This window comes from Geotrypetes seraphini, chromosome 6 (genome assembly GCF_902459505.1).
Source record: "Geotrypetes seraphini chromosome 6, aGeoSer1.1, whole genome shotgun sequence".
NCBI lineage: Eukaryota > Metazoa > Chordata > Amphibia > Gymnophiona > Dermophiidae > Geotrypetes > Geotrypetes seraphini.
In genome coordinates, this window is record NC_047089.1 from 79,111,634 (window position 1) to 79,183,722 (window position 72,089).

Below are 72,089 nucleotides of genomic sequence, written 5' to 3' on the forward strand. Positions count from 1 at the left end.
GATACACAGGACCAGGTTTTCCTGCATATTTTGCTTTGCATCCACCTTGAGTTTTTTTTTCTCTTTGAATGCAATATCTCTGGACACCTGAGGAAGTCGGTTCAATCCAAACACAGACCATGTTGAGTCCCCCATCTTATGAAGCATATACAGATTCTCTGTTTTAATGTGACTCTACATAATTTTATTGACTGACTAAACACTTGCATCACAAACATCACCTCTGCAATTTCTTTCTTTTTTGTGTGTTTGTTTAAAATAACAACTAATCTAGTTTTATTTTCTATAATGTCTGACATTGAAGGACAATGGGTACAAACTTAAAGTAAATATAAAAATTACCATGTCTAAAGTGATATCAACAAATCAGGACTCCTCAATGGTTAATAAAGATGACTTTTCTAAAATGGTTATTTGCTTCTGAATTTAATTAACCTTAGGTGGTGTTTTGGGTAGGAATTCATAAAAATAGGGTAACATTTCTAAAGACAGTCAATCTCTAAATTCAGTGATGAATGAGGAAGATCTATTAGATTTTTGGAGACCATTTCATCCTAAAGTAAAAGTGCATCCCTTTTCTTTGTTTTTTCAACACATTTTAATATCAAATATTTTATTCCAATGATATCTCAGCTAAAATTTATGATATTTTCATGTCATATCATGTAACAGTTGACATATTCCTGGACTAAGGATATGCAGAAAAATATAATGTTATATGGAGGTTTAATAATAGTCTTCCAGAGGGCAAATCATTTACTGTATTGATCAATTTTAGGGGAACCATTAGAGTGTTATAAGCTTTCATTAATTGGATTCTTCTTTAAGAGCCAGATGGGCTACATTAAAAGGAGAAATTATTAGCAAGATGAAAAAAAAAAAAACAAACTTTAGAAGCAAGAACGTGATAAGCTAAAGAAGAAGATACTGTATCTTAACTGGAAAAAAAACAACATATTAACAGGAGAGACAAATTGCTTTTATTACTACTGCAAAGGTTGAAATGGAAATACAATACACTTGTTAGTGAAGTAGATGGCAAATCTGTGCTCAGAAAACATTACATGGAAAACAATAAAAGTTATAGAATGTTAACACCGACAGAATTGAGAGGATCCTGGAAGGAGCCGAGACGGAAGAGACAGCAGTGATAATCCACGTTGGAACAAATGATGTCAACAGGAGAAATTACAGCAGGACTATACTAACTGAGCAGTTCAAGATCTTTTTTTTTTTAATATTTTTTATTCATTTTCAAGATTACATTAAGTGTTAAAATATATTCAATCACATAAACAATAAATACATCACTTAGAAATAATCATTGACACATCTCACAAATTCTTATACCCTTCCCTATCCCAACCCTCCCTCCCATATATTTCATTATTATATAAAACATGTGATATTGAAGCTGAGGACACAGAAATAGCATTCTCAGAGATCCTGCCAGTACCGAGGGCAGATGTGAAGAGGCAGACTGAACTACAAGCAATAAATCATGGCTGAGGAGATGGTGCGAAGAGGAAGGTTTCCATTTTGTGAGGAACTGGACAACTTTTTCAGGGAAGAACAAGCTCTTCAGGAGGGACGGACTACACCTGAGCACGGCAGGAACAAGACTGCTGGCGAACAACGTCAAGAGAGGAATAGAGGAGGCTTTAAACTGATAAGAAGGGGAAAGCCGACAGTCAACCTGACGTCGACGGTTCGGACAAGAGTATCCAAAGAAGGTACTGAGCGGGAAAAATGCTGGGAAGAAACAAAAGATGAACTACAGGAGTCTAAGGATCAAGAGAAACTAGAGAACAAAAAGAAGAGCAAACAGCAGGATCTAGAAGAACAGGTGAAAATGAGGAAACAGGTTGAGGACGAAAAAGACGCACCAAAGGAAGAGGAAGAAAGAAATAGAAATCAGGGGCTGGCAGCTCATGAGGGGGACAACAAGAGGACAAATCACAAGGAAGAAAAGCAGGAAAAAGAAAAAACCAGGACTTAAATTGCTTGTACGTAAATGCAAGGAGCCTAAGGACCAAAATGGGAGAACTGGAAGTCACGGCCAAAAGAGAGGACCTAGACATCATTGGAATCACGAAAACATGGTGGAATGAGGAAAACAAATGGGACGTAGTACTGCCAGGGTATAAACTCTATAGAAGAGACAGGACTCACAAGAAGGGTGGAGGAATAGCACTGTATATAAAAGACACTATTCACTCAACCAGAATGGATACGGCAGAAGGATTGGAATCATTATGGATTAAATTACCAGGAAGAAATGGATTTGACATAAAATTGGGACTGTATTATCATCCACCTGGACAAGCAGAAGCAAATGATAAAGAACTGGAAGCAGAATTGAGGCGGGAATGCAAAAACAGAAGTGTGATGGTAATGGGGGACTTTAACTACCCCAGGATAGACTGGAGTATTGGAAACTCCAACTGCATGAGGGAAACAGAATTCCTAGAGGCTGTTAGGGACTGCTTCATGGAACAGCTCATCAAGGAACCAACGCGAGGGGATGCCACTCTCGACCTAATCTTCAATGGGCTAGGGGGACCTGCAAAGGAGGTGGAAGTAGTAGGACCACTAGGAAACAGCGATCACAACATGATCCAGTATAAACTAGAAGTAGGAACATCAAAAGTGAAGAGAACTACAGCGACAACGCTCAACTTCAAGAAAGGGAACTACGATGCTATGAGAGCAATGGTGAGAAAGAAATTCAGAAACAGCTCAAGAAAGATGGAGACCGTAGAGAAAGCCTGGTGCCTGTTCAAAGACATGGTGCAAGAAGCACAAAATCTGTACTTAGGAAAGGGTGCAAAAAAAATCGAAGAAAAGACCCGGTATGGATAACAAATGAAGTGAAGAAAGCAATAGGAGACAAGAAAAAATCATTCCGAAAATGGAAAAAGGACCAAACCAGGGAAAACTGGAAGGAACACAAGAAACACCAAAAAGAATGTCACCAAGTGGGTAGGAGAGCAAAAAGAGAATACTAAGAGAGGCTGGCAGGGGAATCAAGAAATTTCAAAATGTTCTTCAGATACGTTAAAGGGAAGCAACCGGCAAGGGAGGAAGTAGGACCGTTGGATGATGGTGACAGAAAGGGAGTGGTGAAGGAGGAAAAAGAGGTAGCTGACAGGTTAAACAAGTTCTTCTCGTCAGTCTTCACAAGCGAGGATACATCCAATGTACCAGAACCCGAAGAGATCATAAGTGGAGACCAAGAAGAAAAACTGTTGCAACAGATAAATAGATTGAAAAGTGACAAATCACCAGGCCTGGACGGAATCCACCCAAGGGTATTAAAAGAACTAAAAAACAAAATAGCGGAAATACTCTGACAAATTTGCAACCTATCCTTGAAAACTGGGGAGATCCCGGAAGACTGGAAAATAGCAGGGGTGACCCGGGGAACTACAGGCCGGTAAGCTTGACTTCAGTTCCGGGCAAGATGGTAGATGCACTGATAAAAGACAGCATCTGTGAGCACATAGAAAAAAATGGACAAATGAAAGCGAGCCAGCATGGCTTCTGCAAGGGAAGATCATGCCAAATGAACTTACTGCACTTCTTTGAAGGGATAAACAGCCAGATGTGAAGTTATAAAATTTGCGGATGACACTAAACTCTGTAGCAAGGTTAGAACCGCGGAGGAGTGTGAAGACCTACAAAGGGACCTAAACAAACTGGAGGAGTGGGCAAATAAATGGCAAATGAACTTTAATATAGAGAAATGCAAGGTCATGCATATAGGGAAAAAGAACCCGATGTTCAGCTACAAAATGGGAAGATTAGTACTAGGGGAAAGTAACCTTGAAAAAGACTTGGGTGTGCTGGTGGATACAACAATGAAATCAACGGCACAATGCGCAGCAGCCTCAAAGAAAGCAAACAGAATGTTGGGTATTATTAAGAAGGGTATTACAACCAGGACGAAGGAAGTCATCATGCCGCTGTATCTTGCGATGGTGCGCCCGCATCTGGAGTACTGTGTCCAATATTGGTCACCGTACCTTAAGAAGGACATGGCAATACTTGGGAGGGTACAGAGAAGATCGATGAAAATGATAAAAGGTATGGAAAACCTTTCATACGCAGACAGGTTAGAAAGGCGGAGACTCAGAGGAGACATGATAGAGACTTTCAAGATCATGAAAGGAATAGAGAAGGTAGAGAGGGACAGATTCTTCAGCCTATTGGGAACCACAAGAACAAGGGGGCACAAGAAGAAATTGAAAGGGGACAGGTTTAGAACAAATGCTAGGAAATTCTTTTTCACTCAGAGGGTGGTGGGCACCTGGAATGCGCTTCCAGAGGTTGTGATAGGACAGATTACACTACGGGGTTTCAAAGAAGGATTGGATACATTTCTGAAGGATACGGGGATTGAGGGATACAGATAGAGGTAGAGATAGGTTATAAAAGGGTATAGATAGAAGGATAAAGGGAACTAAAGGGTTTTAGACAAGGATCACCCTACAGGTCATGGACCTTATGGGCCGCCGCGGGAGCGGACTGCTGGGCGCGATGGACCTCTGGTCTGACCCAGCGTAGGCAACTTCTTATGTTCTTATTTAAAGGTAAAATGAATAAACATGAAGTTGATAAACAAGGTAATATATTAAACCAATTGAAATAATTCAATATGGTGTTATACAAATCTGAAATGTCATGTAATACTGAAATGATTCGTACCATTTTGTGTCAATTGCATCATCCAGAACTGTAGATAAATAGTAATTATAGATCAAACAAGGACACAGCTACTAAGAAAATGCTAGATATTATACAGATTAACCCTCGAAAGTCATTCAAGCTACAACAGGATGATTTCATCAATTAAAGTTTCCTGTAAGACTGGCCTAGGATTTATCATATGTGAGATCCAACAGTTGTCATGGAGGGATTTTTTTTTTTTTTTTTTCAAATAGCATCAGATTTTTCAGCAATCTGAGCATGCAGGTTAAAAACAAGGATTACTGAATGGTGGCTTTCTTAGATGGTCCTGAAAATAGCTTTCAACAGAGTTGAATAGGACTTCTTGTTATCAATGAAGTTGATATTCAAAGCAATTTAAATAGTCAAGAGAGGCTCCTGAATATTTAAATGATTTGTCACGGGCTAACCAGATATATTCAATGGATCTTAATGAGATAGTGCAGGAGGTAGCTGTTTTCCTTGTCAGTACCCTGTTGGAGTATGAATTGAAGCATGTGGGCAGCAGTATTGGACATCACTGACCTCCATCAGAATATCCCATTTAAGTAGTGTGAGCCTGTGACCATTTGGAGGTAGCTGTTTCCCTTGATGGTGTCCTGCTGGAGCATGGATTGAGGCATGTGGGCGGTGGCATTTGACATTACTGATCACTGTCGTAATATCCCATTTAAGAAATATGAGCCTGTAGACATTTTGAAGAAGCTGTTTTCCTTGCCAATAACCTGTTGGGGCATGGATTGAGGTAGGTGGGCAGCAGCATTTGACATCACTGATCACTGTCAAAACATCATATTTAAACAGCATGAGCCTATGCTATTTAGAGGTAGCTGTTTTCCTTGCCAGTACCCTGTTGGAGCATGGATTGAGGCACATTGGTGGTGGTGTTTGACATCATTGACCATCACTGGAATATCCCATTTCAACAGCGTTAGCCTGTACCATTTGGAGGTAGCTGTTTTCCTTGCCAGTACCCTGTTGGAGCATAGATTGAGGCACATGGGTGTTGGTGTTTGACATCACTGACCACCACTGGAATATCCAATTTCAACAGCGTTAGCCTGTGCCATATGGAGGTAGCTGTTTTCCTTGCCAGTACCCTGTTGGAGCATGGATTGAGGCACATTGGTGGTGGTGTTTGACATCACTGACCAACACTGGAATATCCCATTTAAACAGTGTGAGCCTGTGGCCATTTGGAGGTAGCTGATTTCCTTGCCAGTACCCTGTTGGAACGTGGACAGAGGCACTTGTGCACTGCCAGAATATCCCATTTAGGCAAAGCCCAGAAGGAGCTGGAGGAGACAGGACTCTTGGCTGTTTCTCTATTGATCTAAGGGAGGAGTTATTTTTCTTCTCCTTTTTAATAATGGTGAAACATAAAGAGAAGTTGAAAAGTACTAGCCTATCACCAACTGTTTTAGATGACTTATCTGCTTCTGGTGTCTTAAGTGCTTCCTTGGATACATAGCATGTTAAAATGGCTATTTGGGAATGTATGCGGTATGCCTCATCCCAGAGGTTGGCCATGGCTGCTTATGTTGCTTTGTGGAAGCGGTTCTTATCATTCTATGCGGGGAATTCTACAGGGAGGGGTATAAAGGAAATATTTAAACTGAGGACAAATCTTGTGATGTTGTTCATCACCTGTATAGTTTTGTATCATGCCTTGTTTGTTTCTGGTTTCTTGCTCTATTGATGATACTTTTCCACATTCCTTTTATCTAGGGTACTTTGTTATGCTCTTGGATATGTTTTGTTCACAGTTGATATCAATAAAGATTTTTTTTTAAATAGTGAAGGGTGACAATCCACTCACAACTTTTCTTCAACTCCCTTCCTTCCACAGAGGGCATTTTCCCAAGATGGTATAGCCCCCACTGGAAGGGTATCTACAAAAATATTCTCCTCATTGGAACTGTAGGCTGTTTGTTCTGTAACAGCTATGGTGTGTTGAAAGCTTATCTAGATTTGTCTATAATCAACATTACCAGAGTGTAGTGGGTTCTTCCCTTAGACAACCGTATTTCAACAATACAGTGGAGAAAAAGTTTCAAATACCATACAGAACAGCAATCACTATTGATATTAAGCTCCTCGCTTTACATCATAGGCAGAAAAAACTCCATATTATAAATACTTAATCCAAGACTGACTGGTTCTAAGTTTCCATCATCGATCCTCTACACCTCTTCCTCCTCCCTATTCAAAACTCTTCTATTGGATTTCATAAAACTTTATTAATCTTTCTTCATTTAAGTTTGACCCACGAGAGAGACTTTATCACTTATCTTAAAAATGCAGATATCCAAAAGCCCGTTTCACCAACTTTAAAGGCTTTCTCAAAACGGGCTTTTGGATATCTGTATTTTTAAGATAAGTGATAAAGTCTCTCTGCTGGGTCAAACTTAAATGAAGAAAGATTAATAAAGTTATATGGAATCCAGTAGAAGAGTTTTATAATAGGGAGGAGGAAATGTAGAGGATCAATGATGGAAACTTGGACCTAGCTAGTCTTGGATTAAGGTTTATTTACCTAATTCCAAGTGGGTTTCTGAGATCCTCAATCTCTCTCTTTTTGAACAATCTGTGTACCCTATTGTGGGATTTTTTTTATACCTTTGCAGTTTGTAAGTTCAGAAGAAGATAAAATAGCTGTTCAGGAAATAAGTGAATCAGGGAGGCAATGATGTGAGTATTTACATTTGCAAATAAAGCTATATCTATGGATGGATAGAGCAACTAACTTTTAACAATTAGGAACATGCATTCATTTGAAATGATATGTGAATGCCATGTCTCATGTTGTTTCATATTATTTCCTAAATAATACAACAAGGAAAATCCAAAAAGTTGTTAAAAAATGTCATTAATAGCATGTACTAAAGTATAATTACATACTATTAATAAGTAGCCTACACTCTTGCTGCCATGGGAAGGAGTGAATAGGGATTTTTCCTTCATGCACCACCCTGCTGGACAACTAGGAAGAGTATACTGGGCTCAGGGATGACTACAGATCAGTTGGCACTGGATTAGGTGGAGCAGAAGAAAGTGTTTGATTAAGGAAGGGTGTTGCCCTTACAAGATACCCTAATGTAGGTTCTGGCCAATATTCATCTGGGATCATATAAGTCCTGGTGTCCAGGACATGCCGAGAGAACCCTGGATATTCAATAGCAGTGCCTAGACATGGTCTGGCATTGAATATTAGGGTCTAAAATTATAACGCTGGCTGAATATCAGGGGTGAGGGTAAAGACGATTCTTTTCATGGACCAGATCAATTCTTGTTTAAACTTTGACAGACCTTGCTTCAATATACCGTACCTCAGAACACCTGTGCCTTCTAACCAGTTCTTCTACCGTTAACTGCAGATATGTTAATATCCATTTGTGACTCTATGATTTATTTTCTTAGATTCTGCACAGCATGTGTTCTTAGTCACATTCTCTATAAGTTGTAAGTTATTGATTCTATAGCTTTGTGTTTTGATCTGTAGCATGTTATTGACTCTGTAATGCACGTATTATCTCTGTTCCTGAAAACTTTGTATATGTATCCTTCTGACCCATTCTGGGCTCCTGGAGAGGCCAAGTTATAAAAATGAATGAATAAATGAAAAACTAATGCAAACCCAAGCTGGAAATTCACTGATCTTTTCATATTTATTCCGAAAAAAATACCCACACTATTTGTCTAACCCTGCTATGGAAGTCTCAGGGTAAATAATTGTTGACATTCTATATCTTGTAAGATAACTAGCCTCATTATGAGCTGCATGGGTTGCCCGGGATTCTGGAAGTACACAAAGCAACACAATGTTCCCACGAAGACATAGATCAAAGAAAAAACAAGTGGGAAACTAGAGATGTTTCCAAACATAAACTCTTATTAAGAGCAGAGAATCAGTTCTGTATATGTAAAAAGACTCAATACTGCAGGCATTTTGACACATAAAACTGTACCTTTTTCAGGAGTCTGTGACTACTCTGTAGGAAACTTTTCAATAACGTGGTCGGGTTTCTTAAGTTCGTTTTGAAAAAAAACAAACAAACTTGTACTCAAGATGAAATTAGACAGATAGCAAAGCAACCAAAAGTGAGTGGTGCTGAAGCCAACAAAACTTTTTGGTTGCTTTGCTCTCTATTTAATTTCATCTTGAGAACACTTTTTTTTTTTCAAAATGAATTTAAGAAACACGATCACATTGGTGTATTGAAAAATCTCCTGCAGAGCAGTCACAGACTCCTGAAGAAGGTACAGTTTTCTGTACCGAAACGCCTGCAGCTTTGAGCCTTTTTTTTTTTTTAAAAAAAACATTTACAGAACGGAATCTCTGCTTTTAATAAGAGTTTGTGTTTGTAAACATCTCTAGTTTCCCACTTGGTTGTTGTTTTTTTTTGTTTGTTGGTTTTTAATGCTGAATTATATTCAGACAATTTGTACTCCAATTAGACCAATACATTACAGGATGCAGAAATGACTGTGGGAACCATTAAATATCTACCAGGGGCCGCTGAAAAGTTCTCAGTCCAACCAAGAAGAGAAAGACATGGAGCCATGAGATTTACAAGTTATTCCACATTTTTATTGACACTTTTCATGTCAACGATATGAAATGAAACAAAAAGTGTCAAGAAAAATGTGGAATAACTTATAAGTTTTGTGGTTCCACATCATTCTCTTCTTGGTTGGGCTGAGAAGTTTTCAGCAGCCCCTCATACAATACTGCTCTATAGCTGTGTCTAGTCATTGCATTAAACCTTAAAACTTTCAAGTATGAAATGCTGAAAAAAACAGCATATAAACGTACATCATTAAATCTACTGATTAAAAGAGCAATATGGAATGGCAGTACTGTATAAAGTAGTATGCACATGGTGATGCAGTATAATGCATGGCATTTTCTATGTAGTTGAAAATTAAACAGCTAACACTTCAAAATAAAATATAATTTAATTCAAATGCATCCTTAGAAAATATATTGCCCACCTGATATGTTAAAAAAGTTATCATTATGTAAATGATCCCCAAGTTACCCAGCAAGCATTCCCCATTTTTTTTTTTCAAATGTAGATTGGTTGGAGATGTAATTAAAATACAAATTTAGTAAATGAATTAGCTTTGGTATCTTGCTGGGGAAGGTATATCTTTCGCCCACAGTAAAACTCGCAAATATAAAAAGAGAGGCAGTGATGCATAAATTCAATATATTCTTACAAACTAGCTCTATGTTAGATTTGCCTTGTTAAATATTTCTTAAGCAATTTTTAATTGACAACATATGTTGAACATCACATAGCAATGTGTGGAGATTACTTTACATCTGTCACAGCTTTCTGAAGCTAATCCCTCTTTAATGTGCTTGCTTTCCTCCTATTGCTGTAGGCTTTGTTCATGTTTACTGTCTTCCAAAAGGATAGGAAAGGCAGGTTAACTGTCAGAATCAGAAAGCAGTCTTGTTACACACACAAAAAAATGTTAATGCTATTAATATTTTAACCAGCTACCTTGCAAATAACAAAGGCTTACTGTGAGAGAAAAAAAAAGCATTGTGATCCCTTTTGCCAAGGTGAAAATCACACGTATTTCAAAATTTATGCAACTTGATTTTCTGTCTTGCCTCTATATCTACTTCAGTATGTCTGGTCATAGATTTTGGAAAGTGATTTAACCAGGCAGGAAAGGTGTCTGCCCAGTTCAGGTTAAATTTATGGCAGCCATGTTCTGTGTCACTGACATCTTTAAGGGGTGGGAGGAGTTCAGTGATCACTGAGAACATAAGAACATAAGAAATGCCGCTAATGGGTCAGATCAGTTGTCCATCCTCACGCGGCGGCGCTCATGTCAAAGACCAGTGCTCTAAATGAGTCCAGCCTCACCTGTGTATGTTCCAGTTTAGCAGGAACTTATCCAACTTTGTCTTGAAGCCCTGGAGGGTGTTTTCCCCTATAACAGACTCTGGAAGAGCGTTCCAGCTTTCCACCACTCTCTGGGTGAAGAAGAATTTCCTTACGTTTGTACATATTCCAGGTATTCCAGTATTCCAGGTGAGGGCGTACCATGGCCCAGTACAGCGGCATGATAACCTTCTCCGATCTGTCCGTGATCCCCTTCTTAATCATTCCTAGCATTCTATTCGCCCTTTTTGCCTCCGCCGCGTATTGTGCAGACGGCTTCATTGACTTGTCAATCAGAACTCCCAAGTCGCTTTCCTGGGAGGCCTCTCCAAGTACCGCCCCAGACATCCTGTATTCATGCATGAGATTTTTGTTACCTACATACATCACTTTACACTTATCCACATTGAATCTCATCTGCCATATTGATGCCCATTCCTCGAGCCTGATTATGTCACTTTGAAAATCTTTGCAATCCCCCTGTGTCTTCACTACTCTGAATAACTTCGTATCGTCCGCAAATTTAATCACCTTACTCGTTGTACCAATGTCCAGATCGTTTATAAAGATGTTGAAGAGCACAGGTCCAAGCACCGAGCCCTGCGGCACCCTACTGGTGATGCTCTTCCAGTCCGAGTATTGTCCATTTACCCCCACTCTCTGTTTCCTATGCTCCAGCCAGTTTTTGATCCACGTGAGTATTTCAGCCTCGATTCCATGACTCTCAATTTTCCGAAGTAGTCGTTAATGCGGAACCTTGTTGAACACTGAGGGAGTGTGTGTGCATGGGGGGGAAGGGTCATGCTTTTATTTCTCCAGTGGTTATTTTTTGTCCCTTATTCATTTTTAAAACAAGTCTAGCCCTAAACATTCTAAAATGCTTGATTATGGAAGAAAAATGTTCAGTCATAAGCCCACCCTAGCCCTATTCACACCATGCCTCTAATATGCCCCTTTGAGATTTAGATGAATTGCAGATGAACAGCATGGATATCTGTCTAGAAAATAGGTTTTGAAAATAGCGAATTGGAAGGGTTTGGTGAGAAAAATATCCTTCTGCTCCTTTAGGCCACTTTTTGGACATTTTTCTTTTTTTTATGAGTGCCTTGATATACTGCCTATAAAACAATATCTAAGCTCTGTTTTACTAAGCTTCGTTAGGGAATTAATACGCGGAATAGTGTGTGCTACAATGCCGCACGTGCTAGATGCTAACGCCAGCATTGAGCTGACGTTAGTTCTAGCCGTGTATCATGGGGTTAATGTGCGCTAATCTGCTGAATGCGCTAAAAATGCTAGCGCACCTTAGTAAAAGGAGCCCTAAGTGTTTTTCAATATTAGCAATGCAAATATGGGAATATGAAAGGAACATAATGGCTAATATCAAACTAAAACGTGCCACACAAACAAGAGTTGATATGCAAGGAGAACCATAAGAAAAGCATACAGGACTGAATTCTATATATCACTCTTAAAAAATTGGTGCTGAAAAATACCACCTAAGCATTATTCTATAAATGGTACCTAAAGTTAGGCACAGTTTATAGAATAGTGCTTACACCTGGAGCTTGTTCCTAACTTTAGGCCTGATCATTTGCACTAATGGAAATGTAGTGAAAAATATCACACATAGGGTTACCAGACGTCTGGATTTCCTCCTTTTGAGGATATATCTGGGAGTCCGGACGGCTTTTCAAAACCTGGCACTTTGTCCGGGTTTTGAAAAGCTTGGAACAAATCACTGTCGAGCAGGAGGGCATCCACAGGTGCGCAGATGCCACACGATGACGTTACTTGCACATGCGGGAGCGAGTGATGTCAATGTATCGCATCTGACTAGAGCAGGCAGTGGGGGGTGGAGTTAGGGCAGGATTGGGGCATAATGGGGCGAGGATGGATGGAACTGGGCGGGCCTGGGGGCTGGACCAGGGGGTCCGGAATTTCAAAATGGAAAATCTTGTAACCCTACTCACACCTAAAGTTCTATAATTACGCATGTAACTGTGAAGAATGCCTCTAATCTGCCTATGACCCTCCCATTTCCATGTCTGCTTTCTGGCACTTGTGTAAATTTTAAGTGGGGATACTGCACCTAAATTTATACATGTAAATTTAAATTAAAACCAATTAACACTAATAATCACTTGTTAAAAAGTCAGTTGTTCATGTTAATTGGCTGATTATTCAATTAAGTTGAGCATGCCCAAATTTGCACATTCACGAACCTGCCCGATCGGGCCCAATCTGGGCAGGTCTGATTAATTCTTCAAAGTTAAACATGCAGATGGGGGCGATCGGAGAAACGCCCCCATTTGCCTGCCCGGATCGCTCTACAGCGATCCCAGCACATGCGCAAACCATCTGTAGATCGTCTGCACATGCGCTAGACCTCCAGGCCTAGCAGCATTGTTTTTTTTTTTTCTTTTTTAAATTTTGGAGCATGGTGAAAGCTTTTTTGGAGCAGCACTGCCCTATTCTGGTGACTGGTTAGCCTAGAGAGTCACCCCGACTCTCCTGCAATTGCCGCCCCGACTTCAGTGCAAGCCAGTGTTTTTAACCCACGGATTTAAAGCGGGGCTGCACACGTTGTAGTGCAGCCCCGCTTTAAACCCGTGGGTTAAAACCATGGGCTCGTACTGAAGTCGGAGTGGCAAGAACAGGAGAGTCAGGCCATGAGCTGTCAGCAGTGCTGTTCTGGCTACCTCTTCTACTGCCAGTCCAGGGTACACAAAAATCCCCCACACAGGAGCTGCTACAGCTAAAAGGGGCTTTCTGCCAGTACTGTCCAAGAATGAAACTTAAAAAAAAAAAAACTGAAAAGGAAAACAAAAAAACTGGCATGTGGACAAGTCTGGGCGGCAGCTGATTCGAGAGCAGGAGATGTGCCTCAGCTGATTCGATAGAAACGGGGGCAGGAGAATCGGCAGGGACATGAGCAACTGGTCCCCAGCAGTTGCTTCTTTTGTGATCGGCCAGCCCAGTCGGAGTTCCTTACTTTTGTTTGTGAATCACTGCCTTCCCTACTTTTGAATGTCCCTCCCCTCATTTGCATGCGCAGATCGGAATCGGATCGAGAGGCAGGTTAGTGAATCGGGTCCGGGTCGCAAAGGGTCACTAAGTGGTCAGGACTTGATCGGTGGGCTTAGTAAATCTAGCCCAAAGTGCCATTCATAGAATTCAGGTGACAATGTTTATATGGGGACATCAAAAGGAAGACACGGAATGGAAAATTGTCAGTTGTAAATCCAAGCCTCAACATAGGCTGCCTAAGCTAAGCAAAAGTCAGAAAAGGCAAGTTAAAATAAATATGTTTTGCGTAAGAATTTAAACTTTTCAAAAGACAGTTCAGTTCCAAAATACAGAGGGAGACTGTTCCAGAGTTGTTGGGACAGAAACACCATAGTAGAAATGTTGACTATTGTCAAAAAAGACCTGACTGTTGTGAAGAGTAGAGCCTGCAGTGAGGAGATAAGCAAACTAGTGAGAAATGGGAGCCCGAGACCTCGTGTCAAAGGGCAAAATGTAACACGGGGCTGGTGTGCCTCCGTGTCATTCATCGGTGGGGCGGTCAGGGGGGGCGGAGGAATTGGTGCGGTGGCTGATTGGCCTACAAAAAGGCAAAAAGCCAACTTTAAAATAGATTGGTTGGGGAGGGGTGTGCGTGCGGAGGCGAGGGGATAAAGGGGTGAAGGCAGTGGAGGACTCAACCATTTTGGGTCCTCCAGGGTGTTTTTCTGACCTTACTGGCGCATCTGTTGTTGCGGAGACATGGCGACGAGGTCGGCGGTGGCTGGAGCTCAGCATCCGGACGAGGCGGAGATTTCCTTTCAGGCCGGCGATTCCTTCGTTGAGGACCCAGAAGAGCAGGTGGGTTCAGGAAGTGAAGCAGCGCGGGGCAGGCTGAATTGCCGATCCAAAAGCGAGGCGCTTTCGGCCATTGCGATTGCTGGATCTGCAGGCCGTGTGTGTGGGCGGTCTCCTGTGGTGAGGGTTACCAAAAATGTGGCTGCGATGCCTCAGGAGACGGGACAGAAGAAAACTGGTGGGAGGGGTAAGTCGGGCAGGCGGCGGCCTGCTCGGCCTCAGGGCAGCAGCTCTGAGGCTCCTAGTTTAGTGCAGGGGGCGGGGAGTGTGGTTCCAGTTTCCCTACAGGCTTCCGTTGACATGTCTGAGCCTGTAGTCCTTCATCAGACTCCCTCTGGGGCCAGTGCTGTTGAGGTGTCTGCGATACCGGTTTCGGGGGTGGAGGGGTCTGTTCGCTTGGAGGGGCGGGTTTTTCAACCTTCGCCCCAGCCTTCCACTAGCTGGGGGGCCGGAGCGTGGGGTGCGAGTTCTGCGGGACCTTTGGGGGTGCCTTACGGGGACTTCCCGTGGGGTTCTGGGCAGCAAGGTTGGAGTTCTGGGCAGCCAGGTTGGGGTCCTGGCTTGTTTCCCCCTTACTGGGGCGGGGGTGTTGCGCCCGGGTGGTTAGGTGGTTCTTTGCCGAGTGGGGCTGGGGGTGCTGGTTGGGGTGTGCCTGGGGGCAGTTTTCTGGGCTCTGTTCCTGGTTTTGGTTTCTCTTCACAGAGTCCTCCGGTTGTGACGGAGCCCCATTGGAGCGCAGTTGGTAGTGTTCCTGGACCCTTGACAAGCAGCGTTGGTGTGGTTCCGGATTGTCAGCACAGCGAGAGAGTGTCGGTGGCTTCTGCGGTGGAGTCAGTGGCTGTTGGCAGAGGCGCTGCTGGTCCCTCGTCGGATGTGGTGGTTGCTGGCCGTGGCGTCACTGTCGTGGAGCGCCCATCGGTGGTTTCAACGGAGGTTGTTTCCGGTGGCATCTCCGTTCCTGTGGAGGGACCTTCCACTTCGGGTAAGGTGGCGCCTGCTGTGGTTGCTGGGGGGAACACACGTAAAAAGAAGGGTAAAGGGAAGCGTCGGCCAGGCGTGCTTCCTCTTCGTCTAGTCAGTCTTCGTCCTCGTCCTCCTCTTCTTCGTCGTCCTCCTCTTCTTCAGTTCCTGGGCCGGTGGGGGAGGCGGGTCTTGCAGGAAGTAGTAGTGTGGCTCCGCAGAGTGAGGGTCGGGGTGTGCCAGCGTTGGTGGCCCTGACGGAACTTTGGGAGCGGGTGCCACGAGCTTTGCGGCGTAAGATTAGATGGCGTTCCTGCATAGATATTTTTCATCTTATGGAGGGCAGGGTGCATCGGCGGAGTCGTAAGAAGTCGAAGCGGGAGGCGGGTGCTTCCAAGATCTTTCCAGTCGCCCGGTCCATTATCAATTGGATCCGTTCTTTTATGCAGCTGGCTAGTATTTGGGGGCGCGCGCATCCTAGCGATTATGGTTTGTTGTTAGCATATGCTGACTCTGTGCTTGACGCGTACCAGTGCTTCGGTGGCTGGACGTGGTTAAACTATGATGAGGCATTTAGGGATAAGATGGAGGAGAACTCTCATATGTCGTGGGGTACGCAGGATGTTAACCTGTGGCTTACACATATGTCCTCCAAGGCTGGGACGCTTCTGTGAGTGGGGGTCGTGTGTCAGTGGGTGTTTCGGGCGGCGGGCGGCCCTTTCGGTCCGGGAAGGGGGTGGGGTCCGGTGGGGGAGCGGTCAACGACGTTTGTTGGAGATTTAATAAGTCGAGCTGCTCTTTCACAGACTGCAGGTTTCGCCACGCGTGCTCTCAATTTGGGCAGCCCCATTCCCTGCTTAAGTGCCCCAAGAAGCCGGCTGCGGGGCCTGCGGGGGCTGGCAAATAGGGGTAGTTGGGGTGCGGTTCCCACGCCGGTTTTGGTGGGCGCGTTGGGTCCGTGGCTGCGTCGTTACCGGCCTGTGCGCGTAGCTACTCTGTTGGAGCGTGGGTTTTCAGTTGGTTTTGAGATACCGTTTCGGGGTGAGTTGTCGGGGGCGCGGTCGCGCAATGCGTCGTCTGTTATTCATTTGAGTGCAGTAGTCCGTAGTAAATTGGAGGAGGAATTGCGATTGGGGCGGATTGCTGGTCCTTTCTGTGATCGACCGTTTCCGGTCATGATGGTGTCTCCGCTAGCGGTCGATCCTAAGAAGGAACCGGGTAAGTTCCGCCTTATTCACAATTTATCCCGTCCTGTTGGGTTTTCTGTTAATGATGGTATTCCGCGGGATCTGTGTACTGTGCGGTATTCTTCAGTGGACTGTGCCTTGCGACTTATCCTCAGGGCTGGCCGCGGGGCACTGTTAGCGAAGGTTGATATTCAATTTGCCTTCAGGTTATTGCCCGTGCATCCTCACTCTTACCCTTTGTTGGGGTTTCGTTTTGAGGGTGCTTACTTTTACGATCGTTGTCTTCCAATGGGCTGTTCTATCTCGTGCGCTTATTTCGAGATGTTCAGCACGTTCCTTCATTGGGTGGTGGTTCAGCGTTCTGGGCTGGATGCCGTGGTACACTATCTTGATGATTTTTTGTTTGTAGGTCCCAGGAATTCGGGTGAATGTGGGCGTCTTAAAGGAGTTTTCGAAGCGATGGCTGCTGAATTTGGGATACCTTTAGCGCAGGACAAGTCTGAGGGTCCAGTTACGTCCCTGGTTTTTCTGGGGATTGAGTTGGATTCTGAGGCGTTGGTGACTCACTTGCCGGTGGTTAAGGTCCAGCGGTTGCTTGATCTTATTGGGCGTGTGTTATCTGCTCCTAAAACTACTTTGCATGTAGTTCAGTCTTTGATTGGCTCACTTAATTTTGCTTGCCGGGTTTTGCCCATGGGTCGCGCTTTTTCACGTCGGTTGGCTGCTTCCACGGCCGGGGTCCGGGATAAGCACCATTTCTTGCGACTGTCGGCCGGGGTTCGGGCGGATCTCCGCATGTGGGCTTGTTTCTTACAAGACTTTAATGGCTGCTTGTCTATGCAGGCTCCGGAGGTGTCTAACGGGGATTTAGAGCTATTTTCTGATGCGGCCGGAGGGGTGGGTTTTGGCCTTTACTGTCAGGGCGCCTGGTGTGCTGAGCGGTGGCCCCAGGCTTGGGTGGCTCGGGGTATCACGCGTAATATCACGCTCTTTGAATTGTTCCCCTTTGTTGTGGCCTTTGAACTGTGGCCCGATAAATTGAGGGATAGGCGTGTAGTGTTCTGGTGCGATAACCTGGGGGTGGTGGAGGTGGTTAACAGACAGACGGCACACTGCCTGTCGGTGAATGTGCTGGTGAGGGAGTTGGTTTTGCGCTGTCTGCGTCTTAATGTGTTTCTCAGGGCTCGGCATGTGCCCGGTTTGCAGAATGGCATTGCTGATGCTCTCTCTCGTTTCCATTTTTCGCAGTTTCGTCGGCTGGCGCCGGAGGCTCACGAGGAAGGTTCGACGATGCCGGAGCATTTGTGGAGCCTGGTCGAGAAGGAGTGTGGGAAATGCTCCGTCTGTCGGTAGCGCCTGTTACCTGGTCGCATTACTCCACTGGGTTCCGGGTGGTTTCTACCTTTTTGTTCAGCAGGGGTTGGGTTCCAGGGGATGTGGCCGAGTCCTTTCTTGAGGATTTTGTGCTGGATTCAAGCAGGACTGGGGTCTCTAGACGGGTGGTGCAGGGGCGGTTGGCGGGATTTGACTTTTCCTGTCGGGCGTTGGGTTGGAATTGTCCTTCTTCGGGTTTCATGGTACAACGATTGCTTCGTGCACTGGGGAGGGTTGTGCCTTCCAGGCCAGATTCTCGTTTGCCTATTCAACATGACTTACTCATTCAGCTTTTGTCGGTACTGCCTGATTTTGCCCACTCTCCTTACGAGTCGGCTCTCTTTCGGGCGGCATTTTCTCTAGCCTTTTTTGGGGCATTGCGGGTGGGGGAGTTGTTGGTTAGCGCAGCCGACAGGGCGAGAGGGCGCAGGTTGTTAGTTCAACACGTGCGGCTGGGTGACAGTGAGGTACGGATTTGTGTGGCTAGTTCTAAGACGGATCAGGCCGGCAGGGGCCAGTGGTTGGTACTCCATCGGGTTGTAGGTTGTGTTTCTTGTCCAGTGGCTTGTTTGAATGAGTTTTTGTCAGTGCGAGTTGCGGTTTCCCCTGTATTGTTTGTTCACGCGGACGGGGCCCCTCTTTCCAGGTTTCAGTTCTTGGCTGTGCTGCGTTTGGCCTTGGTGCGTTGTGGTGAGGAGCCCCGAAGTTATGGCACGCACTCATTTCGGATTGGTGCAGCCACCAGTGCTCGTGCTGCAGGTATGTCGGAGGCGGGCATTCGGCGGTTGGGTCGCTGGGTGTCTGTGGCCTTCCGCGGGTACATTAGACCATCTGGTTCGATTAGGGGGCGTGGGGGCAGTTCGGTGGGTCTGTAATTGTATTGTGGGATAGAGGGGGGAGTTTTTTGTTCTGTTTGTGCAAATTTGTTTTTGTTTTTTCAGGTGCTGGACGGAGCAGTTCCGTGTGGATAATCGGCCATTCCTTTGTGCATTGGGCTGGTGAGAGGGCTTTGTTGCGCCCTGGAGGTCGACATCTTGGACTTGGCCATCTTGGTGTACGGGTATCTTGGTGGGGTCAGCGCGGCATGAGATGGCATCAGCTTTTAACGTTTTTGTCGCATTTGCGGGCTTGCCCTCGTCGTCCGGATGTGCTCATTATTCATCTGGGGGGTAATGATGTTGATTCGCTGTCGGCCAGACAGTTAGTCAACGTCATTAAGGATGATTTGTGTGTTCTTTTTGCATGGTTTCCGGGTACGCGTATTTTATGGTCGGATGTTATTCCATGCCCGCGGTGTCTTGCGTCCCGGCGGTGGACCCGGGGGTTGGCTAAGTTTAACCGTCAGGTCGGGAAGTGGGTCGAGCCACAAGGCGGTAAACAGCTGTTGCATGGGTGGGTTGAGGTAGGTTGTGGTGGGCTTTTCCATACAGATAGGGTGCATTTGTCTGACATTGGGTGGGATTTGCTTTTAGATGATTTTGCGGTGGGTTGTGAGTGCGTGCTGGGTTTGGGTTAGCCGCTGCTCTGTTGTTTGGGGGGGGGCCTGTGGGACCTCAGGCCTGTGGCGGATCTCCCGAGCTACTCGGTCATTGGGGCTCATCAGGTGATGAGCGGTGGGCCGGCGGGGTGCCATGCCTGGTGGTTCTGGTGACCCGGATAAAGGGGCATGAGGGACATGCCACCCCTCTGACCCTTGTTGAAGTGGCAGGGTCGAGGGCACTGAATGTTTGTTTTGGTAGCTCGGGAGGAGCTCTTGGATTTATGTTAATTAAAGTTGATATGGAAATTATAATATGTTAATTTATTATTAATAAACTGAGCTGCGGCTAATTACCAAAATAGAGTTGGCGTGTTTTGTTTAATAGGTAGGATGAGTATCAGGGGATCTAGGGAATGGGTCACAGGGAACAAAGGAGCCCATCCAGATCCCGTTGTTAATGGGAGCCCGAGACCTCGTGTCAAAGGGCAAAATGTAACACGGGGCTGGTGTGCCTCCATGTCGTTCGTCGGTGGGGCGGTCGGGGGGCGGAGGAATTGGTGCGGTGGCTGATTGGCCTACAAAAAGGCAAAAAGCCAACTTTAAAATTGATTGGTTGGGGAGGGGTGTGCGTGCGGAGGCGAGGGGATAAAGGGGTGAAGGCAGTGGAGGACTCAACCGTTTTGGGTCCTCCAGGGTGTTTTTCCCTCCCACCCTCCCTTTGTTTTTCTTGTCCTAGGGAGTAGCTCGGGGCGGATCTCCCGAGCTACTCGGTCATTGGGGCTCATCGGGTGATGAGCGGTGGGCCGGCGGGGTGCCGTGCCTGGTGGGTCAGGTGACCCGGATAAAGGGGCATGAGGGACATGCCACCCCTCTGACCCTTGTTGAAGTGGCAGGGTCGAGGGCACTGAATGTTTGTTTTGGTAGCTCGGGAGGAGCTCTTGGATTTATGTTAATTAAAGTTGATATGGAAATTATAATATGTTAATTTATTATTAATAAACTGAGCTGCGGCTAATTACCAAAATAGAGTTGGCGTGTTTTGTTTAATAGGTAGGATGAGTATCAGGGGATCTAGGGAATGGGTCACAGGGAACAAAGGAGCCCATCCAAATCCCGTTGTTAATGAGTGTTGACTGAATTCCTGAATTCAATGAGTAAGAGTTAAGATCTTAAAGAATATCTGGCGTGTTTTAAGAAACAAATGTTCAAAGAATAATAGGACGGAAACATGATCAAAGGTCTGAATTAATTCAAGTCTACAAATGTGTACAATTGGAAGAGCAAAGTAAAGGGAACTACATAATCTAATTTGAATAAGGCTAAAGCCAGAATAAGAGTATGGAGAGAAAATAGGGAAAAATGAAATCTGTCTAAAAAAAAACCTAACCCCAAACAATTACTATAGAACAACATTGTAAGTGTCAAATTATTATCCAAGGTAAATCTTAGATTATAATAGTCCTTGAATGGGAGTTGGACACTTGGAATAAGCACATGTGGAAATGCAGGAGAAAAGTATAACCTACTATGGGTGTTTAATCTCAGTTAGTGATAAAAGGATCAGCAATTTTATCTAATGTGTTTTGGTTTATTTATTTATATCCTGCCCTTGCCCAGGGCGGGTTACAAACTAACATACACAAATATAAAATTACATACAAAAATAACAATAAATACACCCACAAAACAGAGCAAAAATATAAGCAATGATATACTTGGGTGACCAGCACCTTACTGTCATCATCTCTTCCTTATTAACCACACAGTCTCATACCCTGTATTTCATCTGACAAAAAAGATGCCATTTCAGCAGTCTTTTAAAATTCTGTATGTTCTGTATCCACAGTTTTTGTTTTCATTGGTAGATTGTTTTCACTGTGGATCATTGGGTCTCCCCATTTTTCTCAGAGAGATTGTTCCATTCCCTAGGCTCTATACCAGGGGTGTCAAAGTCCCTCCTCGAGGGCCGCAATCCAGTCGGGTTTTCAGGATTTCCCCAATGAATATGCATGAGATCTATTTGCATGCACTGCTTTCATTGTATGCTAATAGATCTCATGCATATTCATTGAGGAAATCCTGAAAATCCGACTGGATTGCGGCCCTCAATGAGGGACTTTGAAACCCCTGCTCTATACAATGGAATATATTATCCCTCAACATTGTTAGCTTTTACAGATGGAATTTGCAGATCTAATTGCTCTGCAGATTGAAGTGGACGAGATGGATTACGTGGCAGAATGTTCTCAACAAGATGTTTAGGTGCCAAGTTGTGCAAGCACATATAAATGGTTAGTAATAGCTTAAAGCAAATACTATATCTCAGCTTCAACCAATAGAAACTCACATAATATTCTATCATGTGTTCCCCTCTCCCCAACCTAAACTGAATTTTGACCTAACTCGAGCGCACACAGTGCCGATTTCGGTATATCCAGGTGTATCAAACTACAGTAATCAAGAACCAAAAGAACAAATGTCAGCAGGACTACTGTATTTTACAGATGGAATTTGCAGATCTAATTGCTCTGCAGATTGAAGTGGACGAGATGGATTACGTGGCAGAATGTTCTCAACAAGATGTTTAGGTGCCAAGTTGTGCAAGCACATATAAATGGTTAGTAATAGCTTAAAGCAAATACTATATCTCAGCTTCAACCAATAGAAACTCACATAATATTCTATCATGTGTTCCCCTCTCCCCAACCTAAACTGAATTTTGACCTAACTCGAGCGCACACAGTGCCGATTTCGGTATATCCAGGTGTATCAAACTACAGTAATCAAGAACCAAAAGAACAAATGTCAGCAGGACTACTGTATTTTAAACAAATGGGCTGATAGATCAGAGGTCAGATGATGAGTAAAGGGGAGCGAGTATTTGATTTCATTGGCGTATATGGAGAAGACAAAACCTAGTAATTGGATTAGGACAGCGGTCTCAAACACGCAGCCTGTGGGCCGCATGTGGCCCCCCCCAGAGACTATTTTGTGGCCCGCGGTCTGTCCTTTCCACTTCACAAGTTTTCTGATTGTGGAGAGGACAATCGTGTACAGACCACGACTTCTGTAATTGGCTTGCGTCGGAGGGAATGTCGGCAAATGGCCTCCTGGTGGTGCTGTGCTTCTCCCAGTCTCAGCCTCCCTCTGCCCGCTTTGGCTTGCGTCTCTAGAAGGCTTTAATGTCAGTGAGCGGCTGCCAGGTTGCGATCTCAGCCTCCCTTTGCCCCCTCTCTGCCCGGATCCGGAGAGCACGACTCACTCTGCCCTGCAGCTTGCCCACAAGCACCGGAACAAAGCAATGAGGCATCCCAGGCTGTGGTGGCGGTTGCAGTGTAGGGCTGTAGGCCTTTGTCAAGTATGTGAAAAATGTGTTTCTTTGGAAATTGCAATTATCTGTCCCACAGAAATTTTTTTTTTAACCCCCTATGATTTCTCCTGTGGTGGTGTTTCTTCACATTGGCCTATGTCAGTGGTCGGCAAACTGTGGCTGTTTAGCCACTTCAATGCGGATCGCGGCTCGCCTAAAGCATGGGTCCCCAACATGCTTCCTTTCTCACTGCCCTCCCCCAAGTCACCGCCACTGGGGAACAGACCACCACCACAGCCGGTGAATAGGCTACCACCGCCGCAATCAGGGAACAGGCTGGCGCCGAGTTCTTAGCTCTCCCTGCTTATCTTCCCCAGCAGAGAACCGACCAATTCTCACCACCCGATGTCAATTCTAACATCGGAGAGGAAGTTCTGGGTTAGCCAATTGCTGCCAGGCTGGCCCGGAACTTCCTCTCTGACGTTAGAATTGACGTTGGGTAGCGAGAATTGGTAACAATAATTCATATATATATATATCTTTTGACAGAGCAGAAAGCCTAATCAGGGAAAATATCTCCGCCAGCTCTACAGTATACCCTATGTAGAGACAATCATTCAATCACTTTCAATTCTTTAGAAACCACAAAATCCAACAGATGTTAGGTTCATTAAAGGCAATAAATTTGCCCTCCCAAATATTACAGCACAAAGAAATAACAAAAATGTCATTCCCAGAAACTCCTATTGTCATTTCTGGGTGTACCTAGAAATATCAGGAAATATTCTAACTTTGGAGCCCAAAAACACTTAATTAATATACCCCCCCCCTCCCCTCCATTACTAAGCCATGGTAGCGGTTTCTGCCATGGTCCAGAGTGCTAAATGCTCCAACGTTGCTCTGACACTCATAGAATTCCTATGAGTGTTGGAGCGTCAGAGCATTTAGCGCTCTAGGCCGCAGTAGAAGCCTCTACTGCAGCTTAGTTAAAGGGGGATTAGTGAAGAAACAATTTGAGAACAGTGTTCCTGTTCAGTTCTAAAGCAAAGGTTACAAATAAAGTAGTTCTTTGTTTCTCTATATCCAAAAATGACTCTAAAAACTCAATTAAATTTAATCCCATTTCAAATGATAACATTTGGACTAGTTCCATCTGATGGCTTCTACAAAGATAGATATTCAGCTATCACAATAGATGGAGTCCAAAGCAACTACCTTGATCTCTTTCTGGTTATATGCTTGAAAATGAACATTCAGAGCTCCCTTCACATTAGAAATCTCAGAAAAAATATTAGTACTTTCATCAAAGAAGAATTCAATGTTTAAATGGCATCCCATAGTGCTTCCAAAGTCACTATATTGAAACACATGAGCATAGACACTGCTTTCACAGTCATTCCTTCCTTCAAGGGAGCTGAGATACTTACTGTTGATAATTTATTTTCACCTCCTCAAACGATGTTTCCAACTGAGAAATCCAAAGCTGGAGGGCCCTCCAAGTGAGACTAGTAAAGATTCCTTCCCGGGCAGATCACTACCTCCACTGGCACTGGAAGAATTTCCTGGTTACGGTGGGGCCAATATGGGATATACTGCTGCCAGATTAAACCACTGACAGATGAACCAAAGAGACCACCTTCCCCAAAGAAGTCAGAGTACAAAGCTTTCTAAATTGAACTGCTTCATCTGCAGGGTTGAAGCAAGTGCAGGAGGGACCTGACACACTTTTCCCCTTCTCTTCCCCATCACTAAGTGAGAGGAAGGCCACCAAAGCTTTCAGCTTCAATATATAATGAAACTCCAGCTCAAGGAACAGCTTATAACACCTTGGTCTTCATGTGGGACACTCTTTATCTGTTTTTTCCTCAGAGGCCAGTCTGATATTGATAGCCCTACAGTATATCACTCTGAATAATTGAAACATACATGCCCCTCTACCACAACAAGGTGGTGTCCCTTCAGAGGGGTGGAATCCTATTTGTTGAGATGAAGGGAATTTGTCTTGTCAAGATAGTTGAGAGGTGATCAACTTCTTAATGACTTTGGATACAAAGGGAAGATTAGAGATAGGGCAATGATTGAAAAGATTGAGAATCAGATTTGTCCATTGGCAAAGGATGAACATCAGCATTGAGGAAAATACCTGTTGCTAAACTTAAAGACTCTACAAAATTAAGGTAACTGCTATAACAGCTGGATAAAATGAAGAAACAGTTGGGCTGATTTGAAGGTGAAAGGAGACAGACTCAGAATAGGACACACTCAGGAGAAACCTAAGAAAATACTTCTTCATGGAAAAGATAGTGAAATACGTGGAATGGCCTCAAAGTGGAGATGGTAGAGAAAGACTGTATCTGAATTGAAAAAGAAAAGCAAGGTAATCAATAGCAATGAGAAATTGGCATGTCTAAGTAGGACAACTATATAAGATGGAAGAACTTGAGAGGACACACAAAGACAGAGTAGAGACAAAAAAAAGAGAGAGAGAAGGCGGAGAGAAGAATACTGTATATCTAGTGAATAGGGGTGCCTATAGAAACATACATAGTCCAAGGAAAGATAGCATGAGGAGTCTTGGAAAGAAATAGTAAAAAAAGAATATATGACAGCCAAACCCCTGCCTTTCTTTACAGGGTGATGAGATCAATGGTAGACTTGCCCAGGTAGGCATGTCTTTGAGAGATACTGTATTTATTTATATCCCATCTGTTTATTAGGCAAGGCCAAGGCACATAGACACATTTCAATATAGGACCAAAGCAGATGCACCTTACCATGCAGTATTGAATGTTCAAAGGAACAACTCTGAGAGACATGTATTCTTTTTCAGAAGGGACATTCAAGAGTGAGCAAAAAGGGAAGTCATAGATAAAAATCCTACTTTGGGGGACTGTGATGTGTGATGGCCTGAGAATGGTGGTGGACCAACTGGTTAGAATGAGTCAAGGATACATCCAAACCGTAAAAAAGATGAGCCAACAAATTGACAATGAACAATTATGGTTAGAGTAGGACACATACTCAGAACACACAAATAAGTATAATACATTCAGCAGACTGGTTGCCAATAACTGGGCAGTGCCCGTAAATATTGGCATTAACCAGCCATTTCAAATTTTTCAGTAGAGGGAGAGTTCCAGAGATGGAGTTAGAGGGGAGAAAGGGAGGTATACAAGTACTGGCTGCTCAATTTTCTTACAATCTTGCTATGCAGGTGCTTCCGCTGAATACTGGTTGGCACATATACAACTTCCAAGTTGCTGATATAGAATTCACCCTTCATCTAGTTTCCCATGATCCTTTCACTCTGTTCCCTGTAAATTGAGTTGGAGTCCTCCGTCTGCATTTATGCCAGAAGGTGGTACCTCAATATTGTTTTTCAATCATTAGGGACAGGCAGGTTCTCTTGAATCCTGCAGAGCTTGCCTGGAGTTCTATATGAAGTGAAAATGTGATACTAAAACAGCACCTCCCACTGTCTGTAATGTAGGTAAATGAATACCACTAAGCTTAGAGTGGGCAGGGCTCACAAACCCCCTCCTCATTGTGATCATCCCTATTTCCCCCATTTCTAATCACCCCTTTCTGATTCCCCAATCTCCCCCTTTGCTCCCACCATCATTTTGTACTCCACTTGTTTTGATCACCCTGATCCACATAAATAACCTCCTCTAATCCATGAAACTGCCACATCCAAACCCTCATAAGTCCCTTCAGCAAATAGAAGCTCTTCCCACATGTGCTAACCTGGAATTTCACTGACCTCCCCAAGCCCACCTTTACCCCTAGAACTTACCCAGGGAAATTCCTGAGTTCTACTGTGATGGAGCAAGAGTGGTTTCTATTTTGTTTCTGGCCCATTAGCTTCAGACCTTAAAATGGTGGCACTGATTCCTAAAGGGGATGGGGGGAGGTAGAGAGATAAGGATCGGGACTTATATACCGCCCTTTTTGTAGTTTTACAACCACACTCAAAGCGGTTTACATAAAAGTACTTCAAGCATTATCCCTGTCTGTCCCAGTGGGCTCACAGGCAGTGGAGGATTAAGTAATTTGCCCAGAGTAGTACCAATTCAAAACCACATTGTTGTTTAACCTTTTTGTCTTTGCTGTAAAATGAAAAACAAAAAGCTTCTATACCTTGTTTATATAAATTAAAAAAATTCTATAATATTGCAAGTGTTTATATAGTGATGCAGCATAAGGTTAATTTTATTGACCATATATTGAAACATCTGGGAAGGTGCATAATACCTACCCTCTAAATGGCATTTGATAAAGTTTGTGGCATTTGTTTTCATCTGCATGCAAGTTTGTCTGCTGCACTGGCAGTATACATATGTATTAGTATTAATGCTCCAGGCAAGAAGCAAAATAAATGTCAGTCTTCAAAACTACAAACATAAAAAATTCATCTACCAGAAGAGAGAATGTCCTACTAAATATAAAACATTTCTATTAATGCATTTTAAAATTATGCATGCTTAACTCTGGTCCTTAAGGACAAAAATAAGTCTGGTTTAACATATATCCTGCAAAGAATATTCCTCAGATACCTCTGCGTACATTTTTGGTTTCAAGCAGATCAGAACTATTTTTGTAGCTGTTCATGACACAAAGCTAGAAATCCCTGTATTAAATGAAGCACCAAATAAGTTACCTCATTCCCAACAACAGTATTGTAAGAGACACTGGTGTGCCTTCACACCTGATCATGTAAGCAATGGGAAAGAACATTGATCTACAGGTCCAGTCTCTGGTCAGATGTAGACTTTGCTCTCAGTACCTTGCAGCAGGAAAAAACACTAGAAGTGGAGCTCAGGAGGTCCTTTCTAAGTATGTGTGAATCCATGTGTATCTCCTTTTAGGTACAGCATGAACTCCTAAATATGGGAATCAACATGCAACATATACAAGGGGGTGCTGAAAAGTTACCAGCCCAACCCACCAACTTCCTAATTGTGAGCGTTATTTTGCCACTTAAGCTGAAAGAGTATTATCTTATTTACGCTGACAAAGCTGCGGTAGAGGTTTCTACTGTGGGCCGGCAAGGTAAATGGTTTGATGCTCATAGAATTCTAATGAGTTTCGGATCATATACCTCGCCGACCCGCAGTAAAAACCTCTATCGTGGCTTTGTAAAAGGAGCCATTAGTTAAGTGCCAATTTTTAGAAAAACAAAATTCTGTTTTCACATTGTTTCAGATCATTGATTGAACCATATCCATATAATTCTCTTTTTGGTCGGGCTGAGAACTCTTCAGCACCTTCTCAGAAGAGAGGGGAGTATTAGGTTCCAAAGAACTTTTGAAATAACCAGGTCTTCACTATACATCTGAAGCTCACATACATTGATTAAGAAAGAGTCCTTTCCTAGTATAGTCCAGTTAAAAGTCTTATTAAGTTGGCATGTAGACTTCATAGGAATTATCAATCTAAGTGTTTTTTTCCTAGTTGATATAAATTAAGACAATTTTGAAGATACCATTAAAAAATAACCGTAAAAATTAAGGACAACAACTTGAAATTGATCCTGGTCTTATAAGGGGAAAGGAAATGGGGACTTGTATACCGTCTTTTTGTGGCTTTGGCATTCCAAAGTTTACATTGAAAGCAGTGGGCACTGGAAGATCAAGTGACTTGCCCAGGGTCATAAGGAGCAGCACCAGGATTTGATCTCACAACCTCTGAGTGCAGAGGCAGCAGCTCAACCAGTGAGCACATGTAATTTTATCAAGTATGGCAAACTGTTCTCAAAACTGGCATTACCAAATATCAATTTTGCTGTAGCATGGTTGGACCATCTATAGTCTTTTTAATTGTTCATCTGGCAATCCTAAACATACAAATATTACAATAATGAGTAAGTGATAATGCCAGAAAATAATATTAAATATTGAACTAAGGCCAGTACTGGGCAGACTTGCACGGTCTGTGTCTGTATATGGCTGTTTTGGGGAGGATGGGCTGGAGAGGGCTTCAATGGCTGGGAGGGTGTAGATGGGCTGGAGTAGGTTTTAATGGAGATTTCCACATTTGGAACCCAAGCACAGTACCAGGTAGAGCTTTGGATTCTTGCTCAGAAATAGCTAAGAATAAAAAATTTTAAAAAAATTAAATTGAATCAGGTTGGGCAGACTGAATGGACCATTCGGGTCTTTATCTGCTGTCATCTACTATGTTACCATAGACTAGACAACCAATTGGTACTACTATTATACATGTTCTTTGAATCCTCTGGTGAGGTTTTCAGGGCTTCCATATTCCCCCACCCCCAGTGCCTAGGCCATTGAAGCTGGAGTGCTTCATACCATAAAGAAACATTATCTATATATAGCAGTTAGGGGGCATATTATTTTTGCATCTAGACATCATATTTCTATAGTACCTGTTTTAGAAACAGCTGAGGGTTGCATGAAAAATGTGAATGTGCACAGGATTTTTTATTTTCCTTTATTTAGTTGTTTTTTTAATGCACTGTTTGCTTAATTTCATTAATTTAAACGTAAAATAAAGTTTATGGTACTACAAATCCCCCAGCCAAAATCTTCCCTTCCCTAAGTGTCTTATCCTATTTACTTCTTCAAATAGGGGCGCTGCCACATTGATGTTTCTCAGAGTGATGCTAACAGATATGACATTTTCCATGTTTGCTGAATAAGACATTTGCACCATTTTTTTAAAAGTTTGTAAGAAACTGCTGACAATGTGAAAGTTATCAATAAGAAAAGAATAATCAGGTACGTGAATAAATATAGCTATGGAGAAAAGTATGGATTTTGCAAAAGAAAGCCATGACTATTTAATATATTGTAATTATTGAAGGCATGAATGCTCATCAGTTTTAAGGACACCCTAGTTCAGTGTTCTTCAACCACCGGCCAATGGACCAGTGCCGGTCCACAGAAATTTCATGCCGGTCCACAGGGCAAGCACGTGCATCAGTCCCAAAACAGCGTTCTTCAACCGCCGGTCCACGGTGTAATCGATGCAGCATTATCTTCAAGCCAGCTCCCTCTTCCTAACTGATTCAGTGCACAAAGCCTCGGGCAGTGGCTCCTACGGGCATCCTGTGCCTGAACCAGACGTTGCAAAGTCAGAGGGATGGCTTCCAGATGAGGCACGGGACGTGCAAGGTACAATTGTACTATTATGGGGGCCGGGTCTGGGGTAGAGATTGGGTAGAGATGGGCGGGGTCTGGCCCATGACTTAGCCCAGTGTTCTTCAACTGCTGGTCCACGGACTGATGCCGGTCCACAAAATAATTCTTTTATTTCTGCCGGTCCATAGGTGTAAAAAGGTTGAAAAACACTGCCCTAGTTCATATGATAACCTGAAAGTTCCTTTTACTAGAAGTTTTTAGTGCGGGCCAGCAAGGTAAATGGTCTGATGTTTATAGAATTCCTAAGAACATCACTGGCCTGTGCTAAAAATCTCTAGCACTGTTTAGTAAAACCCAGCATGAATTAGCACAGCGGTAAGAGGTAAAGACCCTCCCCTTCAACTAAAATTCAACCACAATCTACGCCTCACCCCCCTTAAATCCCCCTCCCCTCTAACCTCTCTTCTCCATTTAAAACTTCTACTTAAATTGCTGTACAGTCCATTCTTAACCTGTACTTAAATTACTGTATAGTCCTTATATTTAAACTACTATATAGTCTTGTACTGTCCAAATATATTTAAACTACTGTATAGTCTTTGTATTGTCCAATTGTACTCCACTGTGAATGTTTGCTTGTAGACCGTTCTAGACAAATGATGGGTTATATTCAAAGAAGTTTAATCAGCCGGAAGCCCGAAGTTATAATGCCGTTGTAGAGATCCATGGTGAGACCTCATCTGGAATATTGTGTACAATTCTGGAGGCCACATTATCAAAAAGATGTACTGAGAGTTTAGTCGGTTCAGCGAATGACCACTAGGATGGTCTCAGGACTCAAGGATCTCCCGTATGAGGAACGGCTGGGTAAATTGCAGCTATGCTCACTCAAGGAATGCAGAGAGAGGGGAGACATGATTGAGATGTTCAAATATGTCACGGGCCGTATTGAGGTAGAAGAAAATATCTTTTTTCTTAAAGGACCTATGGCAACAAGAGGGCATCCGTTGAAAATCAGGGGTGGGAGATTTCATAGCGACATCATTGAAATGATCTTCCACTGCAGGTAGTTGAGGCCAGCAGCATGCTAGATTTTAAGAAAAAATGGGATAAGCATGTGGGATCACTTCAAAGAAGAAATTAGGGGGGGGTATCATTAGAGTGGGCAGACTTGTTGGGCCGTGGCCCTTTTCTGCCGTCATTTTCTATGTTTCTATGTTCTGAGCTACTGGGAGGATGGGATAAAAATCTAAATAAATAAATAAATATCAAGGTAGTAATTTGGGATGAATATCTAGTTAAAGATATGCACAGTTTTCTGTGTATTTTATACTCTTGATCACAGGACCTTTTGTAAAATGCTTTTTTGAAAACAGGTTGTGGGTTTGAACCCACATTGCTCTTTGCGACCCTGGGCAGGTTGCCTTATCCTCCATTGCCCCAGGTACATAGATTGTGAGCTTACCAGAACAGACAGGGAAAAATGCTTGAGTACTTGAATAAATTCATGCAAACTGTTCAGAGCACCCCTGGGAGAACAGTATAGAAAACTGATCGATTTTATAAAACTTGATGTCCATGAAGAGTCAATTTAGAAATCAATTTTATTTTATTTTTAATTTTTCAGTGGCTTTCAATGAAAGAGAGTTAAGCACAATTGCCACCTCAATTACTGGTATAATCCCCAGGTTTAAGTGTGCCATTAGCTGGCACACTTAGCTCAGAACAGGTGTAAATGCCAATATATGTTTGTTTGTTTTTCTTCTAAGGCATCTGTGTATTGCTACAACAACATAATAAATACTAGTGCTGCCCGATTCAGGAAAAAAAATTTCAATTCGATTCGATTCAGCCTACTGAATTGGTTTATTGATTTGATTCAATTCGATTTTCCTGCCCAATTGGGTGTTTTTTTTCAAACATCCTGGTAGGTTTATTTTATAGCCTCTTCACCCCCTTTGCCTTCTCCTAACCACACTGGCACTGTGGTATAAACAAAATACACAAAAAAAGACTTTTCCTCTCTCTGTTAAATCCTAGCTAACGTTTCTGGTCTAACACCAGCTCTGGCAGGATACACGTTTCAAATCTGAAATACTGTAATTACAAAATGGAAAATAAAATTAGTTTTTCTACCTTTTATTGTCTGGTCATTATTCAAATCTTGTTGGTCGCAGAATCTGGTTGCCTTCTGATAACTTGCTTGCCAGGGTCTCCTTCTTTCTTCTTTCTCCGTTCTAACCATCCATCCATCTGCCATCTCTGTCCTCTCCTTCCATTTCCCTTCCCTCCCCGGGAGGTCTGGCACCTTTCTTTTTTTTGTCTCCATCCACAGATCCACCTTTTCTTAACTACCCTTTCATCCAGCATCTCTCCCTCCTTCCCCACCACCCCAGGGTCCACCATCTCTCCCTTTCTTTTCTCAACTACCTTCCTATCCAGTATCTCTATCTCCCCTCCACACCATCTCTTGTGTCCAACTTCTCTCCCTTTCCTCCCTAAATCCGATTGTCCATCATCTCTCTTCCTCTCCTCTATTTTTAGACCTATTATTTCTTCCCCCCCCCAAAGTCCGGCATATGCACATCTCTTTGAACCCCCCTCCCTCCCTCCGTGTACTTTTACAACAGGACTCCCCTCCCTTGAAGGTCTGTTCCCCCCTGAAGGCCTGTACCCCATCCCTGAAGGCTTGTCCCCCCTTGAAGGCCTGCCTGTCCCCCTGAAGGCCTATGCCACCATCCCTGGTCTGTCCCCTCTTTGAAGGCCTGTCCCTCTCCTTAAAGGTCTGCACCCCCCCCTTAAAGGCCTGTTCCCCCCTTAAAGGCCTGCACCCCCAAAAGGCCTGTCCCACCCCCTGAAGGACTGCCCTCCAAAAGACTGCCACCCGAAAGACTGTGCACCCCCCAGGAAGGCCTCCGTGTTCCCCCTGGCCTCCCTGAACCGTTTACCTTATAGCTGAAGATCGCGGTTACAGCGTCTTTGCACTGCAGTGCTTTGAGCTGTTTCCTCTGCTGCGGTCCCGCCCCTCTTCTGACATCAGAGGCAGGATCGCGGCAGAGGAAACAGCTCAAAGCACTGCAGGGGGAACAAGGAGGCCTTCCCGGGGGTGGGTACACAGTCTTTCGGGGGAGGGCAGTCCTTCGGGGAGGTCAGGAGGGAAGCCGGACGCAGCACTTCCCAACTGACCCTCCCTCCTTGCCCTCTAAAACAGGTGCGGCAGCGCAAGCCAGCAAAAGCAGCGCTGCCGCTCCTGCTTTAGGGGGCGAGGGGAAAGGGTCCGAATCAGGAGGCCGATTTTTTTTAAAATTTAAATCGATTTGAATCGTGAATCGGACAGCACTAATAAATGCATGCATACATTTCAGGCTTGATTCTATAAACAGTTAAGAACCAAACAGTTAGAAGAAAGCCAAGCAGTGACCTTATTCAAACAGTATTGAAGAGCAGAGAGATCCAGGTTAGAATGATACTGGAGAACCCCAACACCACCACCACCAACAACAACAAAACAACAACAAGAGAATATAATCTGCATTGATATGAAATTTTATAGAAGTGGACTAGATTAAAGACACTAAAGGATTCAAAAAGATATTAAATAAAACTGTGGAGAGCAGGGAACCTTGGGAAACTCCACAGCAGAGGGGAAGAGAGGAAAAATGGGACTGGTGTAGTGTTACTGAAAAAGTACAGTCAGATAGAAAAGAGGGAAATTATATAAGCACTTAGCCAGAAATATTAAGAAAGGCTAATCTTTTAAGAAGGAGAGAATGACTCACACGATCGGAAAGATAAAATTACCCCAGTCAAAGGATGCATAAAATCCTTCTCCAGCACCAAATCTCCAATGAATCAATCTTCTTTCTGACTTGTTTCTGAGGATGGCGGGCTGTTAGTGTGTGTGTAGGGGAGTTACAGGGTTATGGTGGGTTGTTCGGAGGGTGGGGGTTTTGTGGGGGTTGGGGGCCATCTTCAGCAGGAGGGCCTGGGCTCCCTCTGCCAGTATTGTCGGGGGTTCAGAGGTGTCGGTAGGAGTGCTTGGGATCCCTCCTGCTGGTTTATGGCCGTTCGGAGGGGGGGGATCGCGATCACCACAGGAGAGATTAAGTATCTCTCCTGTTGTGATCGTTGCGGCGGGGGGGTGGGGGGGAGAAATTCTGTAACTGGTGTTGTTTTTGACAGACGCCGATTACAGAATCCAGCTTTTAGGCAAATGGCTGGCCCCTCATAGAAACATAGAAACATAGAAGATGACGGCAGAAAAGGGCTACAGCCCATCAAGTCTGCCCACTCTGCTTACCCACCCCCTGTCTATGCCCTAATGACCCAATTTCCTTATCTTGACCCTCGTAGGGATCCCACATGGGTATCCCATTTATTCTTAAAGTCTGGCACGCTGTCTGCCTCGATCACCTGCACTGGAAGCTTGTTCCAATGATCAACCACTCTCTCTGTGAAGAAATACTTTCTGGTGTCGCCATGAAATTTTCCGCCCTGAGTTTGAGCAGGTGCCCTCTTGTGACCGAGGGTCCCTTGAGAAAGAAAATATCATCTTCCACTTCGACACGTCCCGTTTCGATCATGTCTCCCCTCTCCCTACGTTCCTCAAGAGTGTAGAGCTGCAATTTGTTCAGTCTCTCTTCGTACGAGAGACCCTTGAGCCCCGAGATCATCCTGGTGGCCGTCCATTGAACCGATTCAATTCTGCGCACATCTTTACTGTAATGGTCTTGTTTTGGGCATTTGGGACTTGGGCAATTTTTTGTTTGGGAATGTGTTTTAAGGTTAGATGTAGTGGTGGTCTGGGCGATTAAACTGCTGAATGCAGAGCTAGGCCATTCTCAAACAGAAACCAAAACCAAAAACCAAAAACTTTAAAAGATTGTCCCATGCAATTACTACCCATTCCACAAACAAAATAATTCCTTATAGTTAATTCAGAAGTGTGTATTACGCTTAGAATAGTGCTGTCCATACCTTGCTATCTTAACCTTGTTAATTAAAGAGTCAGGTTCACACGTAAAATCATTTCCCTTTTCTTGGATGTCTTGCCTAACTACAGTAGCATTGTATTCAATCTATTTAAAGAAAATAAAAGTTATATATTTTTTTTAATTCTAGGAGAGGCCTGACACATGAGGGAGTGCTGCAAGTTCAACCCAACCAACTAACTTCCTAAATTCTGAGCGTTATTTTGCCACTGTTGCTAAAAAGAGTATCTTTCCCCATCCTTTACAAAGCCACATTAGTATTATTAGCACCGGCCGCCTTTGAGCATAAGAGCTGTTACTACTGCGGCCGGCACTAAAAACACTAGCGCGGCTTTGTAAAGGAGGGGGTTATTTTGCTTTGTGTCAATTTGCAGAACCAAAATTCTATGTTGTGACATTGCTTCAACTCATTGATTGAACCATATCCATGTTATTCTCTTCTTGGGTGGGCTGAGAACTTTTTAGCACCACCTCATACAGACAATTCAGGACCTTACTTATATTTAAAGTGCAAGGTCAACTCTTAAAATTGAACTATAAAATGTAGAGATTACATTTTTAAACTTAACATCAAATATTGCCTCTTAGCATCATGTGTTTCCATCTTTAAAAGTTCTCATCTTTAAAAAAAAAATATTGCTTCACATGTGTTCAGGAAATATCTCTGTATACCATATAAATATCACTGAAATTTAAAAAGTGTCAGAATTGTTCTTACTTTTTAGTTTATTCTCAAATACTTGTGCACATTCAGCATGTCATTTTGATATTGATCTTATTTTTACTCATGTTCAAGACATAAGTGTTATTGCAGTCAGCAAAGCAAATGCTGTATGTTAATAGTATGGTAATAAGGAATGATTTGTTTAGCTTTATACAAAGGGGTGATATTTATCATGGGAATTAATTAGGAAAAATCACACCACCTGGAGGGTAGAATTAAGTGGTAATTAGAAAAAGTGAATAGGCCACACCTGACTTCTTCACTTCTGTAAAATCGTTTGCTGTATTCTGTCTGCAGCTGAGACATAAAGAAATTAGAAAACAGAAAGGAATAAAAGTCCAATCAGAGAATGAAAGAAGGGTAGCAGAAATAAAAAATTACAAAAGCACTGCTTATTCCTGAGATAAGCAGCATGAAGTTTGTTCTACTCTTTTGGGATATCCCAAGGTTCTTATGACCTGCATTGGGCACAAATGGAAACAGGATTCTGAACCTAATGAACCTTTGGTCTATGCCAGTGTTGGCAATGCTTATGTAGTTACACTGAGCAAGGAAGGCCCCACCAACTAGCAGTGAAGAAGCAAAGTATGCAATCAACCAGGATTATAGGTGCTGAGAGAGTTCAAATGTCACTGCTGGTTTAAAATTAAATATGATAATCATGCTGTACCTGGTTTTGTGGAAGGAAATTTCATATAGGGTGGATAGCTAGAAATGTGTGCCAGGTAATGGGGTCATGTGTAAGTATATCTTTATTTTATATAGTGTGCAGGAGGAATAACACAATTTACAAAACATGCATTTAAAATTTTTAATTTCTTAATTTTAATTTTAATCAACATCATTTAAAAAAGAAAAATCCCCTTCCTATTGTACCTACCTTTTATGTTAACTTTACCTGATTATTGTAATTCCTCCCTCTTTCCTCTTGTGCCCATTCATTTCTATGTTATGTAATATTTGTCTCGTAACCTATCTCAAGTTTTATCTACATAAGCCTGTGTCTTTGGAACCTCATTAGCACTTATTTGTACACCGCTTAGAGGTTTGATCGAGTGGTATAAAAAAATTTCTTAGTAAACTTGAAACATTTACCTCGCAATCCTAGAAGTATGAACATACTGACCAAAAGTAAGTTTGTAGAAATGTACTGTATGTGCAAGATTTGTGCACACCCATTTCTGCATAAAAGGACTAGATTTTGTAAATGGCACCCAAAGATAGGTGCTAAAATGATGTGTGCTAAGCTAGTATTTTATAGAAAACTAGGGTAGTGCATATTGCATGTCGAACTTTGTGAGTAACTCCCAAGTAATACATCATTTTTTATATGTAGATAAACTCTAACATATGAAATCATATCATGCATTTATTCTGCACCGATTCACAAATCGCTATTATGTACTGGGGTCTTCAGATTGCTGTTGGTGTAGCCTAACACCTTGCGGCTGTAATCCTCATTAGTACCATGTGAATCAGCGCAGAATAAATGCATGATATGATTTGATACATTAGAGTTTAACTTTGTGTGTAAGCATTTATGCCTATCAAAGGCTGGTATGAATACTTACACCCAACTGATGACAACATCATCAATATTATTACCAAAATCTGGCCCCTCCTCTCCAAGCATACTACCAAATTACCCTCCATACCCTCATTAACTCATACATTACCCTCCATACTTCTTGGGTTTTGGCCAGCTACTAGTATCCTGAATTGGCCACTGTGAGAACAGGCTACTGAGCTTGATGGATCATTGGTCTGATCCAGTAAGGCTATTCTTATATTCTTAAGTGATGCATGTAAAATCTAGTGTATTTCAAATAAGGGCATTGTCGGGGGATGTGGGGGAGTGAGGATGTGCCCAACTCCTGAGTCATAAGAACATAAGAGTTGCCATACTGGGACAGACCGAAAGTCCATCAAGCCAAGTCCAACCCAGGTCACAAGTACCTGGCAAGATCCCAAGGAGAAAAAACAGACTTTATGCTACTTATTGCACTAAGCTCCAACCTTTTTGGTGCCAATTTTTTAGGCAACATACAGTATATTGAATTTGAGTATAATGCATAAATTGACATGCCCTCACATATGCTCTATGTTTCTCCCAGCTTATAACAAAAAATAGAACCCTGTAAAGAGTGGAGGTGTAAGTACACAAAAATCTAAAACCCTCCCTCACCCCTAGTGGCTAGTTTGAGCAATCAGTAGACCTCATCTCTTTCCCTTAATCATTTTGCCTTCTTGGGGTGAGAGAGGGTTTTAGATTTCTCCCAGCTTATAAGCATATTACCAGAGTGTTTGTGTGAGGATAACTGTATTATTAGTATACTGTACACATGAATCTTTGCCATTCAAGCATCTTACAACAGACACATTTTTTTCCCCATTTCGCTGGCCGTTAGTGAAAGACAGTTTTACCCTCTGTAATTGGAATCATAAATTGATATGAACTTATCGTAGAATGCAGTGTGCACTTTAAAATATGAAGCATTGGCTGCTGATTACAGGAATATGGTTAAGAGATTGCAGAAGATTTGTAGGGTTATAGAAGAATATTGTTGATCATGTGTCCTTTATGTTATACTGCTAAAGAACTATGGGCTCCTTTAATCAAGCAATGGTAGAGCATTTTACCACAGGCCAGTGAGATAAATGCTCTGATGCTCATAGAAATTGAATGAGCGTTGGAGCATTTACCTCTCTGGCCCACAGTAAAACACTCTACAGCTACTTGATATGAGATGCCCTATGTGAGTTATTTATTGCACTCAGCCTCAGTGGTTTTGAGGTGGTTAATACTCACATATATGTTTTCAATATCTTCATCATGATTATGTTCCATAAAACGTTGTAAACAAACAAAAAAAAGTAAGAACCAACAGGGTCTTCAGTAAAGGGTCGAAGACAAAACAAGGAAAACTGCAGTCGCATGTATTATGACACAGGCAAAGTTTATTAAATTGATTGCAGTTAAAAACAACACCTTAAAACTAAACCATAGGACCCAACACTGTCCGTATTTCGGTACACGCCTTCTTCAGGGGTCCCGGGTTGGAAAGGGATCATATAAACCGCCTAGAAGTCGCAAGATTGTTGGCGGTATATAAGAATAAAGTTATTATTATTATTATTATTATATAGAACCGCAAACAAACTGAATTCATATTCTGCTGTTTACACATATGTGGTGAAGGCATAAGCTGGAGGATTGCTCTCTCCTTCTGTGGGCCTCCCTGGCTTAGCTGTGTATTGGAGTTTTATACCGTCTGGACTATGCCCTCTCTGTTCTGCCTTGCCTGAGCCATGCTCTTTCTCCTCTGTGGTTCCAGTTTAGCTGGATTCTGCTGCTTCTCTGTAGCTGAGTTTTCCACTTTGATTCCTCTGGGCTTGGCTACTGGTCATTTCTGCTGCTCTAATACACAGCTAGGCCAGGGAGGCCCACAGAAGGCAAGAGCAGACCTCCAGCATATGCCTTCACCACATATGTGTAAACAGCAAAATATTAATTCAGTTTGTTTTGCGGTTCTATTTGATCCCTTTCCAACCTGGGACCCCTGAAGGAGGCGTGTACTGAAACACGGACCATGTTGGGTCCTATGGTTTAGTTTTAAGGTGTTGTTTTTAACTGCAATCAATTTAATAAACTTTGCCTGTATCATTGTACGTGCGACTGTAATTTTCCTTGTTTTGCCATAAAATGTTGTGAAATACTTCAAAAATGAAAGAACAACAAAACAGAGGATACTGGAAACACAGACTCCAGAATAGCTAATCTGTTGATGGGATATCTACAAACCTCTATGTAAGGAAGAAAACTTCTATTCCTGAAAATTAAGAAAGCTGAACTGCTAATGAACCTGCATCCTGAAATCAGGAAAGGGGAATTATTTATAAGAATTTCTCTGTCAGCAAAGAAAGATACTCTGAGAATTAATAATCCTGGTTGGTTTTTTAATATAAAACTAAAATACCTGTTAGAGAAAACACTGGCCAAGACTTCTGAAAATCATTGATCAGATCTGATATAATCCCTGGAGTAAGTTCGCACAAGAAATCTAATATAATAGCATTTAACTTTAAATGAGACCATGATAACATGAGGAGAATGGTAAAAAGAAAGAGGAACAGCTGTGAAATTTAGATCAGGCATGGATATTTTTCAAAAATACCATACTGGAAGCCCAGACTAGATATATACCATGTATTAAAAAAGGAAGAAAGAAGACCAAACAGCAGATGGTATGGTTGATGAGTGAGGTGAAGGAAGCTGTTAGAACTAAAAGAGGTCTTTCAGAACGTGGAAAAAGTATCTGACTTAAAATAAGAAACAACATAAGGAAGAGCAAATCAAGTACAAGGCACTGATAAGGAAGGCAAAGATAGACCCTAAAATAGAAGATTGTGCTGCAAGTAAAAACACATGGAGAAGCATTTTCAATAGGATGTCTTTTCCATCCAAAATTGGGTGTAGAAAATTTCCATTTTCAAATCTGCAAGACGTCTATCTTTTTTTTTTTTTTTAATGACCCAGGTAGATATTTTGTCTAGCTAGACATCTATTTTTCTTCTTTTTTTTCTTTGCCATTATCGGAAAATAAAAAAAACATCAAAATTAAAAATGTATAAAACAAGCTATTTGCATGTAGGAGGGGTCAGAGTTTTTAATGGAATGGTCAATATGATGTTCCCTCCTAAACTCCCCCCAAACCTACTGTCTACCACCCCAATAACCCTTATGCATGCAGGTGTCACTTATATGGGTTTTCAGTGGGTTTTGGTGGGCTTGCACTTGCCAACACAAGTATAGTAGTTAGAGTGGCATTTGAACCTGTGTCTCTTTCTCTACAGCATAGGCATCGGAAAGGAGGAGACCACAGGGGACATGGCCTCCCTCAAAATTAGCAGTCTTAGTTGATGCCCACCCTCCCACCCGCTTCTCGGTGTTGTACTTTAAAATCTTTGGGCAGCCGCCGCACAGCATTAGCTAGCAGGCCTGACCCAGAACTCTTCTACTTCCAGGAGCATGCCTGCTCATTGATGCTGTATGGCGGCTGCCTGAAGATTTTAAAGTAAAGCACCATAAGGAGGTGGGTGGGGGAGTCGGGAGTCAATGAGAGGCTGAACTATGCTGCAGGATTCCGCTGGGGCCAGGACAGAGCTCCTGAGTCCCCCCAAACCAAACAGCACCCCACTGCCTATGCTCTTCAGTTCACTACACTGCCCACCAGACCACTCTAGAAAACTGCTTGCTAGAACTGGCCATAGTATCTGCAGCTGTCAGAGACAGATATGTACTTTTTCCTGCAAATATTGGGATAGGAGGGGGGTCAGTGACCACTGAGGGAGTGTACAGAGGCCTTATTTTCATCCTTCATGTGATCATCTGGTTAGTTTGGGTACTTTTTTGGCCCTTATTTATTTTAAAAACAATTGTCCATTTTGTAAAATGTTTAATTTTCTCTGTAAAGTGGCCAAGTGCCGAGCCTGCCTTAACCCACCTAAATAATGCCTCTAACATGCCCCCTTATGATTTAGATGCACTTGAGACAAAGTGACCAGAAAGATGTCTAAAAAAAGTCAGTTTTAAAAATGCCTATATGGACATTTTTACTAGTAAGACATCCAAGTGCTGGTTTATGCCATCTTTTGGACATATATATTTTTAGAAAATGATCCCCATACTAAAATCCTTTTTTAGGTATATAAATTCAAGAAGCCAGGAATAGAATCAGTTGGACCATTAAATGACTGAAGGGTAAAAGGTATGCTCAGGGAAGACAAGGCCATAGGAGAGAGATTAAATTAATTATTTGCTTCAGTCTTCACTGAGGAAGATGTGGGGGAGATGTGCCAGAAATGGTATTCAATGCTGATGAGCAAAATAAACTAAAATAAATCTCTATAACACTGGAAGGTGTAATGGGGTAATTTGACAAACTGAACAGTAGCAAATTGCCTGGACCTGATGGTATACATCTCAGAGTACTGATAGAATTGAAAAATGAACTTGCAGAGCTATTGTTAGTAATGTGAACTTTTTCTCTAAATCCAGCATAGTACTGTAAGACTGGAGGGTGGCCAACATGATGCCAATTTTTAAAAAGGGTTCCAGAGATGATCTGGGAAATTATAGACTGGTGAGTGACATGGGTGCCATGCAAAATGGTAGAAACTGTTATAAGGAACAAAATGACAACATATACAGTACATAATCATGGATTAGTGAAGGAAAGCCAACATGGATTTTGTCAAGGGAAATCTTACCTCACCAGTCTACTACATTTCTTTGAAGGGGTGAATGAACATGTGGATAAAGGTGAGCTGGCTGATATTGTGTATTTAGATTTTCAAAAGGCATTTGACAAAGTATGTCATGAAAGACTTCTGAGGAAATTAGAAAGTCATGGGATAGGAGGTAATATCTTATTATGTATTAAGAACTAGTTGAAAAAAACCCAGAGTCAGATTAAATGGTCAATATTCTCAATAGAAAAGGTAAATAGTGGGGTTTCCCAGGGGTCTGATTTGAGACTGCTGCTTTTTAACATATTTATCAATGATCTGAAATAATAATAATTAGTGAGATAATTAAGTTTGTTAATGACAGAAAGTCATTGAATTTTTTAGTCACCGCTGCACACTGAGCTGAGGGCTTCAACATATCATCAACGATGACACATAGATCCTTTTCCTGGGTAGTGACTCTTAACGTGGAACCTTGCATCACATAGCTATAGTTTGGGTTCCTCTTTCCCATATCCATCATTTTGCACTTGTTAACATTGAATGTCATCTACCATTTTGACATCCAGTCTCACAAGATCCTCTTACAATTTTTCACAATCTTCTTGTGATTTAACAATTTTGAACAACTTCAAAATTGTTAAATCACAAGAAGATTGTGAAAAATTGTAAGAGGACCTTGTGAGACTGGATGTCAAAATGGTAGATGACATTCAATGTTAACAAGTGCAAAATGATGGACATGGGAAAGAGGAACCCAAACTATAGCTATGTGATGCAAGGTTCCACGTTAAGAGTCACTACCCAGGAAAAGGATCTATGTGTCATCGTTGATGATATGTTGAAGCCCTCAGCTCAGTGTGCAGCGGTGACTAAAAAATTCAAATATAATGTTAGGAATAATCAGGAAAGAAATGGAAAACAAAGATGAAAATGTTATCATGTCTTTGTATCACTCTATGGTGTAGCAGAGAAGGATGACAAAAATTATAAAAGGAATGGGACGACTTCCCAATGAGGAAAGGCTAAAGTGGCTAGGACTCTTCAGCCTGGAGAAGAGATGGCTCAGGGGAGATAAGATAGAGGTCTATAAAATACTGAGTGGAGTTGAATGAGTAGATGTGAATTGTTTGTGTCCTCTTTCGAAACATACTAAAACTAAGGGCTCCTTTTACTAAGGTGCGCTAGTGTTTTTAGCGCAAGCAGGATATTACCACATGCTACACTGCACGCTACGCGGCTAGAACTAACGTCAGCTCAATGCTGGTGTTAGCGTCTAGCGCATGCGGCAACGTAGCATGCGCAATTCCGCACGTTAATGCCCTAACGCAGCTTTGTAAAAGGAGCCCTACATTTCATATTATGAAACTACTAAGTAGTACTGTAGATTTAAAACAAACCAGAGAAAATATTTTTCACTCAACAGGTAATTAAACTCTGAAATCTGAAATGTAGAGAAAGTTGTTAGATTAGCAGGGTTTAAAAAAGATTTGGATAATTTCCTAAAAGGGAAGTCCATAAGTCATTATTAAGATGGCTTGGAGAAATCCTAGAATTCCTAGGATAAGCAGTATAAAATGTGTTTTTCTCCTTGGATTCTTGACATGTACTTGTGACCTAGGTTAGCCACTTTTGGAAACAGGATACTGGGCTTGATGGACCTTCACTCTGTCCTGGTATGACAACTCTTATGTTCTTATGCTCCATAGACTTTTAGGGTGGTGATAAAGTCCAATGATCATTACGTTTTTAATCAGGTCCCTATCTGTGACTATTCTGGTCTTGCCTTGTCTGTGATGAAGTTATCATGCCAATACTCTGTCTCCTCAAACAGTTCAACACTCATTCAATTTCTGCAATCCATTGGCACATTTTCAGAGATTAGATTCTATATCATTGTTTAAACCTAATAAAGCACAGTTAACAGAATTATCTATCCTATCTTGGTGCTATTATTATTCTGAAAATGAACACAATATCAATGGTTAGTTGGAATTTTCCAATAATGAAACATTTTTATAGTGCAATGGAAATCAAATAGGTTCCAGTCAGTGAACTTGTAGAAAGGGGTTAAACAGGTCATCTTAGAGCTGAATCTATAAACAGGCCTTTGAAAAGTAAAAGGTTAACTGTCTCTCAACACAATTATATTCTATTTCAGTAAAGAGCTAGTGACATGTCACTTTCCAGCCTGCAGGAATAAATCAAGAAGGTCAAATTCAAAAAGTTCATGATAATATTGAACATATCATCACCTAGGAAATCATTAATGGGATTAAATAATGAAAGTTCTAATGATCATAATGGGAAAAAAAAGAGAAAATTAACACACTGATTACCTTTTGGCCTTATCAGAGATCTATTTAACTGTCCATAAATATTAGTCCTATGTTATCTTCTTTTTACCAGCCATTAATAAAGTCCATTTTCATTTAACTAAATATGTTTTCATCAGCGTTAGGGAGTATCATCCAGAATAGCTTTTCTTCTTTACACCAAAACTGGAATCGGTGGCCTTTCTAGCAAACTGCATTCTATCTTAAAAAATGCATATCATAATGTTTTATTTATTTTCTCATAGATATAAAATGAAACAAAGTCCTAGAAGGCCAAAATAAAAGATTCCCCTTTTGTTGCCTAAGTTGCTATTAAATAAATGAGGTTGTTCAGGACAATCTATTCTCCTGATCATATCAGATGTTCGGTATTCAAAGATGGCATGAGCAGTAACAGCAGAAACTATTCTTACCCCCTAATTCTGTGCATAGCGGTCGGTATAAGATGCACATGCAAATCGGTGCACACAGCCAATTTGTATTTGCAACTTAATTATTTAACAAGACTAATTGCTGCCTATAATTGGCAATTAACACCTAATAACAGATGCTAATTGATACTAATTAGAAGTTATGAGCACAACTTGGTAGGTGCCTTCTATAAAGGGGGTGTGCCATTTCTAATGCATGAATCTCAAAAGGGGGCGCGGACAGAGGAAAAACATGGGTGTAACATGGGTATTCCTAAAAGTTAGGCACACTGTTCTTGAAGGCTGAACTTGAACAGGTCTGTCTGAACTAATATTGGATATATGTTTAATGAAAATAGGATGAATGTTAAAGGATGAACATTGCTGAAATCCTCTGCTCAGTACACAGCGGCGGCTAAGAAAACAAACAGAATGGGCATCAAAATGGCAGATGATGTTCGATATGAGCGGGAAAGGGATACAAAACTATAGCTATGTGATGCTCAGTTCTATGTTAGCAGTCACTGTCCAGCAAAAGGATTTAGGTGTCATTGCTGAGGACATGTTGAAATCCTCAGCTCACTGTGCTGCGGCGGCTAAGAAACCAAATAGAATGCTAGGAATGATCAGGAAAGGAATGGAAAACAAAGATGAAAATGTTATAATTCCCTTGTATTGCTCTATGGTACAGCAGCACCTCAAATACTGTGTGCAGTTCTGGTCACTATATCTTCAAAAACATATCTTTTACAAAGCCGTTTAGCGCAGGCCGCTGCGGTAACGGCCCCGAAGCCCATAGAGATTTAAAGGGCTTTGGGGCTGTTGCCACACGGCTTTGTAAAAGAGGGGTATAGGGTAATTAGAAAAGGTACAGAGATGGGCAACAAAAATTATAAAAGGGATGGGATGACTTCCCTATGAGGAATGGCTCAAGTGGCTAGGGCTCTTCAGTTCCAAGAAGAGATGGCTCAGGGGTGATATGATAGATGCTTATAAAATGCTGAGTGGAGTGAAAAGGGTAGATGTGAATCATTTGTTCAATCCTTCCAAAAATACTAGGACTAGGGGGGCATGTGATGAAGCTATTAATAGTAGGGCACTGCAGGTGGTTCAGAATGCCGCGGCTAGATTGATAATTAGAACATCAAGATATGACCACCAATTTTTATATGGTATGATCCCTGAATTTTTAAAGAGTTTGATGTTCAGCATTTCTGAAAACGAAGGCTAATCCTAAATATGTGGAAACGAATTCCATGACTTTCACATGTGCAGGAATTAAGGTGTGGAATAGCCTTGTTGGTCAAATTCGAAAATGTAGAGACAGGAACTCATTTAGGAAAATGTTAAAAACGCAACTATTTGTAGATGCATTTCTTTGAGCGATTGACCGTATGCAAAGATTGAATCTGTCTGTTTTTAATATGTATGTAACTTTTTGGAAACCATTTTGGAAAAAAACAGTATAGAAATTTTAAAAATAAATAAATAAATAAATAAAATAGATTTAAAACAAACCGTAGAAAATATTTCTTTACACAATGTGTAATTAAACTATGAATTTATTGCTGAAGGACATGGTGAAGCAGGATTTTAAAAAGGTTTCCTAATAGAGAAGTCCATAGGCCATTATTGAGATGGCTTGGGGAAATCCACTGCTTATTCCTAAAATAAGCAGCATAAAGAGGGTCTTTTACTAAGGCGCGCTAACTGCTAATGCGGCCATAGAATATAATGGGTGCGTTAGCATTTAGCATGCGCTAATATTTAGCATGAACTAAGGGCTCCTTTTATCAAGTCGCTTTAGCGGGGTTAACGCGCGTGATGTTTCATCACACATTAACCCCTGCGCTGGCCTAAAAACTGCCGCCTGCTCAAGGAAGGCGGTAGCGGCTAGCGTGGCCAGCGGATTAGCATGCGGTATTACACGCGTTAAACTGCTAGCGCAGCTTGATAAAAGGAGCCCTAAATCGTCTAGCGCACCTTCGTAAAAGACCCCCAAAATCTGCTTTACTACTTGGGATCTTGCTAGGCTTGATGGGTTGATGAACCTTCAGTCTGTCCCAGTAAGGCAATTTTTTTGGTTCTTAAGAAAAGAATGGAAAACAAACATAAGAATGTTACAAAGCCTCTGCATTGCTCCGTAATGTGACTGTACTTCAAACACTGCATGCAACTCTGACTATTGCAACCCCCCCAAAAAGATAGCAGAATCAGAAAAGGCAAGATTTCAGTTTAAGGTGCCTATCTCTGTGGGTATGTTTTGTGCTTAAATACTTGACTATTAAAATACATTCTTCACTTTTGCAGGGATAATTATGCATAAAATTTAACACTCTGAGCAGTGTTGAAAAGTGAACTGTGTGGATGGAATATACTGCTAGATTTGAATGAGGAGGCTACTGTCATTTTCTCTCTATGTTGGTATTTGATTCTACTGTCAGTATGAAGACTTGATCAATGGGCCCTGACAGCACTATTTGCACAAACAATCAGTCTGATAGACCCTTATCTATTTCTTTTCTTTTCTATACATAGCTAACACTAAAACAAATTAAGAATATTGTATGCCAGAACATTCTTAAAAGTCGGATTAACAAATGGCAGAGATAAGTCAAATTCTAAAGAAGAGTTCTGATTGTTTCCAGACATTGTAATTAGTTGTGATTTTTGGATTAAACTTACCAAACTGAGGTGAATCTATTTCAAGTCCATTAAAATCCAGATTAACTCAGTAATTTCTACTTGTGTGGAGAAATGGAGATCCAAACTCCTAAATGCAGAGCTAACTGAACTATCACATGGATAGTTCCTCTTTGCAGATATGCATTAAAATACAAAACTCAGTGTCAAAAGCCTACCTCAGGAGACTTGAATGCACAAAGAAAGGATAATAAAGTGTGCAGTGGCATTTAAGTGCTAAATTTCTATGGTGTGCATATTCCTGGATTCTATGAATGGTGCCCAGAGCATGTTAAACTTTGAATGTACTTTTGAGATGGCACTCATTAAAATTTGCATGAATCTGGCTGTGTGCTTTTCTATAAAGCATAGTGCCTAACTCCTACAGCATATCACAAAAGAGGGATCAAGGGCATGTCAGGCTGTTCTGAAAAGTTGCACATAGATTACAGAATACTGCCTAATGTTGCCTAACTTCAGCACTGGCATTTATACCAGGTTTTTGCAGGTGTAAGTCCAGTCCTCCAAAATTAGGCACAGGTTCCATGCTTAATGCTATTCTACATGAGGTGCATGTCTTTTTTTTTTCAACACTTAAGTTTCAGTGTCATTTATTAATTCTAGCTCATAAGGGTAAGTCTCTACAGCAGGGTTTCTTAATTCGGTCCTGGAATATACCCCTGCCAGTCAGAGATGAAGGAGATAAGAAGACACAGCTTGGAGACAACAGGGTGAGAATCAGGAAAATTCCATTTATCAACAATGAGGCAATTACACTCACTCAATTACTTCTCTGGAGCTCTGGAGTCTCTGAGACTTCTCTTATTTGTACCATGACAACATCAGAGATCAAGGCACATTATTGCTGAGCAAGCTCATAGTGGTTCCAGGCAGATCATTACATACCCTGTCCATAGAAATGGGGGTAAAAATGACAACTGAGGTTGTTGGTCATGTACTGTATACAAAGAACCCAAGATAAGGGCTCATCCTAGAGGAAACATATAAACATGATGGGAGATAAAGGCTAAATGGCCCATCTAGTCTGCCCATCTGCAGTAACCATTAATTCTTCCTCTATCTAAGAGATCCCATGTGCCTATCCCACACCTTCTTGAATTCAGACACAGTCTCTGTTTCCACTACTTCTTCCTTTCATCTATTACCCTTTCTATAGAAAAATATTTCCTTAGATTACTCCTGACCCTATCACCTCTTAACTTCATTCTATGCCCTCTCATTCTAGAGTTTCCTTTCCAATGAAAGAGACTTGACTCATGCGCATTTACGGCACATAGGTACAGTGGCGTACCTAGCATATGTGACACCCGGGGCCCATCATTTTTTGACACCCCCACATCTTTTTGAAAAACATGATTTTTAGTAACAAGCCACACATCACACATGAGTACCTAGAAAAATGCAGCATCTTGCATACTGCAGTGAGCAGTACATCAATATACCCATTGTAAAACTAAACAAGCCAGACTAGTACAGATCAATCCTACATCATCAGTCCTAACAGAAAACCATGTCTTTCGAACACACAGAACACAGAAAACACCTTCGCCTAGTATGGAATATGTCATCACAAACTAACCCCTCCCCCTTTTACAAAACTATAGTGTGGATTTTAGTCACAGTGGTAACAGCTCTGAGGCTCATAGAATTCTGAGCATCAGAGCTGCTACCACCACGGCTGGCGCTAAAAAATGCTCCACAGTTTTGTAAAAGGGGGAATAAAATAGAAATACATAGACAAAGGTTAAATTGAACCAGCAAGAAGCTGGACTCTGCATACAATGCAACACCACAGAAACAGTGACACATGTCTCCTAAAGCAATAAATAAATAGAAAATTTTTATTCTACCTTTGTCTTCTCTGGTTTCTGCTTTCCTCATCTTCTTGTTACTCTCTTCCCTCCGTCCACTGTCTGCCGTCTCTCAGCCCCTATATGGTGTCCTCTCTCCTTTCTATGCCCCTTCCAGAAAACGTATGCCTCCCCCTTCCATCTCTCCTTTCACCCCATTGGTCTGACATCTCTCTCCTCTCCTTCCCTCTCCCACACTTCTCTTCTGCAATCCTTTTCTTCCCCCATTTTCCTTTTCAATTTATTTTCTGCATCATCTAGATTACGTTCTTACTACCCTCTCATCAATTTCCTTTTTTACTGTCTACCTATAGCTCGCCACCTTTTCCCCTCACCCCCTCCAGGATTTACATAACTCAATCCTTTTGCCCCATCATGTTCCCTCCTTTTATTTATCCCCTCTTTCCATCATGTGCCCTCTTTTTCTACCCCTTCCATCTAGCTAAAGAAGCACTGCCTGGGCTTTGTAGTCCCCAGTTATGTCTTTAGCAGGATATATATTTCAAATCTGATATATTCTAATGACAAAATAGAAATAAAATGATTTTTTTCCTACCTTTTGTCTCTGGTTTCTTCTTTTATCTTCTTTTTACTCTTTTCCTTCCAGCATCTGCCCTGTCTCTTCAATCCAGCATCTGCCCGTTCTATCCACTGTCTGCCCCTTCCAGAAACTGTCTATCTCTCCTCTAGACCCACCCCCCTTTGGTCTGGCATCCATTTTCTTCCATCTGTTCCCTCATGGTCTGGCATCTTTCTCCTTTCATCTCTCTTTCCCTCCCCCTGTGGTTTTTAGCATCTCTCTCTTCTCATTTCCTCTGCTCAGATCTGATATCTCTGTCTCCTTCCCGTTCTCTGGCATCTCTCTCTCCTCTCTCTCTTTCCTTACCTTCTCTGATCTTCCTTCTTTATTTTCTGCCTCCGTCTAAATTAAATTATTTCTTACTATGCAGTCCTCAGTTTCCCTCTTTTCACTGTGTCTACCCACAGCATGCCACCCCTTTCATTCACCCCTCTACTATCTCACTAACTCTATCTTCTTCCCCCATCCAGCATATGTCCTTTTTCATTATCCCTCCTTCCATCCAGTATGTGTTCTTTTTCTCCACTTCCATTCACCATTTCCTCTCCCTTCTCCCCACTTCCAACATCTGCCCTCTTCTCTCTCCTTCCATCATCTGCCCCTTCTCCCCACTTCCATCATCTGCCCTCTTCTCTCTCCCCACTTCTATCATCTGACCCTTCTTCCCACTTCCATCATCTGCCCTCTTCTTTCTTCCCACTTCCATCATCTGCCCCTTCTACCCACTTCCATCATCTGCCCACTTCTCTCTCCCCACTTCTATCATCTGACCCTTCTTCCCACTTCCATCATCTGCCCTCTTTTCTCTCCCCACTTCCATCATCTGCCCTCTTCTCTCCCCCCTTATCTCCACTTCCATCATCTGCCCCTTCTCTCAATCTCTCCATCCACCACAGGCCTATCTCTCTCCCTTCCTCTCACCTTTCTGATTTTGGCAACAAGATCGGCAACGCCCCCCCCCCCCCCCCGCCCCCGCAATGACACTTAAGATAGGCAACGGGCCTCCTTCTACCCCCAGCATCAACAGAACTTCAGATTGGCAACGTGGTGCTCAGTTCAAAGCTTCCCTCTGACTCAGCTTTCTGTTTTCACCCAGGCAGTTCAGTCAGAGGGAAGCTTTTGACTGAGCACTGCATTGCTGATCTGAAGTGTTGTTGATGCCGGGGGTAGAAGGAGGCCCATTGCTGATCTTAAGTGTCATCACCGCTGATGCCGCTCATCGCCTTTGCAGCCCAGATGCTGCCGATGGCCCCAATGCGATCTTGCCGGCCCTGTGTGGACCGGCACCGGACGACCCGGACCTGGCCGGCTGTGCACTCCTCCTAAGGCGTGCACCTGGAATGGACCACCTCCCCACCCCCCCTTGGTATGCTACTGCCTATGTATTTAAACGTCGCTATCATATCTCCCCTCTCCCGCCTTTCCTCCAAAGTATACATATTAAGATCTTTAAGTTTGTCCCCATGCATCTCTGGACTGACTCCATCCTTTTTATATTGTTTTGAAGGTGCAGCCTCCAGAATTGTACACAATATTCTAAATGAGGTCTCACCTCATTTAGAGGAGCATCAATATTTCCTTTTTCCTACTGGCCATACCTTTTCCTATGTATCCTAGCATCCTTCTAGCTTTCGCCATTAGCTTTTCAACCTGTTTGCCCACCTTAAGATCATCACATACAATTATACCGAAGTCCCGCTCTTCTGCCGTGCACATAAGTTCTTCACCCCCTAATTTAGTTGTTGTGACTGAGAGGAAGATTCCATTACAATAGCTTCCCTGTCAAGGATCCTAATGTATATTGTAGTGATGGTGACGGACTGTGAATCTTCAGAGTTGCCTTACAGTGCCAGTGCTTGCAGGATCACAAGAAAGAAGGAATAATTTTTGTAGAACTGCCAGAGACAGAGCACTTAGAAATTTTGCATAGTGTTACAACCATCGAGGTTTTTTTAAAAAAAGGTTTTATTTAATTTGTGATACTACAATAATTAGACACCCTTTATGCCTTTGGAAAGATTTGTGCTCCCTTGTTTCTACACACTTTGCACAAGAAGTGGTTTATGTCCCGAAGCTGTTCTATTGAAAGGCTGCAGTAATGGCTTTTTCTAGGTCATTGATGCAGCCTTAGGTAATTGAAATGCCATCATGTATTTTGGCTGAAGATTCTTGGAAAGTTTAGTTGGACTATTGTAATGTGGGATAAAGAGGTCTTCCCACAACAGTGATTTATTCTCTTCCTGTTATACAAAACTCAACAATATGATTATGTTATGTATGGATTAGATATGTAATGGTTGTCTGTGGCACAAAAAAACAAATTTAAATTGCTATTGATGGAGAAACTTGTATCAAGAATCATGTTATCTTCTCTCTGAAGATATTCATTGGTATGCACCAAGAAGGTCATTTTGTTTGGAAGACTTTTGTAATTTGGTTGTGCTGAAGTTTAGAACTACACAATTAGAGTATGCACATAGGAAGAGCTACACTATAGTAAGACCAATTAATGGAATAGACTGCCTGTGGAGTTGCGCTAGCAGAAGAATCTATCAGTATTTAGGCATACGTACAAATCCTACCAGACGGCCCTTCACTTATGAAAATGGTAAAAAGAACTAGGCCAAGATCTGATCCTTGCTGTACACCACTTTTAAATATCCCTTTCCTCTATAATATACTTTAGATATGTATCCTATTCACAATAATGAGGCAAAAAAAGGGAGGAGCACAGGCATTCCACTTAATTCAACTGAGTTGGTAATATTCAGCCATCTTTCTACCCTATAGGGCATACATATGTTGAAGCAGCATCTATTTATGCAGGCTATTTTTCAATAAGTCACACATTCTGGTCTCTTTTGACATTTCTGTCCGCCATTTTGTTTTTGTGATTATGCTTTTAATGTGCATGTTCTTTTTCTGTACCTCGCCTTTGAATAAGGTGGGTTATAAATTTTAATAATGAAAATGAAATAAAATGAAATGACTAGGTTGCAAGCTCTACTGCATGCCAAAATTATATTATAAATAATATTTAAAAATAATTTATAAGGGTCCATTTTACAGCATTCAAGCCCACAGTGAAGGAGACAGACAAGGTCAGTAACTTCCAATTAATTGTGGTGTATAACATCTGAACATTATTAATCAGATAAGCAGTCAATTACAGTCCCACTAATAATAAAAATGTCACAGCTAAACAAATCAAGCATCCTATGGATTCCATATTTAATCTTCCAGAGGTGGGACTGACATTAAGAAGGACAGAGACTCTGAATCTACTTCCTTCACTTCAACACTATCATATTCAGATGAATCCAGAAACAAATAGTCAAGTAAGCAACCTACTATAAGAAATCTGGAAAAATAGGCAAGTATTAAAACTGACCTAGTACCTTTTGATCACTTTTTTTTCAAGAAAACATGAACTTTTCTTCATCCTTGAAATCCTCCAATTTGTAACTGTTGGCCTGATATTCAAAAGCACTCAGAAACTGAGAAAATGGTGATAGATATAAACCATATGGCCTGTCCAGTCAGCCCATTCAAGTCATCTGTTGTCTCCCTTTCATTCCCTTACAGAATGTATACACTTGTTTCAAGCTTTCTTTAATTCAGATACAATTTTCATCTCCACCACTTCTACCAGGAGGCCATTCTATAAATTTACCATCCTTTTCATAAGGAAGTATTAACTTAGGCATTTTATGTCTCATTTTGTCTTTATCCTATACCCCCTAGCATTGGTTCTAAACCTGTCCCCTTTCAATTTCTCTGAGTGCCCCCTTGTTCTTGTAGTTCCCAATAGGCTGAAGAATCTGTCCCTTTCCACCTTCTCCATGCCCTTCATGATCTTATAAGTCTCTATCATGTCTCCTCTGAGTCTCCGCTTTTCCAGGGTGAAGAGCCCCAGTCTTTCTAGCCTCTCAAGTTATGAAAGGTTTTCCATACCTTTTATCATTCTTGTCGCTCTTCTCTGAACCCTCTCAAGTATCTCCATGTCCTTCTTTAGGTACGGCGACCAATATTGGACGCAGTATTCCAGATGCAGTCGCACCATCGCGCGATACAGCAGCATGATGACATCCTTCGTTCTGGTAGTAATACCCTTCTTAATAATACCCAACATTCTGTTTGCCTTCTTTGAGGCTGCTGCACATTGTGCCGTTGATTTCATTGATGTGTCCACCAACACACCCAAGTCTTTTTCAAGGTTACTTCCCTCTAATACTAATCCCCCCATTTGATAGCTGAACATCGAGTTCTTTTTCCCTATATGCATGACCTTGCATTTCCCTACATTGAAGCTCATCTGCCATTTATTCGCCCACTCCTCCAGTTTGTTCAGATCTCTTTGTAGGTCCTCACATTCTTCCATAGTTCTAACCCTGCTACAGAACTGTGGAAGAATATGAGGACCTACAAAGGGACCAGAGATTTATACAAAGGCACTATCATCTCAGTTTTCCTGCCAGTCATGTCTCTCCCTAGAGACCCAAGCATGCTTCTGGTTTTGCTGCTGTCTTTTCTGTTTGGCCACCTTAAGTTCATCAGATTCAATCACCCCCAAATCTCACACCTTTTTTTTTTTTTTTTTGCACAGAAGTATTTCATACCCTATAGTCTATAGCTCATTCAGGTTTTGTAGCACATATGCATAGCTTTGCATTTTTCAGTTTTAAATCTTAGTGACCAAATTTGGGATCATTTTTCTTGCTTTGCTAGGTCCCTCTTCATGAGATCCACTCCATCAGGGGTGTCTACCCTATTGTAATTTTATCATCTGCAAAGATGCAAATCTTACCAGGTAGCCCTTCACTTATGAAAATGGTAAAAAGAACTAGGCCAAGATCTGATCCTTGCTGTACACCGCTTTTAAATGTCCCTTTCCTCTATAATATACTGTAGCTATGTGTCCTATTCACAATGGGATTATCTGGATACTGCTTCTATAAACTTCCTTACAGACTGCCCCAGCACTATCCAAATAGTGCCGAGTCAAAGCAATGGAGGAGCACAGGCATTCCACTTAATTCAACTGAGTTGGTAATATTTAGCCACCTTTCTACCCTATAGGGCAAGATTTGCACCCAGATCTCCATGTCAGGAACTGCAAAACTCTGTATCTGTTTTTTACTCTCTTTCCTCCTGAACAGTCACTTATTACTTCCTTTTTTTTTTTTTTTTTAGTTCAATAAATTTTTATTGAGTATTTTGGAAAAATACAATGAGCAATTCAAATACATATAACAAATAACATTTTGTATATATATGATCTATAAATATGCAATTAACTATAAAGGACCATAATATTAAGAAAAGCTCAGAGTAATGAAATTATTTGTGAAGATTGTATGAGAAAAGAAAATGAGATAAAATAGAATAAAAATTAAAAGAGAAAGGAAATAAAGAGAAAAAAGTGAGGAATAGATAGGGGAAGACAGAAGTGTCTACAAAGTAGAGCGAACATATGAATCTAAGAATGACCAGGGTGATTTTTTATTTTTCATATTCATGGATATTCGGAGCGAAACTCTATTTTCATATGCATATGATTCATATTTATGGTACATACAGAGAGAGTTCCACCAAAACGTATAATTTAGTGACGAAGATAGTTTCCAATTTTTTAAAATATGCATGAGAGCAGTCACGATCATGGTATCAATAAGTTTAGAAGGGCAATTTGATTGTGTGAAACAGGGATGTTGAGATCGAAGGATTATAATGTCCATAGAAATCTCTTCCGAGCAGTTAGTAATAGATTGTATGGTGTTCCAGACTTGGGTCCAAAAAGAGCGGACCAAAGTACATTGGAGAAACATATGATCAAGAGTTCCCTCTTCTTACTTCCTTAACATAGTCTTAAGTTTCAAACGGCTATAGTCACAAGTATTTCCAGGTACACTTTTCCCTCAAAATATCTCAGAGCCCCAACTCTTCTCCTTTCTGAGGCACTGTGGAAAACTTCTGGTCCCTACACATGTTGCCATTGCAGCTATTATAAGTAGTTCCTTCTCACTCTCTTACAGAGTTACTCCATTCACCAGGCTCTGATGCAGTCTATTTAGCAGGCTACTTTTCAGCTTTAAGCACTCTATAGCTTTGCATTTTGTCTCTTCCATATTCTCCGCCTTTGGGGCTTAATCTTTGAGGAGTTTTACTTCTTATCAGTTCTTAGCGACCAGCCCCAACAAATTCAGTTCAATCCTGTAAATCTATAATCCATCTTATTCAGTGGCATATCTTAAATACACAGTACAGCTAAGCACAGTATTATTCATAACCCATTATTAGTTCCTCAGTTCAACTCTCAGTAGCACTTCCAAACCAACCCAAACAAAAAGGGACATTTTCCTTGCCCATTCAAGATCAGGAAGGGACAAAGGGGAAGGCCCTCCTTCAGCAAATGACATATTTCTTCTTGCTTACTACCCACTACATTCTAAGTAGAAGGTCACCAAGAAAATTCTAATCCACAACAGGGCCCTGCCCAAAACAAATAACCAAAGGGAAAAATAGGAAACACTTCTGGTAACAGCAGTGCTGACTCAGTAGCTGAAGGCTTCACATCCCAACTCTTCCTCTTCTAAGGTGGAGGTTTCTGATTCTCCCAGGCTCATTTCCATAGCTTATTCCTCTGGGCAGTTTGACAGCCTGGGTAACACTGGGATCTTTCAACTGTTGCCCTCTTCTCTCTTCTTGGTTGTAGCTTACTTAGAGATATTTCTTAGAGAAGAACTTCAACCATACCTCTTCATCTGGTTGCTAGAGAAACTGGGATCCACAGGCTGCCTTGGTTGGAGAAGTGTCATTGTATCTTTCACCCTCCCTTCCCCCCCCCAACTTTGCTTCCTATCTACTTCTTCATGGGGTCTCTCCCTTTCTGAAGGGTAATAATCCTGCTTCTTTTCTATTTTTCCTAAGGGTGAGATGTGGGCTTCTTCTTTCCAGGACTGGCTTTGCTTATCTCTCCCAGACCTGGCTTCCACAGGGGGGGTCCCTTAACCTTTTTACTTCTCTTCCCCCTGCTCTGGAGGGCTGACTGCTCATGCCATTCACACCATAAGGCTATGTAGTTTTGTTTAGGCCAAAAAAATATTATACTAACTTAAACCATATACCTGTATAGATGACAGGTGATTATCACAAATCTGGTGGTGGTCACTGCCCTACACATATATATTTAGTGTCGTTCACTATCAAGGTATAAATAATATATTTGAACCCCATAGTTTTCATTAAAAAACTGCAGCATTTGAATATTGACTCTTCAATCCTTAACATGGATTCTTCTTTTACATAAAGAACATGTTTTCAGTAATTCTGGTATGGTGAGCTATGCCGTTTCAGATTCATGAAAAGTATAAAAAATATTTTATTGAATAATGTTGTTCATAGTCGCTTGGTTGTTGGCCACCATCTATATTGTTCAAGTCAAGCGAAATAAGATAATTTAGGCTATAATGTTTTTTGTTCCTGAATCATTAGTTATTGAAGAGGATAAAAAAGCAGAAAGCTACAGAATGTATGCAGACATGTAAGTGCTGAATAATCTATTTTAGTCCATTGTTTGTAGACTGTACAGTGAAGAAACCTTATTGAGTGTGGAACATCCTATTATTCCCCTCCCCCCCAACACACACTTTATCCTTCACCATTAAAATATATTTTGTAGATCTCAACATCATTTTTTCATTTATTGGCCACAAAATGTGATGTCTGGTGAGTGTTACTTTTTCAATCAGAGTTCTTCCCTCCGCAGTTCAAGATAAATGGGTTCATGCATTATAATGCAACTTTAAAAAGGAAGTCATGCTGTATTTCTCCATTACGTATAGGATTAAAAACTATAGACATGAGCTAGTTCACAGAGTTTACCATTGCTCCTAAACGCTGACAGTTGTTATCCCCCTCTTTCTCGCACTGTCTACTATACAAAATATTTAGCATAAGTATTATGTATGTAAATGTCAATAAACTGTCTGTGATATCTGAGACCTCGTTAGCATTTTTATTGAGCTCTTGTGTTAGCATTTTCAGAAATAGACTTTTATTAATTACCAATTTAAATCTCTACTTTGATACTACAGGTCCCTATTAACTGGGTCATTTCAGCATTAATAACTCTTACCAAATGCAATATTTCAGTTTTAGTAGATTTTGGCATTGATAATTTAAATTGTGCACGAGCTCATCCTATTTATCACAGTAACTAGACAGTGTAAAATATTAGTATAGTACTGTTCTTTATGAATGAGCATTTTACCCTATTGCAGTTTCAATCCAACATTCCTTTCAAATAATCTGGTCAAATTAGGGGAAAGTGCTTATTTGCCTGTCAAACAAAATCACTTTATCTCTCAAAAGAAACAAGTTGTGGAGATATAATAGCTAAATAGTCATCCTGCCTGCCTAAAATATTTGGGCCTGATTTACCAAGCTTTTTCTACCCATAGACATAGAATGGGCAAAAAAAAGTATTTGAAACTCTGGCCTTTTGTGCTGAAATTATTGATGTTCAATTATTATGCTGTTCTGCTTTGTGTTTTGCATGCAACTGAATGGAACAGTAGAAAAGGTGGTGAATATGATGATTATATTTAAAGTTATGAAATGCAATTCAAGGAAAGCATTTAGCTCGTATGAAGCTTTTAATATGAAACACTGTCCTGCTACAATTCAGGTACTACTGTATAAAACATATTAATCATTATTAGAAGATTTAACATTTAAAAGGAATTTTATTCCCACTACTCCCCTCGTGTAGATCATCTCTGAAATTACAAAGGGCCTCTTAGGCAAGTATAGTGAAATAGATTGTAATAAGGTTCAGTTACTGCAGTGCAGAAAATAAATCTGGAGTCATGGAGAACTAGATGCACAGGTCTCAACATTATAAACATTTTCTGTCTGATATTCAAAACAATGTAATCTGTCAGGCATGGCCACTGATCACTTAAATAGCCCAGGTTGCAGCCTTTGATTCCTTCACCTCTGGCAGAGACGACCCCACAGCCCACCATCACTTCTCTGTGTCGATCCTCCCTTGCAGATGTGACACTCCATTGAACCGGATTGATGATTGGACTTAGCACCAGATTAGAATTTATTTTGCTCAATCTCCAATCTCTTAAACTTATTTGTATATTTTAATTTTAATCTTTTTATTTCTATCTTTTTTTTAATCATATCTTTATTGAAAGCAGAAAAGGCACACTTCAACAAAAACAATAACTTGAACACGAAAGAGATGTCCATATACAGCAATGAAGCACCCGATGCGGCGCTGCCTCCATTATATACCCCCCACATGGAGGCACAAGACTACTAATTGTACCTTTCCCTCACCATTCTTAGAACAGATAGGGAAGTTCTAAGTGCCTGTATTTTATTGTAAACAGCTTAGATCTGTAATATGCTTAAGTGGTACAGTACTCCCCCAATATTTGTGGGGGTTCCATTCCAGGAACCCCTGCGAATATCGAAAAACTGCATTATAGGTCATATTAGAGCATCAAAAGTTAGGTGCATCTACTTACAACAGGTCAATGACTGGCATAAGTCGCCACACCTGTGTCATGTAATACAGAATGCACATTCAATAGTATTCTTTAATTTGCATGTGTTCCTAGGTGATATACCCATGACGTGCCCATATTCCGCCCATGTAACATTTTACTGTTATACTTCACAAATCCTTATTTATTTTGTACATTTATATTCTGCACTATCCAAAGTTCTAGGCAGATTACAAAGGACACACACAGTAGTAATTTAAGACAAATGCTGCTTCGAGATCCAATCTAAAAGGTTGTTAGAGTAGTCAAAGCATGGAAACACAAGGGCCTGAACATCCAAGCCAAAGTTGGTGAAGGACAAGATCTCATGTAAATGTTTGACAACTTTTAGCTTGTGGAAAATCATGAAAATTACCATGGAGATTTGGTATTTCATGGAGAGGCTGGAGTCTGGAATCACTCCAAGACTGTGCATTTTATCAACTATTGCAATACTAAAATTGTTGATCTTAAGGGATCTTGGTATCTCAAAACAGGTATCTCACAAAAGATCATATTACTCCAATCTTGAAATCTTTGCACTGGCTCCCAGTCCAACAGAGAATATTATACAAAGTGCTTTCCACTGTTCATCAAGTGTTATGCTCATCTGCTCCAGTATGTTTCCTAAATCTTTATATATTTATCGACCACCCCGTAAACCAGGGGTCTCAAAGTCCCTCCTTGAGGGCCGCAATCCAGTCGGGTTTTCAGGATTTCCCCAATGAATATGCATGAGATCTATGTGTATGCACTGTTTTCAATGCATATTCATTGGGGAAATCGTGAAAACCTCACTGGATTGCGGCCCTCAAGGAGGGACTTTAAGATCCCTGCCGTAAACTGAGATCTGAGGGAGCGATGTGGCTGCTTAATGTCAAAGAATGAAGAATTCCATGTTTTCTATTGTTGGAGTAAAACATTGGAATTCCCTTCCTGGGGCTCTGAGATTGTATGGAAATCTTATGTGGTTTAAGAAACAGCTAAAGACACAATTATTTGTAGATGCCTTTATATGATGTTTATAGGGTTGCTATTGTTTATCATGATGTTATGTTCTGTTTTCTAGGGTTGAGAGATGCTGAAGATGTCTAGAGTACTATGTGATTATAATACTTTTACTGCCTCTTTTACAAAGCCACACTAGTGGCTGCGCTGCACTAACGGCCACAAAGCCCATGGAGATTTAAAAGGCTTCGGGGCTGTTGCCGCGCGGCTTTGTAAAAGAGGCCGTTAGTTTTAGTTGATGTTTGTTTTGTGAACTGCTGTTTGTTTAAAATATTATGCATGTTTCTTCTGTTCACTGTCAAGATTTTAAGCGGTTTATAAAATTTAAAATAAATAAATAAATATCAGAGGGCATAGGATGAAGTTAAGAGGTGATAATCTCAGGAGTAATCTAAGGAAATACTTTTTTTTTACGGTCTCCCGGTAGAGGTGGTAGAGACAAAGACTATGGGCCCCTTTTACTAAGCTACGCTAGCGGTTTTAGCACGCGCGCTACACGCTAACACCTCCATAGAGCTGGCGTTAGTTTTTCTGTGTAGCGCGGGGGGTTAGCGCGTGCTAATCTTCAGCTAAAAATGCTACCGCAGCTTAGTAAAAGGAGCCCTATGTCTGATGTCAAGAAAGCCTGGGATAGTCACGTGGGAGAGAGGAAGAGATAATGGTTACTGTGGATGGGCAGACTGGATGGGCCATTTGGCCTTTATCTTCCATCATGTTTCTATGTTTCTATCAGGCAAAGGGTGATCAGATAGGAGTAGGATGCAGGTTTTGGCAACACTGAGCTTCATGAAATTGTCATGTAGCCAGTATTCCTTCTTTTTTGTTCAATAACTTTATTGCATTTTATGCAAACAGCAACCAAAACAATCAAAATGAACAAATAAGAATATAACATATGCAGATAACATATAAAGAGATCCAGAGGAAGCTCTGAACATGCATATTGAAAAATAGAAACAGTTATAGTGGTTTGTAGTCATATGTGATCTTCTACAAAGACATTTAAAGGTGACCATGTCTTGATAGTCAATTTAATTGCAAGTCTGGCCGATTAATACAGACTGCACCAAATTTCTTTTTTTTTTTCACATAAATTATAGTCTTTTATTTTTTGGGGAGGAGTGCGGGTAGACAAAAGCATGCTTCTTGAGCCGTGTCTTATGTGGGGTTTGTTTTTCCCAAAGAATCATTTTTATTTTTCCAAAATAAGTATACAAAGTATACAGATAATTATTGTAAATATACAAATATACAAAAGATAACTCAAACATGAAACAGACTAGTTGTACATATTGCAGTTAATAAGCAAGGAGATAGTATTGATTATAAGCCAATACAACCAGTGTCTCATGTTAAACAAATTCAGCAGGGCCAGTACATATAATTTCACCTGAAAGTATACATGCGAAACATGGAAGAGAGTTCCCAATGAGTATCACAAATAACTTAAATGATAAGAAGTGTCTCAATATATATTTTAAGGATATTACATTGAAGTAATTTATGTCAACGGTCTAAATCACAATAAAGTCAAACAGGTCTCCATACTCTAAGGAATGAGCTAATAGAATTATGTTTTTCAAATTTCTGAGTAAGGCAGACCAAATTCCACCAATGATGCTTTTAATATCTAGTGTCATTAGGGTATTGAAAAGTTTTTCTAGTTTAGGATCTAACGCAAATGTAGGTGACAATAATCTCAGCAGTATGATTGCTATGGTCAGGGGTATATTAATGGAGCATATTGCTTGGATCGTATTCCATACCTCAGACCAAAATGACTTTAATAGAGGACATTCACATATAGGGCTCCTTTTACTAAGGTGTGATAGCATTTTTAGCGCGCTCTGCATTGCCTAACCCTGCACTACACGCCAAGAACTAATGCCAGATCAATGCTGGTGTTAGTGTCTAGCGCGCGGGGCAATGCAGTGCATGCTAAGCGCTCGCTAAAACCACTAGCGCAGCTTAGTAAAAGGAGCCCATAGTATCATATGAACTAAGGTTTTGGCAGTAGAATGGCAGTGCCGGCATTTGATGATGGATAAGGGTTCAGTTTGATTGTGTTCTGTCCCCATTTCATGTGGGCAGTTTCCTGGATAAAACAAGTATATGAATGTTTGTTCTAAGATATGTAATCAGGGTGTGTTCTGTGGACTCAAATCCCCATAATGCTTTGCTTCTCCCAGAGAGCCAGGCTGCAATGAGAGAGCTTTAGCCTGCCCTTCATTAGCTTCTGGGAGAGAACAGTTTCCATTTTGTGAGACCACATGGCAACAGGAAAACTTGGGTCTAGCATTATCCTCTCACCAGGTTTGCACCTTTTATTTCTGATAGCATAATATAGCTTAGGTTCAGTATCTAAGTCTGGAGTACATTGTTATTCTCCACAAAGTGTGTGGACACACTCCCAGCCTCCCCTTGGATAGGGTGTGCTGGCTAAGTGAGAAGATTTTGTAAACAAAGTTGGATTGCCTTAAAATCATCAAACTGTGAGTGTTTATTCTGTACTTCAAGCTATTAAAAAAAGTTGTTCAAATAAACTACAGTCTGGCTGATAACACTAAGATTACAGAAGTAAGAGTTAAATGAATGGGAGCCACAGTCACTTGCTAACATAACTCAGTGAGTTCAACAATGCTTGGCCATTTTGAGAAGTCCCTGCATTACAATTGAGTTTTATTGGTGTCCAAAGTACACGATGAGTAAGATAGAACAAGGATTGAGTTACTGATGCTTATTTGGATGCTTAAATGCTATTTTCCAGAATGTGTTCCATGTGGAAGGCTCCAACTTTACATTACATATTTTTCTCCCATATTATCTGAATTGAACATAAGAATAACCTTACTGGGTCAGACCAATGGTCCATCAAGCCCAGTAGCCCATTCTCATGGTGGCCAATCCAGGTCACTAGTATCTGACCAAAACCCAAAGAGTAGCAACATTCTATGCTACCGATCTAGGTAAAGCAGTGGCTTCCCCCATGTCTTTCTTAATAGCAGACTATGGACTTTTCCTCCAGTAAATTGTCAAAACCCTTCTTAAAACCAGCTACGCTATCCACTCTTACCACAATCTCTGGCAATGTATTTCAGAGATTAATTATTCTCTGAGTGAAAAAATGTTTCCTCCTATTGGTTTTAAAAGTATTTCCCTATAACTTCACTGAATGTTGCCTAGTCTTTGTAATTTTTGACGGAGTGAAACATTGATCCATTTGTACTCATTCTGCACTCATATCCACATATTTGGAAGATATCAAGTATGTATAGATATATAAGGCAGCAGATGTATTAGAGTTAATAATGATGTGGTGGCTACAAGTTGTGAAATCAAATTAAGTATCACTCTGAGGGTGGCAGCAAGCTGAGACCATTGAAATGACATAGTGATGGGAATTTGATACTGTTTTTGTAGTTCTGAGAAGGAAAGCAAGGCTTGAGCAGTAGATGCACGTTGAAGAGATAATATGCCATAAGAAATCAATTATTGCAGAATTGTGGCATTCCATTGATTTGAATGTTTGGATTAAAACATAATGATCTTGTGGATGACAACCATGATATTGAGGAACATTATCTACTGCAGATATAGCTGTTAATGTGGAGTGCATGATTGGATGGGATCTAATTATGGTAGGCAGAGTGCAACCCAGTAAAGGCTATAATGTTAATGGAGAGCACAGGTTAGCCTCAAATTGCAGCATCTGGGTGAGGTATTAGAGATATCTGAACGGAACCAAAAAATGACTGGTTGAAATAGGAAAGCCATATGATAACTGTAGAAATCTGGGAATTTGGTCCCACTGTGTTGTCTTGAGGCTTTAAGGGTCTGATTCTATAAAAGTCTCAGCAGCTGCCTAAGCAACTTTTGAGAATTGCACATGGGCGTCCTATACAGAATCCCGATTCTCTAACCAGCATTCATGTCATAGGTGCCACTTAAAGAATCGTGTTGCCGTTGAGCTAATCATGGCAAGGGAATCTTCCTGCTGCAATCAGCTGAGTGGCAGTGGCAGGGAACCCCCAAACCTCACTGTCAGCTGTCACCCCAAACCATGAGCTCAGACACTCATAGGAGGAGGATAGTTTAATATAGCTTTGTAAATGACGCCTATATAAAAGCCTCCACTCACATCTTTTACTCAAATCCTGTATTTCTTCAATAAAACACCCCCAATAGGCTACTTTTCCTTAAGTTATTGCATTAAAAAGATGACTAGTCATGTACTGTAAAAATCTTTTGTACGCTCTTCAAAAATCTAACCTCTACGGTAGATTGATCAACAACCTCAAGACCCAAAAAGTTAAACATAACTCCTCCCCAAACAACTCCACGCTCAACATTCCTGGCTACTGCATTAATGCTAAATCCCTGATAAAATAAAACAGACTTAATCTGGAACTGGTTAATGCAAGACAAACCAATTTTTTAATGGATTCCCAGGTCCATCCAGCATAGATGATGATACAATAATTAAGCTTAGAAATCAGCAATGAAAGAATAAATGCATGAAAGAAATTTAATGTAAAGAATTTCTGCACACTAGCTTAGTAAAAGAGGATCTGTGGGGGAGGGGTATTTTTTAAAAAATCCACGATATATATAGGAAGGCAGACTATCAACTTGATAATCAATTCAAGTCCTATTATTATTTTTTATCATAGTTTTCTGCCATGGAAAAGAATTGCTGGAAATAGTGAAAGTTATTATTCTCTTACTAACTTTTCTCATACTTGAAATTATAAGTTAGCACAAAGATTGATAAAAGAGGCCATCAATGAAATAAAAATAGAGCAGGGAATTGGGATTGAAGGGAGTGCCAAAAAAGCACCATTAGGTGCTTTTTAAGATCCAAGAAATATGTAACTCATTGCAGCTAGCAATTTTTCTTTTGCATATTTTCTTTTCCACATCTTACCCTAAAGGCAATTTAAAAATATCACTGTCAAATTGATAATGTATTCATCAAATCCAAGTGACCTTCATTCCAAATTAAAATGGAATTCTTAGTTTGCGTACAATATGGCAAAGGAATACCTAACAAAAAAATTAACAAACAGATTTAATATTGATGCCTTTTAGAAACTACAGTATAAGATAATATCTATTGTATATATGGAAGGATTATCCCTAGCAGTAGTACTACTAGTCTATCGCTAAGGATCATGGCAGCCATTTAGCAGGTACAGAGGGGAAAGGCTATACCACCCCTAAGGACTTTGGGGTAATTTCTAGGGGGTCTTGGAGTCTGATTAAATTGTGGGTTGGGCTTGGAGTCAGGTGAGGAACCTATGGCTAAAAATGGGTTAGGGGTCTGCGAGTGAGGTTATTGGGAGGGATAAAGGACTTTAATGTGGTCATGAAGGGATCAGGGGGCTTTAAGGTTGTTATAGAGGATGCCAGGGGGATAGGTAAGAAGCACGAAGGGGCCACAAAACTCTGCCAATTGATCCATAGCTGTGCTAACTTCCTCTTGAGGTGGTGCTAGGTGTAGCCATGTTATTGGTAGTTATGACAGCTATTGCATGGTGCAGATCTACATGTTATTTCTCACAGCCAACCCCCACCTCTGCTCTGCTCAAGTCACACCCAGTTCCTGCCCCTACCAGTGTTAAGCATCTAGAGCAGGATTTTTACTATTTTAACATGTGGTAAATAACATAACATAACATTAATTTTTATTTATATACCGCAAAAGCCTTTTGATTCTATGCAGTTTTAGCACAAGCCTATGCTAATGTCTGCCATATAGTTTAATAGAGCTTAGTAAAAGACACCTGTATAAAAGCAAAGATATATGTTATGAGATTTTTAAGCAGGTTAACATACCAATATTGTAAAAAAAGTTCTTTATTGAATGTTATAGGATATCAGAGCAGAGGGCTAAATCCTGGCCATATATTGTGTGTTTGAGGCCTGCTTTGATCTTGAATCAATGAATCTGACTGCCGTGGATTTCATTGTGCATGCCATATTTGGCTCTGACATCTTCCAGGGACATGTTGTTTCTGTAAAAGGATAGTTTGCAGTATTCATCCTCCTATGAAAAGTTTGAGGCAAACACAAGAACATAAGAATAGCCATACGAGTCAGACCAATGGTTCATCCAGCCCAGTATCCTGTTTACACAGTGGCCAATCCAGGTCACAAATACTTGGCAGACACCCAAATATTAGCAACATTCCATGCTACCGATCCAGGGCAAGCAGTGGCTTCCCTCATGTCTGTTTCAATAGCAGACTATGGACTTTTCCTCCTGGAACTTGTCCAAACCTTTTTAAAACCAGCTACATTAACTGTTAACATATCCTATGGAAATAAGTTCTAGAGTTGATATATTTGAGTGAAAAAAATACAGTATTTCTTCTGTGATTTTAGTAAACTTGTACAAAAATTATGTATGTCAAACCTGTAACTCATTCTGAGCTCCTTGGGGACAACAGGATAGAAATTGAATTAAATAAATAAATAAATAAAAGTATTTCCATGTAACTTCATTGAGTTTCTCCTAGTTTTTGCAATTTATGATAGAGTAAAAAATCGGTTCTACACTATTCATGATTTTGTAGCCCTCGATCATATCTCCCCTCAGCCATCTTTTTTCAAGCTTAAAAGCTCTAACCTCTTTAGCTTTCCCTCATAAGTTTCATCCCCTTTATCACCTTGGTCGCTCTTCTTTGTACCTTTTCTACTTCTGTTATATCTTTTTTGAGATATAACGACTAGAATTGAATACAGTATTCAAGTTGAGGTCATGCCATGGAGCAATACAGAAGCATTATTTACCATTCCTTTGCCAATAATTCTTAGCATCCTGTTTACGTTTTGGTTGCCACCGCACATAGTACAGAATTTTTCAACATATTATCTATGGTGACATCTAGATCTTTCCCTTGGGTAATGACTATAAAGGTAACCGTAGCATCCGGTAACTATGATTTGGATTATTCTTCCCAATGTGTATCACTTTGAGAAAGTTAAAGAGCTGAGGTAATCTTAGTTAACTACCTTGTTAGAGAGCCATCCTGTGCCAGTATGATAACAAGTACCATCTGGCAGGCTCAGGGTCCCTCATTATTGAAGGCTTTTCCTCATCTGCTTCTCACTTGCATTTTACATTGATTCTTGTTTGAAAAGTCAGTATATCAAGTACAAAATAAAAATAAACATCCTCTGTCCCTATCCAAAGAAGCCAGATATCATATGGCCAGCCCTTCAAAACAGAGAACTGACCTTGCTGCAAAGGGAGGTAGGAAACAAAAATGGGCAGTGGCCTGACATTTGGCTGGATAAAGGGTTTTTGGGAAGTTGGGAGGGGGAGGGGAAGCAGGTAGGAAAGAAATGACTGGGTCGTAGGTAGGTTTAAATAAGTTAGAACAGGGATTAGAAAATGGGAGGTAGCTAAGGGTATAGTGGGGGAGAGACAGCTACAGTTAGGAATGAAGGAAAGTCTAAGAGCTACAGTATGTCAAGGTGGATGGAGACTAGGACCATGAAGAGGGGTATGTAAGGGCACAATCACCACTTTGCCTGCAGCTCCAACTGCTCTATTACCCCACCCATCCCAGTTTAGGGGAAGTGGGGGGTTACATTTCAGAATTGGGCAGTGGGTCTTAGCCTAACAGAGCACACAGCAGTATGTTTAGACCAAACTAAACTTAACAGTGGTCAAATGTGAAGTTGTTTTGTCACATGCTAGCAGTGATATGAATGATGTCATTGGCCCGGGGCAGTCTCACTATTCTACTGGGGTGGGGGAGGGGGGAGAAGTGACAGAAAAACAGAAGAATGGCAGTGCCTACACTAGACTTTGATGGAAAGGGGCAGGGGGGTGTTGAAGGGATCAAGAAAATGAGTCAACGGTTAAGAAGAGTAATGTGCATGTACAACAGCCCCTGATGAGAGAAGTGATGGTAGTACAATGACAGTTCTAAAGTTCAGGCAGGGCAGAAATTGTCCTTCAGCTAGAAAGGTGGAACTAGTGGGAGCTGTGTGACTTGAAAGGCTAGACACTGTACCCTGAAATGACCTAGATCAGTGGTCTCAAACTTGCGGCCCAGGGGCCACATGCGGCCCGCCAGTTAATATTTAGCGGCCTGCAGTCTGTACTAGTGCTGCCCGCTCTTTGCAGCGTTCTCCAGCTTCCCCCCTGGCCTCCCGCTCTTACCTTCAGATAATTACCGTAGCCTGCAGAGAGGATCACCGGTGCTGTAGCAATCCTTGCAGGCTGCCGTCATCTTCAGCAGCACATTTCCTCTGCCGCGATCCTGCCCCTGATGTCAGAGGATGGGCAGGACCATGGCAGATGGAACGTGCTGCGGAGGCCGATGGCAGCCTGCAAGAAATGCTACAGCACCGGCAATCCTCTCTGCTGGCTACGGTAATTAGATGAAACTAAGACCAGGAGGCCAGGGGGGGCACTGCAAAGAAGCAGGGAACATGCAGGCCTTCAGGGGGGGGAAGATTTATAAACTATAAAGAGTTTTACCTCATTCAAAGTTGTCATTTCTTTAATAAGACATTAACTATTTTTTCTGCAGCCCTCCAAGTACCTACAAATCCAAAATGTGGCCCTGCAAAGGGTTTGAGTTTGAGACCACCGACCTAGATAGAATATTGACAAGGATTCATGTATGTAACTACATTATACTGTAAGTTTCATTTAAGTGTATAATTGCACGATACTGTAAAACTGTATTTAACATATGAAAGTGTACAATGCTGCGGCCATAATCCATTCTTCTTAGACAATTTGTCGGGTATTGATATTGTGGAGTGTGATGTATGGGATGAAAGGTGTGTGCCAAGGTATTGCCTGCCCAGTTTGTATATAACATGGAATTGTGATGCTTATGAGAAGGAGAGGCTTTGGAGAGCTTTTTCTTAGGTTACTATTGTTTATTTGGAAATGCTAAGGTTGTACTAAGAACAATTATAGTTGTGCCAGTAATTGCTACTGATATCTGATCATGATTGTCTCATGATAATATTTTGTTGCTAAGGATTGCCAAATGCTTTGCGATGCCAAACCAGTAAATCATAATTCAGATGTCCAGAACATGTTATTCTTTCCTTATATTGCCAACAACTATAGTAAGAACCTTAAATTTTTTTGTGACCTCCAAAGAGCAAAATCATAGTCCACATAGAGAGACAAGCCATAATAACTATCCAGAGAAATTATTAGTTAATTATCCCTTTGGTTAATTACCAAAATTGTCCTACAATAGTTAATGAATATTAATTGCTGCCTTCTAATGTAAAATATCATACACTAAATGGAATGGACTCCATTTACTAAGATGTGCTAATCGTCAACTTGCACTAAATCCATTAGCACACATTAGTAAAAGGTAGTTATGCCCGATTTCCGATTCAAATCGATTCACCGATTCACTTCAGGTGAATCGATTCGAATCGATTTCATTTTTTTTTTTTAAATCGGCCTGGCCGATTCGGTGACCGACTCTCTTCCCCTTCCTAAAGCAGGAGCGGTAGTGCTGCCTCTTGCTGACCTTCCACTGCCGCTCCTGCTTTAGGGGGCGAGGGGGGAGGGTCAGTTGGAAAGAGCTGCAAAAATGCTGTTTCTACCTTTTTCCATGCTTTGGCTGCTTTGGTGCTCTTTCCTGCATCCTCTGGCTTCCCCTCGCACCTCCCACTCTTACCGCAGCCTGCAGAGAGGATTGCCAGTGCTCTACATGATCCTTGTAGGCTGCCATAGCCCTCAGAAGCACATTCCCTCTGATGCGATCTTGCCCCTGATGTCAGAGGAGGGGCGGGACTGAGTCAGAGGGAACGTGCTTTTGAGGCCGTGGCAGCCTACAAGGATCACATAGAGCACCGGCAAGCCTCCCTGCAGGCTGCGGCGAGAGTGGGAGGCCCAGGGGAAGCCAGAGGACCTGAAAAGAACAAAGGCGGACAAGGCCTTCGGGGGAGGGGGGCCTGGTCTAGAAGTACACGAAAGGAGGGAAGGGAGAAGGGGTACTGCTGGAAAGGGGGAGGTAAAAGGAAGGAAGAAAAGGTGCTGCTGAACCTTGCAGAAAGGGAGGGAAAGGAAAGGTGCTACACACTGGAGGGGAGGGTGAGATGGTGCATGGGGAGAGAGCATGTTAGATTGGGGTGGGAAGGAGGGTTGCCACTCGAGGGAAGAGGCAAGGACAGAGAGAGAAAGCGTGGAGGAAGCAGAAAGTATTGGACTCATGGAGAGGGAGAGATGGATGGGGAGGCAGAAAGGCGGGAAGGAAAAATGTTACACTGGGGAAGGAGGGAGAGATGCTGGATGAAAGGGTAGTTGAGAAAAGAAGAGATGGTGAATCTGGGTCCATCGTTGCAGCTGCGTGGATAGAAATGAATAAAGGGAAGATGCTATACCTCTGGGGGAGGGAAGGGAAATGGAAGGGGAGGACAGAGATGGAAGATGGATGGTTAGCACCGAGAAAGAAAAAAGAAGGAGACCCTGGCAAGCGAGTTAGCAGAAGACAACCAGAGCCTGGGACCAACAAGATTTGAATAATGACTAGACAACAAAAGGTAGAAAAAATTATTTTATTTTCTGTTTTGTGATTATATTATGTCAGATTTGAAATGTGTGTCCTGCCAGAGCTGGTGTTAGACCGCAAAAGTGAGCTAAGATTTAACAGAGAAAGGAAAAGTCTTTTTTAATTGTTTATTTTGTGTACATCACAGTGCCAGTGTGGATAGGAGAGGGCAAAGGGGGTGAATAGGCTATAAAATAAACCCACCAGGATGTTTGAAAAAAACACCCACTTGGGCAGGAAAATCAAATCGAATCGAAAATTCAATTCAACAGGCTGAATCAAATTGAATTGAAATTTTTTTTCCTGAATCGGGCAGCCCTAGTAAAAGGAGCCCAATGTGCGGTGCAAATCCACTTCTCACTCATAACCTGCACATTTCCCATACCATAACAAGCTATATAATTAGCACATAAATTAGTGTGTACCTGTCATGACTATCTGTCACCTTATTCATGCATTAACATTTAGCATGTGCTAATTTATGCATTTAAGAATAAATTAAAGAAAGTGCACCAAAAGTTAGTCATCAAAACTCTGAGCACTAAGGTCCTGATTCTAACAACGATGCTTAAATTCAGGTGCCTAAACCAGTACACCTAGCTGATCTAGGGCCTAACACAGTTATTGAAAAAGCTTAATTGGCACTGATAACAAGCAATTAGCACTTTATAATTTGCTTAAATTAAAATTAATTGGATGGTAGACACCTACCACTTTTGGGTAGGTTTCCAGCCCAAGGATCCTACCCAAAAAGTAGGCATGGTTACAGGAAGATCATGAGCATGTTTTGTTGCGAAGGCACTTAACTCAGATGCTGGTATTTAGGCCAAGAACAACCTGGCATATATAGGGGGCATCTAAGTCCACTTTAGGCACCACTAGGTTTTCTTTAATATATACGATTGTAGTTCTACCCTTTCTTTCCCCATGTATCTGTTAGTTTGTATGACTTTATTTATTATTTTGTCTGATAATGTGTTAAATTTATGTATCTTTTTATAATTAATCTGATGTATCTATTTTTTATCTGTAAATCGCTTAGCAAATTAAATTAAGCGATGCAATAAGTCAAAAATAAACTTGAAACTTGAATTCTATAAATGGTGCCTAACTGAAGATTGACAGGCATTATAGGGCAAATTCTATAAGAAGCACCCAAAAGTTAGGCACCGATTTAGGCACCGTTCAGTGTGATTCAAGCACAATTGGGTGCTGTTTAGTG